Source organism: Wolffia australiana, chromosome 9 (assembly GCF_029677425.1).
Source record: "Wolffia australiana isolate 7733 chromosome 9, ASM2967742v1".
Lineage (NCBI taxonomy): Eukaryota > Viridiplantae > Streptophyta > Magnoliopsida > Alismatales > Araceae > Wolffia > Wolffia australiana.
In genome coordinates, this window is record NC_135843.1 from 480,763 (window position 1) to 552,851 (window position 72,089).

The 72,089-nt window shown below is 36.1% G+C and overlaps 4 protein-coding genes across 5 annotated transcripts in view; 3 read left to right on the forward strand and 1 right to left on the reverse strand.

The window, feature by feature from the left end:
* Positions 1 to 1,155, forward strand: part of LOC144708031 (type I inositol polyphosphate 5-phosphatase 4-like) — a 5,335-nt gene extending 4,180 nt beyond the window's left edge. For both annotated transcript variants that reach the window (XM_078581322.1, XM_078581323.1), the window contains 3 exons: positions 274 to 382; positions 593 to 741; positions 831 to 1,155. In XM_078581322.1, the coding sequence (XP_078437448.1) occupies positions 274 to 382; positions 593 to 741; positions 831 to 957 (385 nt within the window). In that variant the 3' untranslated portion in view covers positions 958 to 1,155. The remainder of the gene's footprint in view (positions 1 to 273; positions 383 to 592; positions 742 to 830) is intronic.
* Positions 1,156 to 26,823: 25,668 nt separating this feature from the next.
* Positions 26,824 to 32,078, forward strand: SDE3 (P-loop containing nucleoside triphosphate hydrolases superfamily protein). The gene is made up of 5 exons (XM_078581036.1): positions 26,824 to 26,987; positions 27,428 to 28,236; positions 28,319 to 28,492; positions 28,575 to 30,056; positions 30,658 to 32,078. Exons 2-5 carry the CDS (start codon positions 27,454 to 27,456, stop codon positions 31,819 to 31,821), a joined length of 3,603 nt encoding a protein of 1,200 aa, XP_078437162.1. The 5' UTR covers positions 26,824 to 26,987; positions 27,428 to 27,453; the 3' UTR covers positions 31,822 to 32,078.
* A 7,046-nt stretch (positions 32,079 to 39,124) lies between these two features.
* Positions 39,125 to 43,587, reverse strand: LOC144708000 (Protein kinase superfamily protein). Its single transcript, XM_078581292.1, has 7 exons — positions 43,472 to 43,587; positions 42,940 to 43,007; positions 42,754 to 42,867; positions 40,975 to 41,253; positions 39,796 to 39,909; positions 39,539 to 39,611; positions 39,125 to 39,445 (listed from the first exon to the last, which is right to left on the reverse strand). Exons 2-7 carry the CDS (start codon positions 42,997 to 42,999, stop codon positions 39,408 to 39,410), a joined length of 678 nt encoding a protein of 225 aa, XP_078437418.1. The 5' UTR covers positions 43,000 to 43,007; positions 43,472 to 43,587; the 3' UTR covers positions 39,125 to 39,407.
* Positions 43,588 to 47,630: 4,043 nt separating this feature from the next.
* Positions 47,631 to 51,830, forward strand: LOC144707742 (homocysteine S-methyltransferase 2-like). Its single transcript, XM_078580979.1, has 7 exons — positions 47,631 to 48,424; positions 49,856 to 49,912; positions 49,998 to 50,194; positions 50,275 to 50,404; positions 50,535 to 50,738; positions 51,318 to 51,389; positions 51,498 to 51,830. Exons 1-7 carry the CDS (start codon positions 48,257 to 48,259, stop codon positions 51,642 to 51,644), a joined length of 975 nt encoding a protein of 324 aa, XP_078437105.1. The 5' UTR covers positions 47,631 to 48,256; the 3' UTR covers positions 51,645 to 51,830.
* The last annotated feature ends 20,259 nt before the right edge of the window (positions 51,831 to 72,089 follow it).

Genomic DNA, 72,089 nt, shown 5'->3' on the forward strand with positions numbered 1-72,089 from the left:
ATATAGTAAGAGAGTGATTGAGAGAGACGATGACTCAAGAATAGTAAAATAGGGTTCTATAGATCATATCAACCAAGGGTTAGTTACAGATCTTTTGATTTATAGTGTCAAGTATGTCGTTATGTGTGTGATCAATGTTCACTTATTTGTGTGTACTTTAGTGACTGGTTAAGTTTCCTCGAGCGTTATTTTATATTAAATTAAATATTGTCGGCTGATTTTATGCATTATTGTTACCCTGAATCAGATTCTTATTCATTGAACCTAATTCAGGCTTGTTATCTGGCTCGGTGACCTGAACTATCGCCTCGCTATCTCTCCTCATGCTGCGAAGTCCCTTGCTCGGGCCGGCGACTGGGCCTCTCTTCTCAAAAAAGACCAGGTAAACAATTAGAAGTTTACGACGATAGAAAATAAAGAAACATTAATAAAATCTAAGTAGAAAATTAACTAAAAAAATTATAAGCACATGCCAATAAATAAAGTAAAAATTATATAATAAATGATGTGTGGTCATGTAGAATGATGATGGCAATCTTGACGGTGATGACGATCATAACGGTGATCATTATTGTAACAATACAATTTACAGCTTCATAGGGAGCAAAGATCAAAGCGAGTGTTCGAGAAGTGGAAGGAGGGAGAAATCTCTTTCCCACCCACATACAAGTTCTTGCCCAACTCAGATCGCTTTGCCGGAAGCGACGAGAGAGCCAAGGAAAAAGGAAGAACTCCAGCATGGTAAGCAAAATCATGATGATGCTCTTTAATCATAGTCATGAAGAGACGGTGATGATTATGATGATGACAACGATGACTGCGACATATAGGTGCGATCGGATCTTGTGGTATGGAGAGGGTCTGAGTCAGCAGTCCTATCTCCGAGGGGACTCAAAGCTATCTGACCATCGCCCAGTCTATGGCGTCTTTACTGCGGAGTTGGCTAACTCGAAATGAGGGGCGTACGATAATTAGATGTGACAACAGGTAAATATCTACTAAGTATTTAAATCCCAACCATTTGAGATGGAGATCAAAGGAGAGAACTCAATGATCCAGATCTATACTACGATCTTACGTATAGCAGTACGAGTTTTAAGCCCAAATTTTGAGGCTCCATACTCTATCCTATTTGATAGCCTGAATTTTTTTCTGCATTTGTTATATATTTCAGAAGATAAACATTTAAAGAATAAGAGAAAAATCGACGAACATGACTTACGCAACGACCCCAAAATACAGTTACTAGAATTCTAATACAGGCAGAAAAAGTATGAGAACGTAAAATCCAGCAAATCAAAGACATATCCCAACATATCATAGGGCAAGCCCCTAATCTAATGCGGTATGAACTTTATTCTGAATTTACTCTTCGTTTGAGATTTCGAACATTTTAAGGAGGAGAGAAAAGTCAATGAACAAGGCTTACCTAACCTCCATGCTTGATGTATACCATTTTAGGAGTTTCAATGCCCGAATTTTGCGACCCTATCGTCTATCGAATTTGGTAACGTGCACTTCACTATCCATTTACTATATATAAGAGATGATGGGGATTTAAAGGAGAGAAAAATTAAAGACCCTGCTTTACCAACTATCATGGTTAATATATACGAATTCAACAATTTTAAGCCCCAGTATCAATCGTTTTTTAGTGATCCACAGTACATTGATCATCATTTGATGCTTTTATGCCATATTTTCCAATCATTTAAAAATTTGTAGTTTCATATTTGTAAAATAGTTTAAGAGTGTTCGTCCTGGAACTACGACGATACAGTCAACGTCAGCTGCCCTCTGGCGTCTTTCAACTTTTACGGAGGAAACGAAGTCAATTCCCTTTGCGTTGGGACTGTCGTTGATCATCCATGGCCTTTCATTATGCCAGACTGAAGATATAATCACACGTCAATATCAGGATGTGATCCGTACGTAGAAGTTCGATCTCGTCGTGTATTTCTTATCAGGGTGGTATTTCCTTGGTAGGCTTCTTGGGATTTTTTGTTTGAATTCTGTGGCCAATAACATTGCCATGTGTCATTATGAAGAGACTATTAAAATATAGATAAAAGGTTAGTCATCCGCGAAATCACTCCGTTATTACGACTGTAAACAATTCATCGTTTGAACTCCATTCTTTTATCCCATACAATGGTTATGGGTCCTTTTCTTCCTAGTCACTTCACATAAAATACATTGATAAATCACTAAATCTAAACAATATATATATTGTGTGAAAAATTCTTAATGGCTAAAAAATAATTATGACCAATAAGAACTACGGGGAATTTTGTTTTGTTCTCAGACCATTGTATTACTTTATAATGGCTTAGGTAACCAATATGTTTCATCTTCACCATCCATCTCTTGGATTTGGATGGCCATGGTAAAAACATTGAAGATATATTATGCAGGAAAATAAAGCAATCCCAACAGATCTGTAAAACTGATGTTAAATATTAATGGAATCACCTTACACAGAATCAAACATGCTATTGTTTTTGTTCCTTGTATGTATTCAAACGAGCCACACAAGTTTATGGCTTCTAGATGCCTTCCCACAGTCCTTCCCATGCCAAACTTCCTTGTTTTTAACTCAATATGATACCTATACAGATGTGATAATTTTCTCATTATTTTTGTTCCACTTCGAGGAAGACGCACTCCAGGAGCAATCATAAAGCAAGAGCATCAATAATTATGTGCATTTTCACTGAGTTTTAGCCTAGAAGTAAGAAATATGACATGATTTGTACTATATAATAAAGATATTTCATATTTCATATGGATATAACCTAATGGAACTTTTGGGTATTAATAACTTGCCCTGATTGTCCATTATGTCAAAAACTCTTATTACTCGTTAATAGTTTTTAAACTGCCACGTGTTAAGGAATTTACATGAATTAAATTGACTATTATAACTGGGTTCCAGAATTACACTGTTTTTAAAGCTATTTCATTGGACTATTCAGCCTGATTCAAGCATTTTTATTTTAAAATATGGCTATTCCCTTTCACATCCCTGCTGAAGAGGAACACATAACTCAAGTTTTGCAACCTTCTACCATTTAAGAAAAATAACCAAAACATACAAATATAAATGTGTAAATAATAAAGGGTATTTTTTAATCCTTCCTTAGTATTAAATATCATGTTCCTTTCTCATTTGCAGTGATAGGTATGGTCCATTATCTTTTTGATAAAGGGGGAGGGTTCTCTAAGCTCATGATTGTTCAACCTCATTCCTGTAAGTTATTTGAAGTATTTATCATTTTGTCATTCTTTAACGCAGAGAAAATTCTTGTTCTTGGAAAATTCTACATCTCCAAGCTTAGTAAGAGGCATTGAAATTTATATTTTCACCATCATCCGGACCATTTCTACTATTTTTCCATAACTTTCCCATAACTTTCCTATATTTCTGCCTAGTTTATGCCACTTTTGCTCTCCAGAATCCCTATTTCTCGTGTATTTATCTAAAATTTCTACATAATTTGATACAAATATGTGCGGCCGACAAGCCAAGCATAGATCCCATATCTTATTTCATGTTCATTGTATATTTGAATGTGCGTTGTATTAATGAGTACATAAATTATAAGCATGTAGTCTATGAATATAAGATCTGACTTCTTGATATATGATCAGATCATTGTACCTATATGACTAGTCTTTAAGCATATTTTCTAAGTACTCGTAATCAAAGGACACTCAATACGCGCATCAAAGTATCAATACAGAACAATACTGTCTAGTCTCACTCATATGATGAGTCTGATCGGCTCTGTATTCAAGTGTGTAAACACCATGAATAGATAATAGGTGGAATTTAGTAGAAAGATCTCAATGAATTGATTTGTATGAATCCTGGAATGCTATGATACCAGATTGTCAATCAGCTTGATTCACTTTATGGCTGTATTTGTGGTCCTTATGTTTGAGACATCAAAGATGTATTATGAATGGACAGTTGTACTTTGGCAATGGCCTAGGAGTTCCTAATTATGGAATTCTAAACAATCTTAGATGGGGTGCACCAAGAAGGTCACGAAGATAATAAAGTTGTTAAGATGGGACCATCCACCCTTCCTGTAAGAAGAGACAGCTCTAGAAGTAAATACCATGAGATACATGGCTAAGGTAGAAGAGTATTAAATAATAGTTATATGATGATTTATAACTGCATTAGTACTTACTCGGATGACCAATTAGGATTCAAAAGTTTAGACCATGCCCTAAGTCATTGTAGGAGCATGCGAGGCTATACATACACGATAACCAATGACAAACAAGTTCCATGTGTGAGTCAATACACTCCTTTGTATCTTCTAGAGCACAAGGACTCAACCTATCAATTGGGTTAAATTGATCTATTATTAATTGATATTGATGATGAAGTTGTTAATTAATTTCTGATGCCAATAAATTTTCTGAGGCCATTGAAGTAGTTAGGTAGGCCGTTACATGGGCTTGCCAAGTCATACTCATAGTTTTTTCTAACATCGGTGGATATACTTAAATTCGATTGGTTCTATGAAAAATATCTAGTTAGCATAATAGGGGAATGCTTTGAATGAAGTTCACCAAGGCAATAATGTCTTGGGACTCGTCTCCTTCTATCTTCCCCCCTTGTACATGTCATCCCCCTACAATGGTCCACTAGGCCCACTACTGTCAACTACTGCATCTCTATGATGTATTCTATGATTCTCACTAATCCTCGTACCTTGACACCCACAATGCGTTGTGTGCCAACCATATCCAGCTGTTGGAATATCAGTTTTCATATTATTTGCATATAAATGTTAAACAATGATAACCAGAATTCTAAAAACAGTGTTCACAATCGTAGACATTTTTAATTTTGATTTAACCTTAAAAACATAAAGAATATATAAATATAAAATACTAGATATTTTATTTTTTTAGTTCCTACATTTTTTTGAATATAATTAGGACATATTATATAAAATTTAATCATTTTTTTTATTTTAAATCCTCGAACACCAGATTAAGCTCTAAAATTGTCATAAAAAATACAGATCTATGCTTACAACTTCTAAACTAAGTTATTTCATTTCTAGCTACAGAAATGTTAAACCAAATATGCCTCCCAAAGGATTAGACCCCTTAACATATATAATCTCTGGATTGCTTGCATGAAAAAATAATAAAACAACTGATTTCTGAAGAATAACATAAAGTATAAAATTAAAACCCTTAAATTTTGAGTCGAACAAAATGAAAGACTACGATGGACATGTTTTCTCCAGGTATTCCTCCATTTTTAATGGAATTTTTTTCATAAAAGGGTCTTTACTATAAATATATTATTCGATGTCCAATAAACCTTATGTTTGTGATCCTTTATGTGGTAGTAAATTGATAGTGACTCAATAAACTAAATTACTTTTCATTGATATACCTATTATTTTACTGTATACAACATATGCACTGACTTAGCTTGCAGATTGAGTTTCCAACATGAGAGTTTCCAACTTACATGGGATTTGTTAGAAGGTGAAAACAGTTCAACAACCCTTTTATTTAATATTTATATCATCAGATAAATTTTATTTATAATCCACATCCACTTAACACTCATCAAAAATTTTAAGATATGGTGAACTATGGAACCTTAATAAGTCATTGTCTTTAGGACTGATACATTAAAAAATGATCAGATGATTCTTCTCTAATAATTTAACTACATTGGCCAAGGATTTCATTGCATCATCTACTCTACTGTCAAAGGTTTAAAATATGACATTTAACTCACTTTTACTGCTGAATGTTTTGGTGCCTATCCTAACTAGAGTTTAATTCCATCATTAGGGTCTCTTAGGTCATCTTCAAATACATTTTCCATCAAGAATATGTTTTTAGTGCGTCATGTCTTGAAACCAGTAACATAGTCATGAGTTGAATTAACCTGGTTGATAGTTTACTATAAAAAGTCCAATATTTTACAAAACCTTTCATGGAAGAGCATTCACAATGTCAGCCTCAAATCCCGCTAACATGTCTGAGTTCCACATTTTAGCGCCAAATTCCACCACACACTGGTTTTTAATCAATAAGTGGCGCCAAAATTACAGAGATAATCATAGAAACTACTCACTCACCTTGTGTCCTGAAAAACAAGTCTTGCCATCATGACCCATGCCCCACCCAACAATGTAAATCAGTTTTCATGTTACATTACATGGATTTTACAGAGTCCAAATAAGAATGTTATGACCAACATAGATACGATGTGCAAGTTATGAATATCCTTAATTTTTCATACGAACATAAAGGAAGGATTAAATCCATAGAAAGTGACAATTGAAACATCAAATTTTAAGTAGTTCAGGTTTCTTACGGTTTTTAGTATTTTTAAAAATTAAATCTCTTATGACAGACACAATCTAGTAAAAAAGTTCAAAATAATTCGAGTAATGTAAAAATAAATAAATTTAGTGTATCATATTTAATCTAGTAGTTTAAAGTTGTAAAATTATTTGATGGATTTAATCTGTAAAAATAATTTGTGTTCAATAATTTGATGGATGTTTTCTGTGGGGAATACTTTGAGTTAAAATTAAGATCCCATAACTAGTGCTTTGGCTGTGCTTTGTTGATGATTTATTGCGGCTCTCGGGAAGAGTAGTGACACATGAAAAATATAAGGGCTGATTAGGCTAGAAGTGGTTGTAATGTGTTGAAGACTAACGGAGTATGGGAAAAGATGTTGTTCAGTGACACCAATGAAGCCAAAGAATGTATTGAATATATGCCTTAGAAAGTCATACATACAGTTGCATTATTGGATGGGTGAGGACCTATGCTCTGTGTTAAACTATAGCGTGAAAAAATGACAGAGAAATCAGACGTAAGGGAGTGGGAACCACACTAACATTCTTGTCACTTTCCAACACGTAAACTAGTTTTTTTATTTATTATTATATGTTAGATTGATTAGTCATTTTCTCATTTGCCCCAAAAAAAAGAGTCGAACCATAAAATATTTTGAATGAGAAAATCACAGTAAAAAATACAGTGGAGCATTTTATACCATGATTGGGGCTTTATTTAGGGATCTTCGATCGTGTCTCAATATACTAGAGAAATAAATAATTCCATTAAAATGTCATATACTGTATTTTAAATTTTGTAAATTCTGGGTCATTTTTTAGTTCAATCACCTCCATGATTGATGTTATACATCACCAGAATGAGAGCAAATACTCAGCTTTCCCAGATATTCTGTGTTCAAAATCTGCATAGTGATTTCAACTTTTTACAAATGTATGTGCTCAGAGTTGACAGGAAAGGCCAATAACTGTCATCAAATATGTGTGCTAACCTCTCAACAGATCACATTTTTCCACGTCGACATGAAAAAGATTAAAATAAAACCATTATGTGTGCATATAATGCATTTATGTTACTCATTTCAATAACCTTTTGCCCTCGTGCTCGGACTATTTTGACACGCCTTTTTTTGCCTGAAAAAATTTCCAGTAAAAACTATTACAATATTTAGGCTTTATATGGTGCAACTAATCATTTTCCCAACCAATAAGAACATGCAGGAAACTGTTGGTTGCTATATGATGGAGGCCAATTGCATAGTTATTTTTAAATGTCATTGTAAATTTAATTTGCTTACTATTAAATAAATTTGACGAAATATATAAACTTAATCTAATATATAGTTAGGGTAAGGTCATCTTCGCAATGACTGGCCTTTCGAGATGTTTTTTAATAATTGAGTTGTTAGTTAATAAGCAATAATAATAATAATACTAAAGATAGTAAGTATAAGAAGAAATAAGTAGTAGTAAGTAGATAGGTAAGTATAGAGAGATATTAATGTGAGCTCTCCTTGACCTAACCCTAGGCCAAGAAGGAAAGAGAGAAGAGGCAGAAAAAAAAACAATGCCTCTCTTAACCAACCAAAAGTCTTCCCATGTACCCTTATAATGTGGGTACACGAACAGGTTACACATATTGGACTTATGGGCCTGTAATATACCCATTACATAGAGAATAATGTTAAAAGGCAAGCTCTCAAGTTAACAGCCCCCCCCCTCCCTCCCCTCAAGCTGGTAGGTAGATACTACTAACACCCGTCTTGGAGGTAAGCTTGTGGAAAATTCTTCCTGGAACGCTTTTGGTAAGGAGATTGACTACTTGATCTGCAGTGGACACATACTTCAGCTTGATTAGCTTCTGATCGATCTTCTCTCTGATGAAGTGACGATGGATTGCAACATGCTTTGTTCTATCATGTTGGACTGGATTGTGAGCAATATTAATAACTGATTGATTGGCACTGTAGAGTGTAGTTGTAGAATCTGTTGAGCTATTTTGTACCCAAAGGTCTTCAAGAATAATTCGGAGCCATATGCCTTCACATATACCTTTATCCAAGGTCCTGAGTTCAGCTTCTGCACTAGATAGTGCAACCACATGTTGTCTCTTGCTCTTCAGTGTGACTAGATTTCCTCTAAGGAAGGTGCAATATGCTGTTGTTGATCGACAATCAGATAGATATCCGCCAGAGTCCGAGTCTATATAAATTTCCAAATTAAAAGCACTACTCCTCTTGTACAGCAAACCATGACCTGTTGTGCCCTTGAGATATGATAACACTATTTAGGAAGCTTACATATGAGGTTTACGGGGACTATGCATAAATTTGCTGAGGAGTCTAACTCCAAAAGCAACATCTGGCCTGGTATGATTGAGATAAATAAGCCTTCCAACCAAGCGCTGATATATTTCCATATTGGCAGGAGCAGACTCTTCACACACACCCAATTTAAGATTAGGTTCGGGAGGTGTTGCAGCTGGTTTGCAATCACTCATCCCTATTTCATGTAAAAGATCCATAATATACTTGCATTGTGATATAAATATCCCTTCCTTTGAGTACACAATTTCTATACCCAGAAAGTACCTCAGTGGTCCCAATGACTTAATGTTAAACATTTCAGCTAAGCGCACACCAAGCAGCTTAATTTCTTCCTCATCATTGCCTGTAATGATAATATCATCCACATACACAAGGACAATTGCTACCTACCAAGACAGAGATTGCTTCACAAATAGAGTGTGATCACCATGACTTTGTAAATACCCCATTCACTTCAGACTTTGGGAAAATTTACAAAACCACACCTTGAGGAATGCTTGAGGCCATACAATGTTTTCATCAGCTTGCAAACTTTATCACAAGATATATCAGAGTATATCAGAGCTAATTGCATATAAATTTCTCCATCCAAATCTCTGTGTAGAAAGGCATTTTTAACAACATATTGATATAATTTCCACTGCAGACTCGTTGACACTACAATCAGTATATGTACTGTATTCAACTTGGCCACTGGATCAAACATTTCATCATAATCAATCCCATAGCACTATGTATATCCTTAGGCCACCAATCGTTCTTTATATCTTTCTATGGATCCATCAGCTTTGTATTTAACAATATACACCTATTGACATCCAACAGGTTTTTTACCTTTTAGTAGATCTATAATGTCCCATGTATCATTCTTCTTGAGAACTTCCATTTATATGTCCATTGCTTTCATCCATCTATCATCCGCTAGAGCTTCAGTAACATTCTTCAGGATAGTGATGGAGTCAATTTTCATTAGGAATGTCTGAAACTCAGAAGAAGTACAATCATATGTCACAAAGTGTGAAAGAGGATATTTTACTCCCTGAGTACATGTCCTCTTTCCTTTCCTGAGTGCAATAGGCCAACCGGGATCGTCATCCTGATCTGGTAAAGGCTCCTCTTCGATTATATGATCCCCATCTTCAGGAGTCACTTCTTCATTTTGTGAGGCTAGTTCAGCTTTGTTGTGGTAAGCTTCTTCATTTCCAATTGTCCTTACCTCTTCTGCAGATACTCTATAATCAATAAAATTATCAGTCAGATCCATATCAGCTGGTGACTGTATAGGCTCCAAGAGTTCATTATTCTGGAAATTAGTGCCGAAGACTTCTGCCAACTCATCTGCAGGAAATGCAGCTTGAACATTTTCTGCTATTCCACAATGGAAAAAATGTGTTATTCTCATCAAATGTGACATCTGCTAATATATAGAACCTCCTTGACTTAGGATCATAGTACTTGTACCCCTTTTTTTCTTGAGAGTATCCAATAAATACACATCTAATTGCTCGTGGACTGAGTTTATCTATTGGGTTGTGTATATGAACAAAGGCTGTGCAGCCAAATACTCTGGGCTTTAGCTTTGTCCTTAAGTCAATATGAGGAAAATGCTTAGAAAGAATCTCAACTAGACTATCACAATTCAGTACTCTTGATGTAACCAATTAATTAGATGCATTACAGTAAATATAGCTTCACCCATGTAGAGTTTGGACACATTTTGATGTAAGAGGAGTGTTTGGGGTGTATTCACCACCTGGCCAATCTTCCTTTCTGTTACGCCATTTTTTTGTGGTGTGTAGACACACGATGATTCATGTACCATCCCATGTTCTAAGAAGAAGGAGGACAAGGTATTATTAAAGAAATCTGTTGCATTATTGTTTAAAAATTTATGTACACATACACCAAACTGAGTTTTAGCTCGTATGCAGAAGTCTTTGATTACTTTTGCCACTTCTGATTTCTGTGTAAGGAGATGTACCCAGGTTAACCGCGTACAGTTGTCGACCAGAATAAGAAACCATCTTGGCCCTGTCAATGATGTAATAGGTGATAGCCACCATACATCACCATGAACTAGAGAAAATGGAATCTCACTTCTTTCACTAGTCCCATTATACGATGCTGACTTGTGCTTAGCACATTGGCAAGATTCACACACAATTCTAGATATCTCAAGGTTCTTAGCAAAAAGAGGAAACATTTTCTCCATCAATACATAAGCCGGATGTCCTAGGCAAAAGTATAAAAGTTTAAATTCTTAAAGCTGACTACTTCTCTTATCTTCAAGCTTCTGAGCATACACCATCATCTCTGTCTTCCACTCATCTGTGATGTAAATGAGCCCATTCCGTACCTCAATGGGTGAAGTCTTCTGGTTCCTTGCCTTGTCATAAACAAAACACAAAGTAGGATCAAAGATTAGTGTACATCCAGTATCCCGAGCTAAACGTTGGGGTGAAATAAATTGAGCGCTTAGACTAGGCACATGGAGAACATTCTTAATGATTGCCACATTTTTGACCTTTACATTACCCACACCTGTGACGGGTAATGATGTTCCTCCTGCAGTGAATACCTTTTTACCTCCGTCACAATGAAAGTATGTATAGAACTTGGCCTGATAAGGTGTAATATGATCTGTTGCTCCAGAATCAAGAATCCAAGCTCGATAAATTTGATTTTGTAGGTAAGATGGATTACCTGATCTGATGACTATGCTGGCCATGGACGAAGAGCTGACTAGGGCATTCAACTTCTAGAGCTCCTCTTTAATATGACGAACCTCCTCAGTGCTGGATTACACCATTTATTTTATTGTCCCTAGGTCAGATGATTCAACTCCTCTCAAAGTAATGACATATAGAGGGGCCCATATTGACCCTACCTCCTTCACCTTTATGGTCTTCTTGCCCAGTAGCTTTATCTGCACTTCTAGAGTCATTCTCTCTAGTCTTTTGACCCTTCACCTTGGCCATTAGTCCCAAGCCAGTCTCCTCCTTCAAAGTACTAGTAGCAACTTGTAATCAACCTTCTTCCAAGATGAGATTGATATCTTGTTCCAGATCAGGAATATTTTCTCGATTCAGAATATGTATACTTACAGATTCATATTCGAGGTTTAAACCCATTAAGAATTTGAACATTCTGTGTCGAAGAGTATATTCCCACTCATCTGGGTTACGAATTGGACAGTAGTGATCCAGCTCCAACCAAATGATCTGAAGTACATTTACATAATCATTCACACTCCTTTCTCCCTGTCGTAGATTCCTGCCTTTAATCACAATCTCATAGGTCCTCCAAAGATTATTCTTCTTAAGAGAATTCTTCTCGACATAATCCCAAATCTACTTGGCTCTCTTCAGAAATAAAATCTTAGGAAGTTGATCTTTAGTCATACTGCTTAGTAGAAACACATGGGCAATAGCATTATATTACTTTCAAGACTTGTACAACGGATTTGTTGGAGCCATTTCTGCACTTAGATGGTCAAACAGCTCCCCCCAATCAGAGTGGGCTCTACTCGCTGGCCCCATTGAGCAGAATTCCTTCCATTCTATCGGAGTGGCTCTACGATAGAAGGAATTCTGGAGGGAAGAAGACTATAAGAGTCCCTCAGATCTCTGTCTTCGTGAGCACCACTTTCTGCTATAGATGATGCTCCACTAACCATCTTCAACTAAACAAATTCCCACATTGAACTTGATAGGAGTAAGACTACCACACAATGTTGGTCAACAGCAAATCTCCAATAACGATGATGGAACTCCCATCTCCTGTTGGATCAACACTTCCACACGATGACGACGTTAGGACCAAAAACCAGGTGATGGGGCTTCAGGCTCCTTTTGTATCGACGCCCCCAGGGAATGCATCTACATAGTGACAATGGCAAACACAACAACGATGAATCTTCTCGACCTCTTAGGCAACGTCTTCAACACAATGACGACAAGGAATACAGCCACGGTGAGTCTTCTCGACCTAACAATCTCTGCTCTGATACCATGTGAGCTCTCATTGACCTAACCCTAGGTCGAGAAGGAAAGAGAGAAGAGGTAAAACGAAAAACAATGTCTCTCTAAACCAACCAAAAATCTCCCGTGTACGCTTATAATGTGGGTACATAAACAGGTACATATATTGGACTTATGGGCCTGTAATAGGCCCAACATAGAAAATAAATTTAAAAGACAAGACTCTCTGGTTAACAATTAAGAAGGAATCAAGTGGTAGTAATAGTAATTTAGTATTTATAGTAATATAAACTCGCCTATAGTTATTAAATACCAATTATACGGGTTTAATTTTTGTTATAGAATTAATATAGGTATTTTTATATGATCTTTATATTATATATATTATGTATTTTTTATAGTAAGAAATCGATAAGAAAGGGTTATTTATCAAACACCTTGGAGGTGTTCAACTAAATACCCCAGAGGGGCTCAAAATAAGAGATCTATAAATTAATAGATTTTTTATATGCTTTTTTAATATATATTATATATATTTTATAGAAGAAAACCAAGGATAAGAAGAGTAGTTCTATCGAATGCCCCTTGGAAAGTTCGACAAAATGCCCGACAAAGTCATGTTATGTATCTTTTTGTAGTTTTTTATATTTTTATAAAGTAGTCAATAGGTAAACGTATAAATGGAAAAATAATCATCGAACACATGGGATGTTCGATGAAATGCCACAAAAAACTGCAGTACAAAATTTCAAGTAAAACACGATCACTATATATATTGAAATAGAAATTAAGAGTCCAAAGTATATGAAAATATACAAATCAACCAAAGAAAGTCGTGTAGAATCTGAACCTCCATGATTTGACGAACAAAGCTGGCGGTGCTGATCGCCACCACCTAACTTCGATATGTAGTCTCGTTGCTCGTCTTCTCCATCCGGGTGGAAATCCAAGCTGCTCAGACTTTTCTTCGGCGCTGTCCAGAGCTCCAAGAATGCTCAGAGGGGTGTCATGCTCCACTTTCCTACTCTTGACATCGCCAGAAGGGATCCCCGCCGTCATGAGGCTTATGGTTGAAAGATAGTTGAAATGGGTGCTTTCGAGCCCCCTTGAACAGCTTGGGACAGACCTCTTAGACCGTTTGATGGAGGGGGTCCTCCCAGGCCGTTGGATTGCCCTGTAGTCCCCCCTCGCCGACCGAAAATGGCCTCCGACAACAGTGCCAATGGGAACGACAGATGGGGGGCGCCCCACCGTTCAATCTGGTCTTGAAATCATTCAACCCATGCGACTAAATCTCAGCGATGGAGAGCTTAATTTGGTGTACCCCCGCCTCCACGTCAGCACACCAAATCATCCACCCCGTTAGCTGCCTTGTCATTAGGCTCTCCTTTAATTAGTCAGCCAATGGGTCCCGCGTCCGCGTCAGTACTGTCAACCAATCAGGGCCCTGGAAATAGAAATAAAAAGAAATTAGAAAAAAAGGGATAGATCTCACAGTTTGATCTTCTTTAAGAAAATAGGACAGACGATATCATATCTGTCTACTTAAAATAGCCTGAAAAGACATGGGCTTTAGGTCGTGTTGGCTCAAAGCCCGGTCTTAATTTAGTAGCTATTTTCTTAAGATCGCGACCCATCGGGCCGCGATCGCTTGGTTACTCGGTGGCCCGGACTACTGCGAGAGTAAGAGAGATAGTGGGATTCTAAATCCCATATCAAAAAATGTAGAAACATGCAGTGCTTTATAAATGTTGGCATATATTCTCTATTGAATTAAAATGCCATACCTCTCCTATGTACCACAAATTGGTTCTTCTTTGGCCATGAATGATCCTCTATAAGATCTCTTTGTGAGGCCAGGTGGGCTTGCCTACCAGGTGCCGCCTCTTGCCTTATGCGCGCGGGCTTGAGTGCCATGTGCTAGCCTATCTGTGGCTGGCTTGGGCGCTGATGTGCCTGGTCGGCTTCTAGCTAGCCCTGACCGAATTAAAACCTCTTTTATTTTTTTAATTTTCTTTCCTTTCTTTCTCACTCTCTCTCATTCATTTTCTTCTCTTCAATATTGAGTTCAGCCCTACAATAGCATAGATAACATACTAAATAAAACATTGGAAAATTAACAATGTCTTAAATATATGTTTACTAAGAAATTCTTGAGTATGTAGAACATGCATAAAAATGACATTAAAATGCATTTCTTATCACATGCTCTATTTAATGGATAAAATACAAAATTCTTGTAAACTTAAAGATAATACACATGAAATGATCCCCAAATGACTTTAAAATGTGTATGATTACATGCCACATTTTGGGTCTATCACTTTATGAATAAATCAGATAGTGATTCAATAGTATATTCATAAACCTTTTTAAACAAATCAATAAAATATGTTCTACCTTACAATATACTTTACTTACAAGTTGATGTAATAAATTATTTACAAAACACAAAAATGTAAAATTTTCAAAGATTATTCTAAATAAGATTAAATAGTAATTTTCAATCCTAGTAAAATGCACATATATTGATAATAATAAATATGTGGGACATTATTATGATATTTTGGATGATGTTTATTCTTATCACATGTCTTTGAATCTTTTATTTACGTTATTTTTGTGCATTTTAAGGAACTTGATATTGCTTTATTTCCAACCTGACTCTTTACATATAATTTTCATATAATCTCAGGGGCCAAAACCTTAGATAGGTGTGTCAAAATCTATGTGTAACTTCTTACCCTTTCTGTAAAATGCGCATTTTATTTATTTTCAAAACATTGACAATAAACATTTTTTATTGTCAATATTGTAAAAACTTGAGGAAATTTTGCATGGGTTCCTTTCAGAAAAAGTTAGTTTTCATATTATTTTTTATAATAATCTACCTAATTCATGTGACTTTCTTAAACATTTTTTAGGATAATATTTGATAATCCTTTTTGAGACGTGTTTTTCAAATTCAGTAAACATATATTTTATTATAATATAGTAACTCCAATAGATAATTCAATGGCATATGCATCCTCATCTTCCTGAAGTAAATATGTACCTAAAAGGGGTCTTATTTTCATTTCATCTACCATTATGATAAAAGTATTTTAATACATGCATACAATAAATAATACTTTGAATTTTATTTTTTTACTTTGCGTAAATATTCATAAGATTAAAACATATTCTGGTGTCATTGAGCACGATAATGTTATGGAAACAAAATACTTCATTATATCAATCAGGAGGATCACAATATTATCCCCTTCGACTAGTCAATATATGCAGGAAAGGTGCTGCATTTTATTCATCAAACTATGGTATCAGCTTACAGACATATTACTTGGTCTAATTATTTTGAGAATACGACATCAAATCTTACATTATATATATATATAGATATATATTAACATGCATGTATTTAAATTGCAACAACAAGGAATGACCTAAAGTCCAGGTGTAAATAAAAAACTAATCGGTCTAGATTTTAATCTCATGTAACATTATGCAACACAAAATAGATACCTACTCCTTACACTCTTAATTGTAAACTACACAGTTACCCTTTAATACAAAATCATATTTTTTCAAGTATTTCTCAGAAAAAAGTTATAATATTCAACTTAAATATGCATATTTAAGAAATAATCAATGTCAATATTGACTAACCAGTTGTCTGTAACTTTCATGAATACTTTGTATTTATTCTGGGGTCTCATATCCAGTCCTTTTTTATTTATTTAACTGCATCTCTCTTCAATGATGTATTCATGTCATCAAAATTTTCTAATAATCTAGCAAAAAATACTTGGTCATTTTAACTGTTGATAAATACAACCTTTTAGTTGATGTTATGGTTGAGCTAACTCAGTACTATTCCTAAGCTATGTAAAATATAACTCAATAGTGATTCGAAAGTGTTGTTTTCACAAGAAGAATATGTTTGGAAACTAAAACCTCTTTAAATGGTTATTACAGAAGAAAAAGAATATTTTCTAAATCATAAATATAAAAAAATGAATTATGGTGAGTTTAAAAAGTGACAAATGATACAGATGTATGAACCCTAGAAGAGTCGATGGTGATGGATACTGAGACAGATTGTGAGAAATGAATGCGGAAGGTTGTGTGGGGATGGACAGTGGACAGGGTTAACGAAGAAATAAAGATAGATATTTCTTTAGAAAGATATATATGTAAAGAAGATCTGTGTATAACGTCATAGTGGATCAATGATTAATATAGTGATGACTTGCAAGTATTTAAGCTAACAGTGTTTGAGATAGAACATAGTGTAACTGCAAGGAGCTCACCTAGATCCATCCATTTGCCAATGATCAAGGGCAGTTTATGTTGCAGGAGAGCTCTTATACTTTTCTACTAAGTTGAATCTTCAATTAATGATTAGAACACTAAGAAATAAATCTTGATCCCAACATAACCTCTCTTACTCAATGTACAGTATTCCAGAAATTACAAGATGTGTTTATTTATGTCGGCGAATGTATTTAGAGCTCTACGGGTGTGAGGGATAGAGCAGAGAAAGATTATCAGGCCCTAAAATTTTGAGCCAAAAAAATCCCAATATCATGAGATATACTTCCCAGAAGTTGATCAGATTTTTCCTATTGACTACTATCTCGTAAAGGATAAATCACCAGTGTATCAATGGACTTTGAAATTAGAGAAACGCTTAATGGATTTTAGTAAAGTGCCAAACTATATCTTTTCATGAATGTTCAAAGTGCATTATGTAAACTCAATATTCATATAATGGGTTCACATTACTTCAGACATTTATTCATATGATAATAAGCTACTTTATGTGACTCAAACTATGCAATTCACACATGCATTAAATTAAAACCTACATGTCTATAAAGATATGTGCATTTTCACCTTCTGCTCAACGTGGAAAATCATAGCTTTTTGCCTTGATATTTTCTTGACATATTCATAACTAGGTCCTATTTACTGATAAAGAATTTATATGATTTGGATACCATTTGACCATTGAAACATGACAGCTCCCATGGACTTCTCTATCTACCTTAGATACTGATATCTGAATTAATGGGTTATGGAATGAGAGGTTAAATGTAATGCATAAAATTTAGTGTTGGACTTATAAAGTGAATCTCAAACTTGTAGTTGTGATAACATGATTACTTAATGGATATTTAGATACATTTTATATGATTATGGTATTATTAATTCAGGATTTATTATGCTATTATTTGAATTAACTAAATATTTATGCATGAGCTATAAATTCTAATTTTTGCACATTATGGTTATTTTTGACTAAACTCCTTGACTTCTTTGAAGTCAAGCAGTTTACGTACTGATGAGTATTCTATAGTTTCACATGTGCAGAAATTCACAGGAATAAAAAGATACAATTCTTCAAGAGTTGGAGAATTTTTTAGAGTTTAGTGATTCTCGAAAGGGGGGCTTGAAAGGAGAAAAAGGGTGTTTGGGGCCTTCAAATGAGAAATCAGAGGAAGATGGGCCACTACCTAACCTTTCCATTGGGCCCTCAAAAGCCTTCCAAAGAAAGAATTTGAAGATTACAAGGGGAAACTCTCAACCCATGGAGAAAAAGAGACAAAAATGGCAAGAAAAGAAAATAGAAAATACCCAACGGGGTATTTTAGTAATTCTTCCAATCTATAAATAATCTTTTGTCCCTCATTTCTCCTCATTCTGGACGTGCTCTTGGAAGTGGCTGGCTAGCAAGACAAGGCATATTTCAGGATCCAGGTTGTTCAACCTGCTTAATGTAAGTTTGTTGAAGTTTTCATTCAATCTCGTCTCTTATTTGCATTCAAAAACACCTGATCCTGGTTAAATATAATGATCCAGACTTGAGAGGAAGCATTGAGGGCTCACTAGGCTTGCAATGAGGTTTAAGAACCTAGGTTTCCATTTTCACATCATCATCCATCCATTTACCCTTAAAATCCATCATTTTCTCACTCTAAACATTCAATTTTCCCTTCTTTCTCTCCTAGAATTGTTTCATTCTCTATATAGATCTTCATACATATCCCTAGTTCATCCTCTTGAAATTTCATAACAAGTATCCTTCATTTTCACCTTCAAATTCCATCTCAAACTTCTTCTACACTCTCTCTTCATTTTCTCTCTCTATCTCTTCAGTTCAGTCATTTTCTCTCTCTAAAACTGTTTCTTTCTCTATCTAAAATTCATTCTAGTCTCCCTCTAGATCCTCCGTCACTCTTCCTTTCAAATTTGAAAAACAAATCATGTTTGAATTCCATCATTTAGGGCAAAAGAAGTGGAGAGTGGAGGACTTAGTCAAATTGGCCACACAAGGACCACCGGCTCATCCAGTCCGCCACCGCTGTCGCCGCTCCGCCACCACTCCACTGCCGCCGCTGCCAGCGATAGCCGGAAAAGGTATTTTTTCTCATTTTATGTATTTAAAATTCCAAAAAAATAGAAAAAATCCCTAAAATTATTATAATCAATATTCATTATTTTTAACATCTACAAAAATTCCAAAAAAAATATTTAACTCTTGTTTTTAATATTTCTAGTATTTGTGTAGTTCATTAAATTCAAAAAAATTCAAAAAATATATATATCCTATTTCTAGAGTTAATTTAAATTTTAAAAACCAGTCTAAAATATTTTGTGTTTTTCTTTGTAATTCTGACTTACTTTAGATCATAAGAATTTATATAAATTGACTAAAAATCCATAAAAATCTCAGAAATTATATATCTCACTTTTAAACTCACTTCCTTCATTCTAAGCTTGAGAAAAATTCTGAAATTAAATTTCTGCCTCTCTGTGGATCGATCCATTACTTCCCCTATAGTAATTATAGAGTATTTAAGTGGAAATGTTTCATAAAAATTGTTCGTCAAGTCTAAATCAAAACAACAACATAAAACCCCTAAATTTGGACTTATCAAATTGCACATTCAAAATCGAAGCATTTATTGTGTATTATTTTTATCTTTGATATTAATTTTTAGGTTTTTAAAATTAGAAACACTCCCTTTTGCCTTTCAAAATCGATGCTGGCAGATCAAGCCCAAATTTGAAAACTCTTCCTTTATCACTCTCTGAGTGAAAATTTTCAATACAAAGATCAGTCAACAGACCTACCCTCACGTATAAACTTATAGGCTGTTTTTTATAGACCTTTCAAAACTATCTTTGTTGCAAAGTTATCCTAAATTTGAAGAAATCAAACCTAGAAAGTACTCTGCCCGATGATATATGTTGTCAATGACCTTGGTCTACGGATTATCAATTGCACATTTCTTCTAACTGTGTTTTTGTTTTGAATTTTAGAATTATAGTTAACATTCAGAAGAATATTTAGGATCCAAACTCATCTGATTAAAAATAAGTTACTCGATGGACAATACTGTGATTCAAGATTGAAACATCTATCAACCTTCTCTTAAATATCACTCCATACATGTTTATTAAATATTTTTAATATTTGTTTTTCAAAATATTTATTTATAGAACTATAAATGTATATTTTATCAAAAATCATGCAATTTAATGCCGTATTGAATAAGTTACACGAAACAGAAGATGTCATCGACACATCACAAGCAAAACAGAAGTACCCAACTTGTACAGAAATTTATGAAAGAATCACAAAAAAGGAAATAATTGAAAGTTCTATTTATGCTTATTCTTCGGTATCTAATGAAACCTAGGATAGTCTATCCATAGTTTTTTTTGACGTATTTTGGAACTTATTGGCAAGAGAAGGCATAAACATCTGGAAGCACTCTGAAGAGGTCTCAAACAAATAATCTTTTTATTCAAAGGTATTCAACTGGTGGTGAACTGGATCATGAGAAATATTAAATCCACATCAACATTTAACATGAGCCAGCGGTATCAAGAAGGGAGGAAAAAATCAGTTAAAATGCAAAAGCAATGTATATTGAATCATCTTGTTATCCTTTATTAAAAATTATATCAATGTTTATGGGAAAAAATTCAGAAATATTTCTATCCTAAAAAAATTTACTTCGTTGGAGTTACCTTCAGATTTGTGAGTATTTAGGATAACTTAATATACAAATTTTAGGTAGATTTCTGAGGTCATGTACATAAAAGGCTTCGGGGGCTAGAAAAAGAATGTTTTGTTCGAGGAATGGAAGCAAGTGAACAATTGTTTCTTCGTGGAAGATAAGGGGGTCAAGATGAGACAGATTCATAAGCATTTTTTTTATTTCAATCCGTGTTAAGCCCTATTACCAAGTACCTTTCTTGGGGATTCACTCTAACATTATTCAGGCTCATTATTAACTCAGGCTACATACTCCGCTACAGCATTAAGGACTAGCCTAAGCTGTACAGAAAATTTTGAGTCTGCCTTATTCACTAGCCAATTTTCTAGACAGTTAAACACATGGGACATAATTGAACATATTACAGTGAATAAAACTCAAATGACCAAATTGATCCTACTCTTACCTCACGTCTCAGTCACTTAAACAAACAGTTGTGCAATTTTGATACTGCATTAAATGTTGTATTAAATGGCTTGAAAAATTCATTGATATCAGAAAGCCATTTGGTTGCTAAAGGATAAACTTTTAAACTCACTAAACTGCATAAAATTGAGGATGTAGATAAATGGTTGTCAAGGGTTCCCCTTTAAATGGTAGACACGAACAAATGGATCCAGTTCATTAGAAAATATTTGATAAGTATTCGAGCAGTTTTGTATGTAGATATCATAAATGAATCAAACCTATTTTAACAGAATAGAAAAAATCAGTTTAAAAAATCAAAGAAAATACAAGGCGAAAAACAACTGATGGAAATGGATTGGCCAAGTCTAGTCAGTAACTATTGAGGAAAAAGAATTAAGATCTCTGAAACTTTCAAACTACAATGAAAAATTACTAGGGTAAGTACCTTTTTGAGTTCTTAAATTTGCAATCAAAGTAAATAACTCACACTTTAAAGCGTTCAGTTTGACCTGCTGACTGATTTCAGGTAAAATGATGTTGAAAGTGATAATAAAAATTTGACAAAAACTATTTTTTCAAAAACTATCGATCGAAGGATGATTATCAGATCATGCTGAAAAAAGTCAATAGCAAATGTACAATAAGTTATGTTTGAAAAGTCGGTGCTTAGACAATGACCTAATTTTTAAGTCTAAACAAACTCAGATAGTGGACCAAGAAAATGATGTTAGTATTAGACGTGTAAGGTATGGATGAAAAAACTAGAAGGGCAGGATTCCAAAGAAGCCACAATCATGAAACATGGAGGTTCAACTACAGAGATCTTGCACTCCGAACTCAACACATAGACATTGTGAATCACATAATATGCAATTGTCAATCTATACTTTGAATGGTTAATATTGACAGAAGTGCAATGATTTTATATCCATGAAATTTCACTCGGCATTGAATCTACGTCCAACAAAATCTTGGAACTGGATTCTGAAACAAAGGGGAAACCGACAAGAAAACCTGATAAAAACATTGGGCTGAAACGGGAAAAAATAGTGATGAGTTGATATATTTCTTTCTAGTTTTCTACTCTAAATCCCAAATTAAAGCTATCGATATAAGTATCGAGAAAGAGTTCATCTTTCAAACCCAAAAACATCAAAACATAAGACTACAACCAAATATGATGATCATGAATTACTTCATTCTTTATTCTTGGACATTTATAGGTTTTTGAGATGCATCTCTTCCTTATTTGATTAATTGATAAGATTGTTTACCTGGCTGTACATCAACATGTTGAATTCTATTTCTTAAATTTTGGTTAAAAAATGTTTACATGCTGAATCTATCGTGGATTTGTCAGTGGTTTTGCTTGGAGAATATAGGGAGAGAGCGGGGATAGAGATAGAGAGAAATAGAGAGAGAGAGAGAGAGAGTTTGCATCTTTGAAACAAGTCTGAAAAATTTTGTTTCATAAGTGGGTAGCTCCGAGATTAAATCCTAGAAGTTTCTTTTTTGCTTATGCAGACCATAATCATTAAATGGACAACATTGGATGCTTCAGATTGCACTATATACTTTGAGAAAAACTCAACCCCAAATTATCACATCAAACAATACGAGTTTCTTCCAAGGTAGATACTATGTCAAGTGTTCATTGGTTTGACAAGACACATGGGAAAACAAATATTTATTTTCCCTCAGAAATATGTGGGGCATATTGCATCAAATGTGCACTGTGTATAGGCTAAAGCCACTGGGCATGCTTCTTGGTGTATTGCCACGTGGTGGAACAGCCATGCCACCTGGTGCAATGCACTTGTACCAATTATTTTAAGGTCTTGTTAATATCACATGTTTCATATATGTTAATGAGGGTTTCTTGATTAAAATTTTCAACATTGGTTCCTAAATTTGATACCATAAAAACTCATGTCACCTCTAATAGATGATTAGAAAAAATAATGAGTTTTGACTGGAAAAATGAATCAATCCCTACTTTGAAAGTTGCCAAGCCAATTTTTCATAATAATCCTCAGGAAATTTTGCAAAAGTCCCTATCCATTGGAATAATTAATAAAAGTCCCCAAATTCTAAACATATCCACAAACATCCAAAAAACTTGTATGTGTTAGCCATTATGCCAACGTATCACTCCAGTTAATAACTTCAAGATCCCAAAAATATTGATTGGGATGCTTTTATTAATTATTAATTAATCAAGAATAAATTTAAACCCAAGTGTTTGGTTCAGTTGTGAAACTATGGGTCCCAAGCTATAAATTGTGCCCTAGAAGATACAAATGAGTATATCAACTACCTCTTGCAAAGCTTCTTTCTCATCATTGACTGTGTATTCAGAATCATTTATCTATTTAAGACTCTTGATTAACTTAGGTCAGGATTAACTTATGAAACCATTGTTGCTTATTTTGGTTGGAACTAATGCATGATAAACTCATCTTAGGACACTTTCTCCAGTAATTACAATTCCTTGACTAGGGCTTTAACCAGATTATCTTCTTTGAGTCCATCTCCTCTAATATTGAGGATGGGCAATATCATCTTAACTAAACAATCACCTTAGTGGACTTGTTTCTGGATTCGTCTAGGATGCTTTGGAACATCATTATTGGAAACTTTTTGGACATAGTCAAAACACAATCTTCCATCCCTAAGGCGTCTCTGGTATCATAGATATAAGGACCACATAGACAGCCATGAGATGAATCAATCTGATTGTAAATCAGTATTATACTATTCGGTACTTAGTACCGATCAGTTTAATGAACTCTTTGCCCAACGAGCTCTCACCATTTGTCCTTAATGTATCTACACTAATTGCTATGGGATTGGTGATAATTGGCACTGTATGAATTCAAATCTCAAACAATATGAAATAGTATTTTAAAAAATAGGCCAAATATTTGAAACAGATATTTATTCAACTTAAAAACATAAAGTCATAAAAATACAAAAATAAAAATTTTGAATTATACAATAATAGTACCAATATGAATAGTTTAAAATTTTGTCCTCTTTATAACATGCACAAGTATGATACATTTACCATTTATACATCATCTTTTAGGGCCATGCATCATTGTTATTATTCATCTTATCACACACCTTATACATGTTTATCATTTTTCCTATTTTTTATTATTATTAATTTCCTTATTTCGTGTGATGGGCTTTCAAGCATGGGGCCATAGGGTAAATATTTGTGAGTCATGAATTTAATGAGTCGGATAGTGGATCCCAAGCCCAAGCCACCCGACACAGTTTTATGTAATGGATGAAAGGACTGGTTTTTGGATCATTGGAATTGGGAAAAATGTCAATGAATTATACATAAATTTTTAAGTAGATATTTGATGAATGTTCAAGTTTAATTATTAAAAGTTAATCCTTCACCCCAGGGCTTGAAATAATTATATGATTATTTTTACCATTTAACAATTATCCTGATCGGCTAAATCTCAAAGTCAGGACTCAATATTAATATTACACGCATAACCACATGATTTCTATTATTGATAAAAAATGTATTCCCTTAAGGTATGTATTTTCAAATGAATTCCAATGTTCCATCATGATTTATCAGTACATTGGATTTACATCTAAATAAAGTCAATATTCACAGAAACTAAATGCATAATAATGAATTTATTTCTCTTTCAAATATTCAATCATATGAACTTGGAGGTCAAGCAGAGTTATTCAAAATTTATTCCAAGTTAAATCCATTGAATAATGGAAGTGATTAGTTATATATTATAAATATTCTAAAATGGTATAAATTATATTAAACTAGTATAAATTTTATGGGCGCCTGAATGAAATTATTAGATGCATTTTTTCTAGTAGGAAGTAAGAGAGAAGGATTTTGGGGCTATATTCAATATAGTGCAGATGTGATGCTTATAATGAAGTCTATAAATACATTATCAGATGTAGTGAATTATAATGAGTTTGTAATGTGAAAATGCCTAGTCTTGAAGCATGTGTTCTAAATATTCACTACAAATCATTCTGAGTTTTTCATACAAATCAGGGCCCCAAAACCTAACACATGGTAGCGGAGGTATTGTAAAACATGTTCTCCAATTATCGTTGTTATGCATCAGTACAAATTCGAATGATGGATTAGGATTTGATGGTTAAAGTAACCCAACGTTATTTTGGAGTCTCAGTAGATCAAGACTTATGTGTGTGTATTAACCAACATTGGTAAAAGCTCTACGAGGGGACTCATTGACAACTATGTATCTTCCATAGCACAAATCTGATATTGGCACCCCATGAGCTGGAAACGTAACTTATGGATTGAGTTAAATAGATGTTTGATTAATTAATCTATATGCTAATATTTTTAGTTAATAATTTTGCCAAATAAATGTTATTGGATTTTTTAACTAGAATCGTACATGAGCCTAGAGGGTCACACTCACAAGACCAGTGGACCTTGCTGGAGATACTTCTATGAAATACTCTAAATTATGTATAACTAGGTGCCGAGCACCCTTTTTAGGGGCCTATGCGTGTCAGATCTGGGAGTCTCTCATGTCTTCTATCCTTCTCTGAATACTTCCTCTTCTAGCACGACTTGAAGGGTGAGAAGATGAACTAGATCTTCAAGGATGACTCAAGAAATTCAATAGGAGATCTAGCATCTCAGCTAGTGTGTAGAGATTTCTAGATGTCGGACACATTAAGGCTTTCAAGGTACTCTTTCAAGGCACGAAGTGATGTTAGAATTAGTTCCACACAAGGTGACAAGTTCATCTTATGTTTAATAGCTTAAATCAGAATTTTTTCAATATGTTTATACAAATATTTTTAACCTTCAATAAAGCCAACATAACCCAACAGAATTTTCACCCAAACTAAGCTTAGGGCTTTCACAACTCGTTGTGAATATATCGAAGACAGCATTAGGGTCTGGACTAATCTTTTAAAAAATTAATTTGTACTCCATATCCTCTTTCCCATTCCCTAGATGGAAACATTTTAGCTTTACTAGTTATCTTGATTAGAGTTAGGTTGTGTCTAGCCATGTCAGCAAACTGCATGTTGATTCAGTCATAGCTCAATCGATATATATGCATAAAAGATTCTTCCTGCTCTATCAATGGCTAATGGTCACAGTACTACTCATTCATTAAGAACTAACAAAGTTCTAATATGTGAACAATATTGGATAAAAATTGAATTTGTGTTTATTTAAATGTGTCTATCTCTATCTTATTTCTGTTGTGAGTCCATTTTAATTATCTAGGTAGTATAAAAACATTACCACACTATTGTATGTTCTCCTTTGAATGCTTGTGATATATACTGTGTTATAAACCAAAATCCCACAAATTGAGCAAGAATTAAGTAAAAAATTTCTTCTAGAACTAAGCACCCTGTCATATATGGAGACTCCTATAATGTCACAAAACTGCCACATATTGGATCATTTATAGTGATACCTATTGTTTGAAAATAATTTAATAGTTGTAACCTATACAGGAAACCAATTAACATTTTACATGTACTTTAAAAAATATAAAATGATTGAAATGATTATAAATTTTCTATGTTTCAGTGGCCCCCATAATAATTGCCAAGATTCTCTCTTGAAGGCCCATTAATAGCAGCTTCCTATAAACTTGGAATCTTCTTCCCTGCTTTCCGCCACCTCTGAACTTCTCTCTCTCTCTCTCTCTCTCTCTCTCTCTCTCTCTCTCTCTCTCTCTCTCTCTCTCTCTCTCTCTCTCTCTCTAGTTGTGCAGGTGTGAGTAGAGTGAACTCCAAAACGAAGAGTTGGGGGCGCCGATTTCTCCGTTGAATAGAAGAAAGGTCGAAAGTTCAATCACTCGCCTGTGATCGGTTTCTTTTTACATCGATTTCTTCATATTCTAATCTATTTTGTTGCATGCGGCACTGATATTTCATACTGTCTGTTTTCCCGAAATGGGTTGTCGGCATCGCGCTATTATTTATTATCTTTTTTTGGTATCTATTTCGTTTTGAGAACTTTGTTGAATTTGCGCCAAGAATCCTCGCTGTGGACTGTTTCATGATGGGTTCGATTTTTTCTCTAGCTTTACTGTCGATTTCTTTCTGTTATAGTGAGTGGATCATTGTGGGATCGAACTGGATGTTCAGATTTATCCTTTCTTAGTCTAGCATTGAAGTGAAATGATGGCTACCGACATAATCCGCGAAGTGAGGGGTTCTAATCTGAGTGGTGTTGCATTCAACGATTAACGGATGATCACTAATTCAAACTTATGCAGATTTGATCTGATAACTGATTTCTGTAATGGGAAGCGTGCGTGGGAATGAATTGGATGAAGAGTACTCTGTTCTTGGAGAAGAGGATGAAGTTGGATTCCTAGACTTTGAGGATGCATCTCTCCACCATTTTGATCCTCTTTTTGACGATGGGCCCGTGATCATCTCCATGCCCTTCCCATTCATCCGTGGAAAGCCTCAGTCTGCTCTGGTCGGTGAAACAGCTGCGGATCGGCTGACGATCAAGAACACCACCGACGATGCCGTAGAGCTCTGGAGTGTGAGGATCTACTCGTGCAACCCACAAAATTCTTATCTCCTCTCACTGATGAGACCTCCTGGAAAAAATTCCGAAGAACATGAGGTTGATTCCTTTCTAGGATTGACAGAACTCGAAGATCGCGTGCTACAGCCCCATGAAACTTTGGAAATTTGGTTAACTTGCAGTCCACAAGAAGTTGGATTGCACACAGTTGTGATTCACATTGTCGTCGGGGATGAGAAACTAGAGAGAGTGGCTTTTGTGCTGGCAGATGATTCAATTTCTCAAGCTTTGGCTGCAAGCAAACCATTTTATAGAGCACGGAAGGCCAAGAATTTTGATCTGAATGGCTATGTTCCTGCTTCCAACCCTTCCAAACCTTTCAGGACAGAAATCCGCCGGACCCTGCCAAGGTTTCTCATTCCCCCGGATCTCCGTGCTCTTATTAAGAGCAATCAGATTCCTGATGTTGTCAAAGAAGGGTTGAGCAGGAAGAATTATGCAGCATTTTTCAGCACTCTTCTCATCATGGAAGAAATACATCTCGAGGTATGAGAATAATCCTGAAGTATTCTTCGTCTTGTTATTTTCAGGTGATATTTTTTACTCTCCTTATCTCTCTTTTTTATAGGGTCAAATGAGAGGATTTGACATGGAGTGTGTGGAATTGAAGAGGAAGGGGAAGAATGCCATCTCTCTGGTTATCCATGGTCTGGCAGAGAGGAGGCCATCTCTAGTTTTTGGTGATTTTTTGTTCGTGAAGCCTGCTTATGTGGACACTCGAGCCGATTCTCTTGCCATCCAGGTCCTTTAGATCCCATTAAACTTCTATGCCTAAGTTTGTTCGCTTTTATTTCTTCATGAATGTGGATTATGCTCATTTTCAGGGCATCATCTGCCGGGTTGAATCAGATGAGATTTTAGTAGAATTCCCTCAAACGTTTCATGATCAGCACTATGAGGGGAAGAGATATGACATCACGTTTGGCTACAACCGCGTGTCAATGAGGAAATTCCACCTTGCTGTCCAAATTGCAGACGAAACCGGCCACGAGATCCTCTTCCCAAGCTGTCGGAAAAAACCGAACAGACCTGGCCGGCCGTTCATCCCCTTCAACAAAAACCTGAATCAAGAACAGCTCAGATCAGTGGACAAGATCCTGGGCTGCAGAGGGGCCCCTCCTTACATCATCTACGGTCCTCCAGGAACAGGTAAGACAATGACACTCGTAGAAGCCATCCTCCAGATATGCCAGAAGGACACCAACGCGAGAATCCTCGTCTGCACACCATCAAACAGTGCGGCTGACCACATTCTCGACAAGCTCATCGCAGCGACCGAAGATAGTAGTGCCTCTCCTGTCCAGCGAAGCAAGATCTTTCGCCTGAATGCGGCAAGTCGAGTTTACGAGGATGTGAACCCCGACCACATTCAGTTCTGTTTCCTACAGGGAATTACCTTCCAGTGTCCGCCTTTTGGAGCGCTGCTCCGGTACTCCGTAATCATCTCTACGTACATGAGCTCGTACCAGCTCTACGCTGTAGGTCTCCGGCGTGGGCACTTTGGGTATATGCTTTTGGATGAGGCTGGGCAGGCCACGGAGCCTGAAACAATGGTGCCACTGATGGGCCTCTGCACCACAAAGACCGTTGTCGTCCTTGCCGGTGATCCAATGCAGCTTGGCCCTGTTGTCTGCAGTGACGAAGCCAACTGCCGTGGCCTTGGCCGGTCGTACCTTCAGCGGCTCTGTGACCTTGACCCCTATGCTGGCGAGGACCCTGACTACATGACCAAGCTGGTGAGGAATTACCGGTCCCACCCTGCCATCCTCGACCTCCCCTCGAATCTCTTCTACAAGGGAGAGCTGATTCCATGCAAGGACAAGTCGGAGCTCGACGAGTTGATGCTCCAGGAGACAACGCTGGGTCTGCCTAATAAAGAGTTCCCTGTTCTGTTCGTCGGCATCCAGGGTTGCGATGAGAGAGAAGGGAGCAGCCCGTCCTGGTTCAACAGGACAGAGATAAGCAAGGTGGTGGAGATCATTCAGAAACTGAGGTCAAACGCTGACCTGGCACGATTGTCGGATGATATCGGCATCATCACGCCTTATCTACAGCAGGTGTTGAAGCTGAAGAAGGCACTTTTAACGCTGGACATGGAGGAAGTGAAGGTAGGCAGCGTGGAACATTTCCAGGGGCAGGAGAAAGAAGTCATCATTTTGTCTACGGTCAGGTCAACGGTCAAACACAACGAATTTGACCGGGTCCACAGCCTTGGCTTTTTGACCAATCCCCGCCGGTTCAATGTGGCCATCACCCGGGCCAAGTCCCTCCTCATCATCATTGGTAACCCTCATGTCATAGCCAAGGTAACATGACTGTCAATTGATTATAGGATTTTCCTTTTTTCATAGTATGGTTCTTTACATTGACTATATTTATTGAGTCTTTGATTGTTGACTCTCAGTAATTGCTCGTTGACATTAAAGTCTTCATGTTAAGTTTGCATTCATTACAACTGCCTGGCACTATACTTTTTGTGGAATTTTTTGTTATCATATTATGTGTCTTGTTTAACATTGACTTTTAGCGTTGATTTTTTTCGGTTATTGAATGGCAAGTGTTTTGGAATTCACTTCTGTGAGCTGAATTTGTGGATTCACTAATTAATCCATAGGGGCCTGAATTCAGTTTTAAAAAAATTGGGTTACGGTCTTCGACTTTGACATTGTGTTGATTTTCTTTGCATTGAATCTCGAAATCTGCATGTTGTCTTCAATTTCCGAGAGTTAACTTATTAATCTAAACAATTAAGTATTGGGTGTAGAATTTTTTATTCATTTTTGTGATTCGTAAGGTTCACTGTGTGATGACTTTTGACCATTGTAATCGGGGTGTTCTTTGTTGCTGATGTGTGATAGTTTACTTTCCGGGTTGACTTATTAATCCATGTGGATCATTGATGCACAGGACCAACATTGGGATAAGCTGCTGAGATATTGTGCGGGTAATGGATCCTATCTTGGTTGCCCGCTTCCAGATCCAGAGATTCCACATCATCTTCCCATTCAGGATTCTGAGGTGAAGGTGTCCGAGTGGGTGGCATGCGACTGGGATGAGTCACCATTGAGTCTGCGGCGCCATGACTACTCTTCAAAGTGTGATGAAAACCTTCCGAGTAAATCAAGTCAAAAATCCAATGCATCTGCGTGGGATGGAAAGCTTTCAAGTCAACCAAGTGAATACTCCAACTCATCCGAGTGGGATGAAAAGCTCCTGAGTCAATCGAGTCAAGACTACAACTCATCCAAGAGGGACGAGAAGTTTATGAGTCAACGGAGTCTGTACTCCAAGTCTTCCAAGCAGGATGAAAATCTTCCTAGTCAGTCAGATCAATTCTACAACTCATCCGAGTGGGATGAAAAGTATCCAAGTCAACCGAGTCAGTACTACAACTCTTCCGAGCAGGATGAAAACCTTCCTAGTCAGCCGAGTCAACGCTCCACTCTGTCCGAGTGGGATGAAAAGCTTCCTAGTCAGTCGTTTCAGCCAATTCAGTACTCAATCTGGGACAAACAAACACCGAGTCAAATCCCAAAGGAGTCAAGAAAGAAAAAACTGCACAGTCAGATTGATCACAACGAACAGAGTCAGTACTCAAACCAGACCGAGTCTCGTGAAAAGCTTCCAAGTCAGACGAGTCAGTTCTCAAACCAGGGCGACTGGGATGAAAGGCTTCCGAGTTGGCAGAGTCAGCTTTCGAAGCAGCCGAATTCATATTCAAATGAGGTGGAATGGGATGAAGAGCTACCAAGTCAAGATGCATACGCGCTTCCAAGTCACTCAATTCCATACTCAACATGGGAGGAGCCAGTACAGTGCCAAGGCAAGCCAACAGAAAGCAAGTTTCAAAGTCAGAGAAATTACTCAAGGAGGGGGGAGGAAGACCAAGACAGGCCGAGTCAGAATTGGAATGAGATTGAGACAAGTGAAAAGCTTCCAAGTCAACGTTTTGGCGAGGACCGAGGATATCAGAAACATAATCGGAGCTCAGGTAGGCAAAAGAGCAATACATGGCAGCAGAAGAAAGTGCACAGCTCAGACTGGCAGAGAGCAAAACCCAGGCAGCCGTAGTCAAAGCCCCCATTAAACTGAGGGGGACAGGTAAAAAAAATGCTCAAAAGCGTTTATTTCATCAATTGGGTCTCTTTTTTCTGGGCTAATATTTCTTGGGTCATTTGAAGATTTTGTGTTTGATGCAACATTTCTGGTTTTCCTACTTTCCAGAAGTAGATTACCTCTGATGAATGTTTTTGGTGATTTGGAATAAGGAGAGAAAGAGAGAAGCTCGTGGAGAAGGTTAAATATAATGTTACTTCTACCGTTTTCTTTATTGGGTATAAACAAAAAAATTAGATTCCTCCTTTTGACAGGGTGTATGGGTGCGTGTCTGTGGATGTGTGCATGTGTGAGGGTGTATTCATTTTCCATTATTCATTTATCAGTCATGGCATGCACATTTTCACGAAGACCTGTTGTAGGTATTTTCGCGTAAAATAAGCATGATTTGCATATTTGAGGTGAATATTTACTTTTGGAAGACACCCACAATAATAAGTGATCAGTTTTTAGAATGACAAAACTCTTTTAAGATCTGTGTATCATATCCATTTTATCTGGTTGAATAAATAACTAATATGTTATAATGCATCTGGATTTCAACTAAAAAAGGAAAAGTTTCATTTAATGATTCTAATCTTTCAATATGAACATTACTTTCAGTGTTAATTTTTTTTTGTTTACGCAACAGGATTGATCACATGGAATACTTGATGCCTACAGAAAAATTTAAAGATACATGATTTGTTTGCTAGTATCTGGATATGCCAAAATATAAGATTGAATCGAGAAATAGTCTAAAGAAAACTTTATTTGCATAGAGATGGATTCTGATTTATTGACTAATGAGTATTGCATCACAGCCAAATTTTAATTTATAACCAATATTAAAGGAGATGTAGCTAGCATAAATTTTGATTTAATGGGATAACAAATAAACTTTTGAAAATATACCCTAGTACTGAACAAAGGAATAGTTGAGCCAGATGATTTTTCTAAGAGTGTAAATAAACGCATAATGGTAAACAGCACTGATGAAAAAAATTACATATATCATGTCAAAGATGATGAAAGTAAGTTTTCATTGTATTACTTATGTTGTTTACTGCCATCTCATACTGGACTGGAAAACTGCATGTCCTCTGTCCCACCACACCCATTTCCCTTCTGTTTTCCTTATTACACATGGGGACTTCCCCTTAGTTCATGCACATGGAAAGTTTCATATTTACTCTTTTGTTTCTCATTTGCACTAACCAAAATAGCTTTTCTCGTGCAAAATAGTTCTTCCAATCCATTACATTGCACCATCATTCATTGGTCCATTGCTTCAAAATTACCCTCACATAAAAGGAAAAGAATAGGATCGATACATGAACACCTTGCCTACATAAATATCCAATTATAAGAGCACAGGCATGATTTGACAATGAGAAATAATTAACCTTTGGAAATTCCTCATAAGATCTTTTCTTCTGATTTTTTCTAATGGTGGTTTTGATTTGATGTTGCTTACAGTAAATGAATGTTCACATTATTTTAACTAGGACTAGACAGTCCTGGTAACGGTCCTAGTTTTAACAAACAACTGAACCTTAACTAAGGTTTCGTTTGGTCTTTTTCAGACTATGTCTAATCTTGGTCACATCAGGGAAATGATAGACTCAAAATTCAAGGTAATTTAGTATCATTTTAAGGTTGCAATTTGGCCAACAACATTAATAGCTTTCCATATGAGCGAACTCTATGTATAAATGAATTTTATTTCATTTTTAAGATTTTTACATATATATTAGTAATTACTTCAAATTTAATGAAATCAAAGTAGTGAAAAATTACAAATAAGACTAAAGCTATTATATTTTTTCTAGTTAATCTAATATATTTTTAGGATTAAATTTAACTATTATTTATGTTTAGCCAACAACATTAATAACTTTCCATTGGATCCTACGCTATATATATTAGTAATTAAATCCATTTTTATCAAATCAAACTCGTGAAAAAATCAAAATAAGTCTCAAATGATTAAAAACTTTTTCCTAATTAACCTATTTTATTCAAAATTGTAAGAATAACTTTGGGAACTTTTGAAGGAAAATTCCTAATTAATTCTACTGAAGTAGCATAGCTGGAGCTTCATTAGTGTTGCATGAAAGTTTATAGTGGTGGTGCGAATGGAGCGAGCGGATAACTTTTGTTGCTGCGGGTGGCGTCAGAGATAGCAGGGGAGATAGCCGTAGCGACGCAATGGAAGGTGGTGGAGTTGCTATACCATCTTTTCTTTTTAATGCTCCATGGACGAGGTAGTAGTAGATCCAGCCATTACTATAAACCTATTGGACATCAATGGTATCGGAGTGCGCCTCTTTACGAGGGTGATTTAAGTGCAACGAACTAATGCAGATTTTATCATCATCATTGGAAATGGAGATGGAGGCCTATACATGATGACGAGAAACAGAATTGGTTGTGGCATGGATGATGATGAAAACCAAGGCTATAAATGGCAATAATCTGGAAAAGAGGATGAAGATGTCAATATACAAAAGATGAAGATCACACTAACTTTCTCCTCATGTTGGTAATGGGCTATGTGGTTCTTTCTCTTGAAATATCTTGATTTTAAATCATTATATCAATTCTTTGCTATCAGACATAAAAGCTATTATGAATTAATAATTTTCTCTGTTAATCGTAATTAAGAGCAAAATCTCAAGGTGCCTGCCTATTTTACAAGAACAGGGGGTTATGTTTATACATTTGAGATAAAAGATGGTGTGAGGGGATAAAATCAAACCTACCGTCAAAATTTCAGGACAAAACTCCATCTTCATCATTAAATATAATTATTTGAAGTTGGAGCAATCAGAGCCATTGATATTTTTTCTCCATATCGCAGATCTTCAGCTTCTCACGGAGTCATGGATTTTTGTAAGATTCTTCATGAATAATATATATATATATATTCTTATTTCAGTGGAAGTGAAGGTGCCTAAACCCTTTTTTTAGAAACAAAAACATTTTAAAGCAGATGAGCTTTATCAGCTACCGTCGCAAATGTGCCCCTGATGATTAAGACCAAAACGTAACATGTATCCTCTTTTTATGGCAAAGTTCCACCAATGATGCCTAACATCCACATTTTAAATCCTAAACGAATATGTGGATTTCCATCATATTTGGCCTTCAAATTCCATATCCAATAATCAGCCACTGCTTGTATAAAAGAAACAGAAAAGAAAACTAGAATAATGACACAATGATTGCACCTTTTCTTCTTCATTGAATCAAATAATGCTATGTGGCTTTGAAAGTTGAAAAAAAATTACCAAAATTAATGGCTTATTTTTTCATTAAATATTATTGCAACTCATGTATGTGCATATTAAATAAATACCATTTGTGTATGACTGCATTTATAACAAAAGGGGCATCTTTTGTATATTGGTTGCATTGATTCAGGTGTAAAATTAATGATAACATTAATTTTCTTTTGATTTAATCAGTGGCACCCGCAAAATGGTTGTCTGGCTCCAATCTTTAGATGCACCTGATAATTGGTTGAATCAGCCACAGGCCACAATCCAAATGAATCAGATTACACCACATAGCAGAAGCATACACATTAAACTCCATTTAAAAGCTTTAAATGTATAAATTAATTATATAATTATATTTTTTCATTGATTTATTAGTATCTTTATGATTTTAACATCATAAATTCCATTAAAATACAAGAAAATCTAGATTCATCATCATATCAACCTAAAGATATAATAAAGCCTTAATTATATTAAATAGTTCAAATTGTCTATTTTCTGACTTCTAAAATTATTTTATGTTAAAATAAAATTAAATAAGTATGTTATTTTAACATAAAATAAGTATGTTATTTTAAAATAAAATAACATAATTATTTTATGTGAGTTCAATGTCAAATAATTATGTTAAAATAACATGAGTCATAAAATTCAGAAATTCATTCTCAAAGGCTGGTTCATTAATTACTGTTAAACTTAGCACATAATATTCATGAAACTAGTGTTAAACTTAGCATGTTAATTGTGATTATCAGTCTACTAGTCATTATCAAAGTCAAACTAGAGAAGTCAAAAAACAAAAATTTTAAAAAGAAAATGATATGCAACAAGTAATGTAATAAAAATAATATATTAATCCATCTTCATAAAAATTATTATTGTTTTTGCATTACGGGGCTTTGATTGAAGGCTAGAAAATACTTTTCTATGCAACAGAAGCTAGGATCGATCCCCCTCTAAAGCACCATTCATGAAGTGTACCCATTTTGGGACTTGTTCAACTGTTGACTTCGCTCCCTTGCAGAATTTTTAGGCCGCTCACATGTCCGGCCTCTAGAAGTATACAGGTGACCAAGGTGCTCTTGGATCTCCATTTATTTTTCTCCAACTCTTCTTGAAGCTTTTCTAGATATTCTCACCATGAAGACACTCTTCTTGGATGATGAAGAATATGAGAAGGAATAAAGGGCTTCTAGCTTTGGCCGTCCTGGGTGCCTATAATGGGTGCCCCTCCCCTATTTATACTTGAGTTTTTTTCACAAAAATCCAGTAAGTAAAAGTATACCCGCAAATGCTCTTATAATTCTATGTGTGCGGCCCTCTAGCCCCATGTATCATTCTAATTAATAAATATAGTGGTCTAACACCAATTATTAGCAAACCTTGTTAATTAACTTTATTGATATATATATATATATATATATATATAAACTAAGTGTTGATTTAACTCAATTGAAAGGTTAAAGTTACCAGCTCGTGGGGTGCCAAGCAATATATCATTCTCTACAAGATACAGAGTAATATTCAAACTCTCTCATGGAACCTTTAGAGCCATTTTTTACTAAATATGTATAACCGTTTATCTGTACAAGAGTTCCGAAGGATGGGGTACGGTTAATTGCCAAATCCTAATCCAGTTTCGGTTAGTATTGATGCATAATGCGGATCATTAGAGAATGCCTTCTCCAATATATTTCCTACTATGTCCTAGGATTCCATAGATAGTCGTTTTCTTTTAAAGTGATGATCTCTCGTCTTGCTGAAAAAGAAACTCTTCTTGAGCAATAGAGATACAACTATAAAGTAACTGGTTTGAAATCACTAAAGGTGGATATTTCTTAAACCAAACATAAGCCTACCATTTGAGTTGGCCATCATGACCAAGATAGATTTCTTTAGTTTTGGCCCACTTCATCGTTGTTGGATCTTTGGATTGCACTTGATGTAACCATCAGTTTTGATAGCTTAGCAGGTGTAAAAGGTTGATTTCCTCAAGTTTGTTGAAGCTGAAGAAGTATGAAACTTTTGAGGAACTGCATAATGGTGTTGGTTAGAATAAAATTCTCCTAATCAGCAATAAGATCAAAACAATTTCTTAGGTCTAAAATTGTCGCAATGTATACCATACGCTGCAACTTCTAATGATGTTAAATTCCATCAAGTTATCCTTCATCAAAGTGTATTTATTTTTAAATGACATTTTTCATTTACTTCTCATTGGTAGTCTTAGGAAAATAGAAGGTCCATTCATGGCCTGAATTGCAAATTGAGGTTAATCCAGTAGTAGATGATGTTTTGTCATGTGACTATGAAAGGATTTTCATAGCATCACAAAAAACTTCAACTTCATCAGTAAGCCTTCTCAAAGGCTGCATTCCTCAGCCATGATAGAATACCCCCGCCAACTTCTCTAATACATCTGAAATGAATTTTTTTACTGAAATAGTTAGTAAAAAGAAGCATTAAAGGCTCGTTGCACTCCTAAGTTTAGAACATGTCCCTTGCATTGTGTGTGATATTGGCCAGTGAACAAAAAGACATCTCTTCATTAAAAATTAATGATTATTTTAATATGATAAAAAGTAATTTTTACTGAGGGAAATTAGTTGTAATTTCAAGGAACTCTAAAATGAAATCATGTTACTTTAGGAGTGAGGACATAATAAAGAATTATTACTTACCATGTGAGTGTTGTTATTTTAATATGACTACTACAGTATGCAATACCTTTGTCATGTATTATAAATAATTAATGGGCAAACACTGAGAACTCATTCATGAATCATTCTTGATCATCAATTCAATGCACAGTAATCTAAAGTATAGAAACCAAGTTTGAGGTTGTCTAGGCATCCATTCTGATTGACATTTTGGAACAACCTTGAGAAACATTTTTTTTGTTTGGGCTCTTCCTCAATGAATGTTTGAATTTGTGTGTACATTTGGAATATAAACACTATCTCTTCATGCATAAAAGCCTACAAAGTTCTAAAAGTTTGTATTTTCAATAAGTGAGAAAGATACACATGTACAACATGCTCCAACAAAAGTCCTTAAGATTCCTCTGGGTTCTGCCTAAATATTCTACCATCTTAACAAAGTACCCTGAGATAGGTTTCACAATGGTAAAAGGCTTTATCTCTCTATGTTCCTCTATGTGACGTGTTTTCAGGTGCTTCCATAACTTTGAAGTTCTCCTTGTCTCATCTCTTTTCTGTAGTTTGTCCAATTTTATGCAATGTTTGAATTTAATAATAACTAGACAAATACAATTAGTGGAAATTTCCAAAAGCCACAAAACAAAAAGTGCAGTCTCCAGGACTTAGAATAAACTAATTTTACTGGTTTATGGGATAAACATATAAATATGGAAGGAAAACAAAATTCATAGTTATATAAAAAAGTGGTGCAGTATTAGCGATCCAAATATGTTTATGACATAAGCCATTTTAAAAAATAAGATGTTCATATTTATAATGCCAAAGGGGAGGTAAAACTAACTTATCATAACTCATTTGTACAGTTCATGAAACATTTTTAAGGTTGGCCTATTATTAGGATATGTCATGTCTTGAAATTCTTATAAGTAGCTTTTTTAATGTGAGATATAAAAATAAGTGATTATTAATATTTATATTTAAAATAAGAGTGTATATATTTTATGAAATAAGCCACCCATTTGGAATCTAATGGATTCTGCCCTGTGGAGTCGCCCACTAACACTAAATTGATAAATTTTCAAATATGTAGTATGTCCGCCGCTTAAATTAGTTTTCACGCACTACAAGGTAATATTTCCTTTTATATATCATCTGAGAGGATTTTCTGGGACCAAATTTTAAGAAATTCAAAGCGAGTCGAAGAATTATCATCATTTTCTTCTCTCAGCTCCAATGCATACTTGGATCAGAGAAGAAGAGGCTCAAGGTTCTTCATTGGGGCCTTGATTCAGAATATCATCTGTACTTGTAAATTGTTAAGACATGTGAACATAGTTTCTTAACACATAACATTGCATAAATTAAAACTAAAAATGGTGTCCAAGAGGGAAAAGATTACAAATGGTATAATTCCATCTATAATTTTGTCCATATTCTTCTTTAAATGCCAATCCACACCAATGCGAAATCTACCAACACAGACAGACAAATGGTTAGCCTGCCGGATAGGATGGATGATATTAATTTGTGGAAGCCTCTACCACGTTAGACAGATTGATAGATAGATTGAGAGAGAGAAGGCTTGCAATTTGGCTGGTGGAGAATAAAGATGCACTTTTTACCCAATCATTGCCCGCTTTCGTCCCCTCTGTCTAACTGCAGATGGATTAGAAGAAAAATGAAGTAAAGCAAAAGCCTCTCTCATAATACAGATGGAAAGAGAGAGAAAGAGAGGGAGGGCGCGAGAACCTTGGGCAAGCTTGTTGAAGGTAGCAGACCATTGCTTTGAGGATCTTCTATAGGCAGCCAGAATCTGATCCATCTGTAACAACCAGGCAGAAATCTTCTATCAAGACTCCGTTAAAACAGATCATTAAAAAGCGATGAGAGAGGAAGATAAATTGAAGAGTTCTTATTAAAGTAAGCTTATTCAGTTTCAGCCAAAACTAAGTTCAAAATAATTTTTTTCGATAAATTTGGTGAGGACTTTTACTGCTTTCACTCACCACGTCACCACATGACGAGTGCATGGAGAGTAGAGCCCTTTCCAAGACATACAAGTCAACGGCTTTGTCCTCGGGTAAAGTGGAGGTGAAGCTTAAGCCGAAGTCTATCAGAACCTGTGACAATGGCATATATAGAAGAATCACTTAAGCTACAGCATCTTCCTTTATATAATGAAGAAATAATTCATCCTCATCATCCTCTAATACTTATCGACATAGTACAGGCAGTGGAGAAATTAGTTTCTGTTTGCTGTAGAGCAAGGTGAAAGGAGGGTGTGGGACCCCCTTAGGTCAAGGGTGTAATCATAAAGGGAGGATCACTTATTGCAAGTGACCTTTCCCACTTTTCGAAAAAAAAATCATTCTTTAATCCTGCATCAGTTAGTTCCTTCTGTTCTTCAAAAAAGAATCAGTTAGTTCCTTCTGAAACCATTTCAGAAGAGAGGTAGAGAGATAATAAGGCACAGAGAAAATAGAGACGCAGAGAAAGAGAGATGGGGGCACAGAGGGATGGAGAAAAATAAACGGAGGGTGAGAGAGAAAGAGATTTACAGAGACAGGAAAGAGAGGAAAGGGAGCCTTTTATAAAGAATATGAGGAGAGAGAGAATGAGAGAGAGAAAAAGGGAAAATGGGATGGAAGAAATTGAGACGAGAGAGAGAAATAGAATGACAGAGATAGAGAGGAAACAGAGAGATAGAGAAAGAGAATGAGATAGAGAAAAATAATGGAGACGAGAAAGAAATGGAAAGAGAATACATTGACAAAGAAGGGAAGGAAAGAGAGATGGAGAAAAGTAAAGAAAGAGAGGAAGAGAAAGAAAGCATGAGAGAGAGAGAGAACGAATGACAGATGAGAGAAACAAAAGGGAAAAACGAGAGAGAGAAAGAGAGAGAGAGAGAGAGAGAGAGAGAGAGAGAGAGATGTAGCGGCAGAAAAAATGAGAAAGACAGCGATAGAGGGGGGAAGAGAGACGCTCGAAGAAGAGGGGGTGAGAAAGGCAGCCAGGGATTAAAATAGAGACAGAAGAGGCAGAGATAAAGAAAATGAGAAAGAAGATAGAAAGAGATTCAGAGAGAAGAGGGAAATATAAAGAAAGATAAATAATAAAAGAGAAAGAAATCGAGCAAAAGCAAGGGTCAGAGAGAGAGAGAGGTATTAAGCGACAGTGAGTCTCACCAAGCAGCCAGTGCCAGTCTGTAATATCATATTCGAGGTGGTCAAGTCACCATGAACAAGACCCCCATCATGCAACTTTGCAATAGCACGTCCGATCTGCAAGGCCATATCTGCTAGCTTTTCGGGATCAACACGGGAGGATCCAAACTCCAAGAGCACATCTTTGACAGAAGGGCCCTCGATATATTCAAACGTCAACGTGTGTAACTGGGGATCCAATGCATACAATGTCGGGGTCAAGACGCCTAATCTTCTCGCCTTTGTCATGCACCGGGCCTCCTGCATTAAACAGACCAGAGGAAGCTAAGCATCAATAAAAATAAATAAGTCAATAGATCAAGGAAACAATTCTTGAAAACATGAGATCAACAATATGTTACTATCCCCATGGAGAGCTAACAAAATCAAGAAATGGGATGAGGGGTAGTGAGGAGAATAGGAGAGATGGAAGAGGTAAGAGAGAAGAAGAAAGAACGATAGGTGAACAAACTATCAAGAACCTCTGAATCAAGAGTTCTTGCCCTCTCGAAAGCCGGATACAGCTACTCGTGCCAAGAAACCACTAATTGATCTTTCATCCAAAAGTCCCTCTAATGACCTTACAAGAGGGTATTTATTACCCTACAATTTCAAGAATCGGTTATCTCATCAGGACTCTAACACAATACAAGGTGTGGTGAACGACAATGAATTCAGCATCATTGCCATCTACAAACCTTAGCATTGTCATCCTTCTTTGGGCTCGGGCGAAGGACAATCATGGTGACAAAAAAGGTTGGCAGGTAAGGATGCCTTGTTATTGACAAAGTAATTATCATCTTAGCACTATATCTCATCCTCATCATTGTTATCCATGTCTGTGCTCAGAGGAATGACAATAATGATAACAACAAAGCTAGGGTTGGTTAGCTAGAACGACTTCGACATCATCAATGTCATCCATGTTTGGGCTCAAACAAAAGACCACGATGATGAGAACAAAACTAGGGTCATTGGGCTATGACATTTCGTCGTGATCATTGTCATTGTCATCATCGCCATCGTCCTTAAATCTTGTCTTTGTCATCGTCATCTATGTTTAGGATTAGAGAAATGACAATAATGATGACGAAAAATAGGGGTGTGTAATGATTATGAATTTGCTATCGTCATTGTCATTATCATTCCCAAATATTGTCATTGTCATATAGGTTTGGGCTCGGACTTATGATGATGATGATCACCATCAACCTACGGATGATAAGGAGGATGATGAAGATAAATTGGTCATCTTCATCTTAGATAAGAAAGGATGACAAATTTTTTGTCCCCATCATCTTCGTCATCATCAAAAAATCTCATCATCTGCATTGTCATTAATGTTTGGGCTTGAACAAATAATGATGATGATGACAATTCATCATAACATTTGAATGACAAAGGCGAGGACTATGCTGAAATTGCTGTGGACGCCAAACTAGGCTAAGCTAAATCTTGTCATTGCCATCATTCCCAAGTCTTATCATCATTATTCCCACCCATGCAAGGGCTAGGATAAATGATGAGACGATTCATCATCGACCCATGTCAAAACATGATGATGATTTGTTACTGTCATTTGATGACACCAAACTCGAAACAAAAGTAATGGTAGATACAGACTAAAGATTATTCAGAGATCTTAGAGTGGACAAATAACCACCTGAATGGCTAATGCTCAGATGGACTTCACATATTTTAATTTATTCAAGTAGAGATTTGGTTTACTCCAAGCCAAAGAAATTCAGGTCCAAGTATTACCGCATTGAGGCGCCTGAGTGTCAACTTTGCATCCAAGATTGGGTGTCGATACTTCTTGGAGAACCTCTCCTTCACAATCGACTTTCGCCCGATAAAATCTGAGGCAAACACTCTCTGGAAAGAAGGAAAAAAAATGTGAACTAGTAAATTATAACGGTGAGCTTCTCCACAAAATGATAAGCTTACGGCTTCTGCTCCTTGCTTCAAAAGAACACCAAATTTTTGGGTTCCATCCTCAATCTCCATCCTTAGACCTGCACCTCAAGCATGCGATTAACTCACACTAAACTGAAAGATCCAAAAATAAACAAGCAGAACTTCAATTAAAGAAGTAAAATTATTTTCCTCCCCACACATCAATCAGTAGAAACGATTTGGTATCTAGTCAAAGAGCGACAACATGTTCATCCAAGATTGGACAAGCAATGGCTATATTTCGACAACACCCTCTTATCCAAACCGTACCGTCAAAAATCTTTCGTAACTCAACAATTTCACATAAACAACATCACAGATTTCATTCTTAATCGGCGGGAGGAAAAATCGCTCATTTTCAAGATTTCGTAATATCAAGGAACAAACAGCGCAACCCAGTTGGTCAAGGCGCTGCCCAATCTACAACATAAGGAATCCCAACAAAAAAATGGGTCGAAAGAAATAGACAAAAAAATCGTTTATATTGGTAAAAATAAACAAAAAATGTCGAATGGGATCTGACCTTGGTTCAATCAGAGGCCAAGCTGCGTTCTTGAGGTGACGACGGCTACTATCGCGCGATTAATCACTGCCAAGTGAAGAGGGCGAGCTAGAACTCCACAAAGAAAGCGGGAAAGAATAGAAGAACTCTAATATATGTATTGAATTTCTCAACTGAGATTGAGGGGACGGACGACGGATGACGAACAGAACGGACGGGACGGAGAGGATGCCGGTTTTGTCCGTCATCCGTCACAGTGTTTGCAGTTTAGTTCTGTTTAGAGAGGGTTGGATGGGACAGATGACAGAACAGACTGAGGACAGTTGTAAACCTAGTGTAAATTTCCAGCATCCGATTACGGATTGTGTCCCTGTAGCGAACCTCAACTAGGTAGGGTTTGACCGTCCCGGTTTGGTTGGGGTTTTTTGCAAAACCTAAACCTTACCTAATTTTGGTCTGGTTTTGGTCCATTCTTGTCTGATTAGGACCAGTCCCTGTATGGTCTGGATGACTAGTCAATGTCAAAGTTAAAGTAGAAAAATTATGTTGATGGTTATGTTAAATATCCTTTACGGTCAAGTGGGTGCCCACAGGTGGTCAAATATACGGCCGATATACAAAGCTCAATACAAATCTATCTACTGAGTTGGATTTGATATTTTTAGAAGTTTACAAAAAAATATTTAATAAATATTTTATAATTTACTACTGGTTTTGGCCCGGTTTGTCCCTTGGACCCAAACCTGTCTGACGAACGGGTCCATCCTCCAATGGACAACCTACGGTCCCGGTTTGGTCTTGTCAATCCGGTCCTCGGTCCTAAATGTCCAACCCTACTACTTGATATTATTCATTATTCTGTATGATTCAGGATTATTTTACCAAACATTGTTGCCTTTTGATTTTGTCCTTCTGAAACACTTGAGAGCTTGCTGGGCATACCTGATATCTTTTCCATGGTTTCTTATTAACTTTATGAAATCCATTCAGTTTAATTTTCCCATGAATATGGATAAATATTATTTTATTTCTATTTTGATGATAAGCATCTACATGGGTATGTGTAATATTACTTTTGTACATAGATTTTGAGGTATACATGCATCTTATCTTTTTTTTCCACACATCTTCACTCACCATTCATATGGCGCATCAATATCATTCAACTTAATTGAATTTTCATGGTTTAATTTAGGGGTTTCTCATTTATCTTTGTAGAGCCAGAAATGGATCAATAATCCCAACATATTAAAATAATCTCTCAAATGAAGCAGCTGGAACTTACTGAACTCGACAAATGAATAATGTTTAAAGGGATTAAACTCAAATTTAGAGATATCAAGAATCAAATATCCACAACTATCACCTCATATTGCAGTAATTTTATTTTTTCAGCAGCTTATTCCAGTTGTTTTTTGCATTGTGAACATATTAGGTCACATTAAAGTTTCACTCGTTCCGCCTTAGATTATCATTTTCGTGGCATCAGAGCCAAGTAAAAGATCATAGTCCATGCATGAGGAGAGATTTAAAAAACAATACTGATAATATTTTCATACTCTAATATAAAGCCCAGAATTTAGCACTTTACGTCATTCTAAAACACTGTATAATCACATGGTCACTAAATTAGTTCAGGCATTGGGGAATTTGATCTCAAGACCTCAATTAAATGCATTAAGTAAATAGAGTCTGGGTTATAATTTCCATAACAATTCTAATTCCTTTTGAGATGAAAGGTGAATAAATTGTCTAAACCACAACATAACAACATGTTCTCTTTTATTAATCGAGCAATGAATAATTTCATTTCAATACATGAATTGCATACATTTTAATCGATGATGATTTTGGTACACAATTCCCATACCCTTTCTTTGAATTAGGGGATAAAAAGCGGATGCTTTGTCTAAAACAGTGTATAATCGCTTGTTATGAAGAAGAATACAGGGACACATTTTCTGAATGAAGATTCTACCCTATTGTGTTGGTAGAAATTATCAATTTTTTGAGATCAAAAGTGGATATATTTTGGGAAATTATAGAACTTCTTTTCTATTTTTTAATGTTTCAAATCTTATTTTTTTGGGAATTTTCTGAAAATATGAGGAAGTTGAAAAAATTATCACACACTAGATAGCTCAAGCTAGACTACAAGAGCCCATCCAATGTGAATGTTATTGAGGATTGCGATGTAAAACTAGACAACTAGGCATCTCAGCCTGCCTGGTGAACCAGCCAATGCCACCAAACTGTTTGCATGTAAAATCTCGGGTGGAATCAACATGCATTACGAGCCGAGGGACTCAAGGATGAACTCCAGGGCCGATATTTTTGGTTTTTAAAAAGGCCCATAAGCACCTATTACTTAGACCCTTAAAATTATTTCATATGTGAGTAAACCCCTTGACCGTTGAACAATTTCACAGTAATTCAAGACCTTTAAAAAAAACAAGTCGTAGCTCTACCAGATACTACAACATCGAGTACTATTGAACTTTGTTCAAAACTGTAATAATTTTTTACCAGGACCCTCCATCTGATGGACGGGAACCATTTCTGTGAAAACAAGATATTTTATAGAATCCTCACGGCGTAGATACAGGACTCTACAAATGTTTAGAATTTCTCTTGAGGGAAAAATATCGAAATTTTTTTTGGAAGATGTACATAACAAATAATAAGATATTTACACGTGGATGATTGTTGAAATTCAGAATTTTTTTTTCTAGAAAATCATGACTAATAAAAAGCGAGAAGAACTTTTCTTCAAGAATGAACATCAATAAACAAGAATAAATTCTGGATGAATGAACATCAATAAATGAGAAGATCATACATAAAAAATGAGAAGAGCCCTTTTTTCTGGAAGAATGAACTTCAAAAATGGAAAGTATATCCTTTCTCAAAGAATTTACATCAAAATCTGAGGTGGCTGTAATTGGCCAGATCAGAGCACCAGATCAGATCATGATCAAGGATCATGACAGGGAGGCCCAGGGAAGTTAGGGGTATCTGTGCAGCCTGAGCCTTGAGATTTTGTCAATGGCCCCTTTGGCAAAGATTGAAAAATTGGCCCCTTTGTCTTCTGCACTTGCCATTTGAACTCTCCTGAAATGGGTCTTGCTTCTATTCCTCTGGATAGCATGATAAGAGGAAGAAGAAGAAGAAGAAGAAGAAGAAGAATAACCCATTTAGCAGAAAACCCTAAAATAGAGCTACCCATTAATCAATCTGAGTTTCTCAATCTTGGGCAAGTTCCAAGTTAAGATCCTTATGTACCCTTTTCTTGCATATGAACAACGAAGGTGGAAGGTAGCCTCATGGGTGTTGACCGTTGGCCAAGTGAGACTTCTCTCTTAGAATTCAACAGGCCATCGTCAACTTCAACTTTGGCCTTTGGGGCATTACAGCCGTCCGATTACCATCGGATGGGCAAGATTTTCTGTGGCACGGTCGATGTTGAATGCCAAATCTGACCTGATATTTTGAATATGTGGCCGTCGCAATTCCCCTACGTCTCCCTTTTGTTTACTCGTTAATTAATTAATGAATGAAATAGTAAATTCCTTCTCTTCTTCATTTGTTTATTGATTAATGAACACGATACCGGGTTGATAAATTCCTTTTTTTGCTGATAATGGTTGGTTTACACCTTGTTTTTTGGATGTCAATGTCTACTTTTGTTTTTAATTCATGATTTATTTATGAATAACATGGATTGAACAGTCTAAAGTAATCCATTTCGCGCTAAAAATAAATAGAATACTTCTCTTTTTGCCATCCGGAATAAGGTTGTACTAATGAGTCACGGTATAGTAATGTTTAAATTTAAATGGAAAGAGCTTCCTAAATGGTGCTGGCTGGGAGAGAAGAGAGAGAAAGAGAGAAGAATTACAGATGGAAAGTAGAGCTGAAGAGAGAGAGAGAGAGAGAGAGAAAGAAAAACCAGATGATCGATAATGTAGAGAGAGGTAGAAGAGAGCAGACAGAGGGAGAGAAAAAATATAAGTCTTGAGAGATAAGGTTGAGAGGAAGGAGAGATAAAAGAGATATAAAAAGAAAAAAGAAATATATATAGGTGAGATAGAGAAAAAAGAGAGGAAGAACAAGAAAAGTTAGAGATGTGTAAAGTAGAGAGGATGGAGAGAGAAGAGAGAGATATAGAGAGATAGAGAGGTTGTGTGAGAGACATATAGAGAGAGATAGAGAGGTTGTGTGAGAGACATATAGAGAGAGATAGAGAGGTTGTGTGAGAGACATATAGAGAGAGATAGAGAGGTTGTGTGAGAGAGATATAGAGAGAGATAGAGATGTCGTGTGAGAGAGATATAGAGAGAGATAGAGAGGTCGTGTGAGAGAGAGCTATAGACAGAGATAGAGAGGTTGTGTGAGAGAGATATAGAGAGAGATGGAGTGGTTGTGAGACATTGAGAGCGAGAGAGAGATATAGAGAGAGATGGAGAGGTTGAGAGAGAGAGATTATGTGAGCGAGAGAGGGAGATATATAGAAAGAGAGGGATAGAGAGGTTGAGCAAGCGAGAGAGAGAGAGGGATAGTTTGTGTGAGGGAGCGAGATATACATCGAGTTTTTCTGTATAGAGAGAGCGAGATATACCGATAGAGAGAGAGAAGAGAGAGAAATATAGATTAGAGAGGTAGAGAGAGAGAGGGAGAGAGATAGAGAGGTGGAGAGAGACAGATAGAGAGGTAGAGAGAGAGAGACAGAGAGGTGGATTTCGGCCTCATATTCTCTGGGTTTGCTCAGATCTTGAAGAAAGTTGCTATCTTTGAAGAGAGACAGCGATGGGTGCCGATGCTTGTAATATCTTGCAAGATCTTGTTCAAAGGGCGGGAGGCTGCGCCCTGATCGACGGCGGTCTTGCGACGGAGCTTGAATCCAACGGCGCAGATCTCAACGATCCTCTCTGGAGCGCCACGTGTCTCATTTCTTCTCCGGATCTCATTCGCAAGGCAAGCCCGCCTTCTTCTTCATTTCTTAAATTTCTCTCCTATTCGCTGCAGGAATTAAGGATTTTCTTTTCATCTGAGTTTCTGAAATATAGTTCTACGTAATTCTGACATCATTCTCCAAGTGGGTTTTATGCGCAAGCAGTTTACTTGAAATTTTGGTAATTTTGTGTGAATCTCTTGTAAAGTGACCCCTCTTCGTCACATTCTATCATTTTGGGGACATTTACTGGTTCATGTTAATTTTTTAACTGCTTGGTACGTTATTAAACTCAAATTAAAGCAATTTTGTTCTCGAATGCAATGGAAATTTTAATTAATCAATGGAAATTTTAATTTGAATCAGTGGAAGAAATGCATTTGTATCTTACCTATGATTTTTAATTTTGTCGCTACTATCTGGATTTATTTAAATATGGCACTCTTACCTTCTACTCATTTTGAAGTTATCTCTTATTCACCGAAGAAGAAAGATCTTTTCGTCTCATCTGGGTTTCTAAAATATGGTTCTACGAGATGCTGACGTCATTCTCCTAAAGGGTTTTATATGTGAGACTTGGGGATGATTTCTCTCTTCTAGTGATACCTTATCGTCGCCATTCTAATGTTTTTTGGGGGTTTTACAGGATGATTTCGGTTTTAATTTTGTCTGGTGCGTTATTAAACTTCAATCAAAACAATATAGTAACTGAATGGTTAATCTGAGTGTGTTTAATTTCTCGATGTTGAATTGTATTCCTGTCCAGGTGATAAGTGTTTTGTAATTTGAAATTGATGAGTCAACTCCGTAATGTTTTCAGTTTCGTCAGTGCTAACTAGACATGATTTATTTAGTCATTATTTGGGAGTAATTTTTTTTTTTAAAACTACTCTCCAAGTTCAAAACCCAATTTTCCTATCCTGTCCGTTTCTATGGTGCCTTGCGTAATCATTTCTCTACGGTGAAAGAATTGATTTTTATTTGTTTTTAATACTGAGGTCTTCATTTTTTCTTGTTTCCTTTGCAAGGTTTTCTGTAGTTGAATCGACTCCTGATACTGGGCCCTCTACAGTCTTGCTTGTGTTATTCTTGAAGCTAGTTTGTTGCTAGCTTGTAGCTAGCATGTAGCTTTCGCACATCCTTTCATGTGTATGAAGGTCTTTCATGATATCAACTTCGTACTACAGAAATATCAGCAGATGTCAACAGATTTATTCTCTTTTACATTAGGTTATTTTACCTTTAAATATCAACAGGCCTCTACTTAAGAAGGTGGACAAAAAAAAATGCAATAGCAAATGTTGCTTTAAAAAATAAAATTATCCCATAAAGTTGGTAAGATGATCAATCATCAATGTTAAATATGAAATCAGTTTATTTTCTCGTTTCTAAAAACTTCTGCGTGAAACTATTTCTCAGTAATATTTCCCTAATTTTACTGAATTTCCTCTCAGGTTCACCTGGACTATCTAAATGCTGGGGCAGATATCATAATCACAGCTTCTTATCAGGTGAGGCCATCGCTGATTGATTCATAAAATTACTTTATTATTATTACTGGGCAAGAATTTCACTAGAGATTTTATAATGGAACAGGCTACGCTACAGGGATTCCAGTCAAAAGGTTTGTCACTGGAGGAAAGTGAGGCCTTACTGAGGAAGAGTGTCACAGTTGCATGTGAGGCACGTGATATATTTTACCAGAATAAGACCAGCACTTCAGGACGCCCAATACTTGTTGCTGCATCCGTCGGAAGCTATGGAGCATTTCTCGCTGATGGCTCCGAATATAGGTGCTTAAAAATCTAAATAAACCTATTCTCATTTTTGGTATTCATATTAATCTGAGAGGTTAACCTATTTTCTGTGGTAGTGGGAACTATGGGAATGCCATCTCTGTGAAGTTTTTAAAAGATTTTCACAGAAGAAGAGTTCAAATTCTTGCTGAAGCGGGAGCTGATCTGCTTGCTTTTGAAACAATTCCAAATAAGATCGAAGCCCAGGTGCAAAATTCTGATAAATTTACATTTTTTTTTTACTGGAATAAAAAAATACTTTATCTGTTCCTTATGCCGTGTTCTTATTTCAGAAAAATTATTGAAATGGTGTTTTCTAAAATATTACCATTCACAGGCGTATGCGGAAATACTGGAGGAGAATGATATAGGAATTCCGGCCTGGTTCGCTTTTAATTCTAAAGATGGAATCAATGTAGTCAGTGGAGATTCAGTGATTGATTGTGTATCAGTTGCCGAGCGATGTAAAAAGGTTGTGTCTGTTGGAGTAAATTGCACACCTCCCAGATTTATTCACGGGTTGCTTCTCTCAGTCCAAAAGGTAATCGAACTTGTCTTTCCATTTGTGTTATTTTTATATCAATTATCTGTAGCTCAAAGTAGTATTATTTGTTTATCTCAATTGCAAAACATTCTCTAAAATAGGTTTAGTTGGGTTTCAATGCTTATCATCATTTATTGTTTTATAATCTGAGCCACCACTTCACAATCTCAGTTTAAAAGCCACTCTCTGATTCAAACTGCTGGTTTGTGTGAAGGAAGTGCCTACTTTCTCTTTCAGGGATATGTCTGCCGTTTGCCTTTAGGGTAGTTTCCCTTTAGAAAGCTGTAGCCAAGGGATTGGTTAATTGGGCAGCTTCAGACAGAGATGAAAGAATGGTAGATGATAAATACCTTGAAATACCCTAAAGTTAAATGATATAGATACCCCTCACATCAATAACCCCTTCAAAGACCATTATTTTATCTCTCTCTTCTCCGTCCCAAGATCTTAAACCACTGTCTTTGAGAGAAAACTTCTAGATGAGATAACTATTGAGTTCTGCGCTCCCGAATTTCATATCTAGAGTTATTTTTAGGATTATTATTGACATGATTGTGAACCATTTATATAAATCAGGTGACGACTAAGCCCATTTTAATATATCCCAACAGTGGAGAGGCCTACGATTCAGACAAAAAGGAATGGGTGGTGAGTGCTAACATCACAGTCTTTGATCTACTAGGATGAACGACAATCTTTCAATTTCTGCTTCACTTTATTAATTTTATTGAAAGTTGCCAACAATACAAACTGCAGGCGACAACGGGTGAATCAGATGAGGATTTTGTTTCCTATGTGACCAAGTGGCGAGATGATGGGGCCTGCCTGATTGGTGGCTGCTGCAGAACCACTCCGAACACTATCAGGGCCATAGCAAGGGCTCTGGGAAGGCACAATAACTGACAAGAGACTATGTAAAAGAAATATAGTTGGCAGGAGAAGGATGGTGATGATCTAACAGCGTCCAATACTTTGGATGGAGTGATTGGTGAAAATTTTGGATATTTTATTGTATTTTCTAATTACCAAAATGTCATACTTTTTGGTATTTTTTGGGCGTCATGTTAATCAGGCTAACCTGAGATCTTTTGAAGGTGGACTATAATCCTTAATCAAACAGATTTATAATATCCTCTTTAAAAGCATTGCATACCCGTGAGATTCATGCTTAAGATTCCCATGTTTCATGCACTCCTTCAGCTAGATATGGAGCATGGACATCAGTGTCCCTTCAAGTCTGGAAGGACAAACGTCATACTTCGCAGTGTGAAGAAAATACTTGGAGAAGGTTATTTCTTGATACTAGGGTTCGCCCGTCCCGATATCCGTCCGATATCCGATATCGGACAACCGATATCCGATATCCGGACTAAAGAGGGACTGTATAGGATCTCGGATATCGGATATCGGCCGATATCCGTCCCTCAGGTGGTGGACGGATATCGATATCGGATATCGGAGGGGTAGGGACGTGGCAGATCTCGGATACCGGATATCGAAAATCGATATCCGGCGAATTGTTTGTACAGTTTTTGCTATCCCATACCGGAAAATTTTAAATTCCGGGAGAGTATAAGTACGGGCGGCCCACTTTTTAATTGAAACGCATTTGAGCCGCCCCGTGGCCCATTAATAACGACGTTAACATTTCAAAATGACCTTAAGGAGTGTGGTTGTAATTAATAGAAATAATAATATTATTGTATTAATTGAATCAAAAAGTAAATACAATTTTCATTTACGTGAACAAACTCACGTGTTGTAGTTAGTGTATTTGGCAGTGTAGATGTAGATAACAAAAATATTTATAAACGTGTTGTACTGAACAGAAAGAGTAAAAAAATATTAATAAATTTTTTTAATTGAATTAAGAAGTAAAAAAAAATATTTTAAGTGAACAGAATTACGTGATGTACTTAATAAAAATATTAATAAATATTTGTTAATTGAATTAAGAAGTAAAAACAATTTTTATTTTAAGCTAACAGAATTACGGGTTGCAGTTAATAAAAATACTAAGAATTTTAATGTTATCTTGGGAAAATTCATGGCATTTGATATTTAGTTAGTGGAATTAATAAATTAATGGAGTTTTCACTTTAAGAGAAGTAAGTCACGCGTTGTAGTTAGTGTATTAAGGAGTGTGGATGTAGTTAACAGAAATATTTATTAACGTGTTGTAGTTAACAGAAACAGTAAAAAATATTATTAAATTGTTTTAATTGAATTAAGAAGTAAGAAAAATTTTTATTTTAAGTAAACAGAATTACGTGATGTACTTAATAAAAATATTAATAAATATTTGTTAATTGAATTAAGAAGTAAAAACAATTTTTATTTTAAGCTAACAGAATTACGGGTTCTAGTTAATAAAAATAATAATAAATTTGTGTTAACTGAATTAAAGAGTAAATACAAATTTCATTTACGTGAACAAAGTCCCGTGTTGTAGTTAGTGTATTTGGGAGCATAGATGTAGGTAACAAAAATATTAACTAACGTGTTGTAGTTATCAGAAACAGTAAAAAATAGTAATAAATAATTCTTAATTGAATTAAGAAGTGAAAACAATTTTTATTTTAAGCTAACAGAATTACGTGATGTATTTCATAAAAATAATAATAAATTTGCGTTAACTGAATTAAAGAGTAAATACAAATTTCATTTACGTGAACAAAGTCCCGTGTTGTAGTTAGTGTTTTTGGGAGCGTAGTCAGTGTATTTGGGAGCGTAGTTAGTGTATTTGGGAGTGTAGAAGTCACGTGTTGTAGTTAGTGTATTGAGGAGTGCAGATTTAGTTATTAAGAGTAACGAACATATTAAGTTAATTGAGTTTATGGTGTTTCATACATAGTTAATTGAATTAAGAACTGGAAACGATTTTCATTTCAAGTGAACATACTCACGGGTTGTAGTTAATTTTCATTTATGGCGTTTGATAGTTAGTGAATGGGATGAAGAAATTAATGGCAAGTGCATTCAACTGTATTGTCGTAGTAAATTCGGGATATTTAATTACATGACTAGCCAGTGCATTAAAACTCTACTAATACAAAAGACACCATACAGTAGTGTTCGCCGGTATCCGGTTTTTCGATATTCGGTCAAAACATTTACGGGTATGCTATGAATGCAGCCATGTCAAAAAAACATAAGCCCAACGTCTCTGTCAAAGATTTCTGCTCACTTGATCGTCACCTGCGTTGCATAAGAGAAGTGATAAGTAGTGATAAATATGTATAAATAACATTTGGTTGAGTTATGTGACGTGTACCTCGAGAACAGCTAACCCCACCATCTTCGTCGTCCTCAATATCCTCGCCTAGCTCGACGTCATTGTACCAACGTTTGTTGTCCGCAAGGAGCCAACACTTCACGGTGATGAGTGTTTCAATGCTTATTGGCGAGAGACGGGAACGCTTGTACGTGACAATAGCGTTGCTAACTGAGAACATGCGCTCGGCGGGGGCGCTCGTCGCACATACGGATAACAAGTCCCTCGCGACGGCTGCAAGCAAGGGGAAACGCTTCGCCCCCGTCGTTGCCCACCAAGACAGTGGAGTGTAGACACCCTCGTTTGGCACAGTCTCCGCAAGGAACTGGTCGAACTCATCCCAGGCCGACCGCGTTGTCAACAGTGCCGGTTCCACGTGTCGCATAGTGGTGCTAAGCCACCCAACCAACTCTGCACCTCCTCGCCGCCCCCTCTGAGCTTCCATTCTCGGAACACGGCTCGACCTGTCACCGGGCAAAAACGACTGTACGTACGCGATAGTCCGTAGTAACAGCATAGACCTGCATAATTACGTTAGACAAGAAAACTAGCAAGCTCTACTAATAGAACGATCAACACACTGAGTTCTGACCTTCGTCCGCAAACAGAACTTATCTAGTGCTTGGAGAACAATGGACGCCATGTTCCCCCCGTCGTGCTTGCCGAAGATTTCACGGATTTCAAGAGCCCACTCTCTGTACGTCCACGTGTCGTCCACCCAGTGGACGGTGATGCCTAGCAACCCGGTCCCATTGACCGCAGTCCACGCGTCTACAGTCAGTGATACTCGGGCCACGATCTCCCAAAGCTTCCTCACACCAATCTTCATTTGGCCGTGCATTTGGATGGTCCACCTCTTTATGACCTTCGCACTTGGAGGATCCAGGTCTATAAGCGTAGCATACCGCCACATATCCTTGAATGCGACGTTGTCAACGATGCTCCATGGAGAATCTGTTAGGCATACGAACCGCGCAATGAAGTTCTTCGTCTCGTCTGGGGTGTGCCCCCTGATCGGCCCCCGTCGGCTTGGCTCTCCCTGTTGCCTGCTCTGCATTCTGTCGGTGATGTGTGTCTGACCACGTTCTTCGGGGACTTCGCCCTTTAGTTCAGCATGACGATCTGGATGGCATGATTTGAAGTGGCGCCAAAACACATTTGTGCTTCTGTCCGCCTGCCTCTTAATGGGTCTCCTCTTACTGTGCGGGTTCAACTCCCGGCACAGTAAGCATATATAGTACCCATCTTCCGTCAGCTCGAAGTAGTCGATGATGAGGAATGATTAAATCTGAGCCGACTCTATGCGACACGGAAGTTCCCTCCTCTGTGCGTTCGACGTCGACTCCTGACCCAGCTCTTTCTTGGGCTGGGTCACCGCCTCCAGTTGGATTCATCTTTCTGCACAATTTCAAGTTAACCTACATGTTTTGGACCAATTAAATTCAAATCTAGATACATTAATAATCAATCGAAACAGTGGAAGTACAGAAAACTTGGCATAATCAAAATCACGACCTCCATCTTCATCATCGTAATTAACATATTCCCCACAATTTCGACATTTGTTTTCAGAATCGTGAAGTGATAAAATATGCACGAAAAGTAGATCTAAGTTAACCATAAAAATCACATTGCCTAGACTGACACCTAAACACCAAATCAACAATAAAATCCATAGTGTAATAAAGGATTTTAGGTGAAGAAATACCGTTGAAGAGCTCTTCTTCAGTTGTAATAATGCCCATATGTGGGTCTTCTACTCTGCCGGTCCTCAATCAGACAAGCTCATCTTCAATTAAGAGAGGGAGAAAAAAAAATGGAGTTATGAAATTGAGAGAGGGGGAAGAAAAATAGAGATTTCAAATTGCGGGAGGGAGAAGAAAAATGGAGTTATGAAATTAAGGGAGGGAGAAGAAAAATGGAGTTATGAAATTAATAGATGGAGAAGTAAAATGGAGATATGAATTTGAGAGAGGGAGAAGAGAAATAGAGATATGAATTTGAGAGAGAGAGAAGAGAAATAGAGTTATGAAATTAAGAGATGGAGAAGTAAAATGGTCATATGAAATTGAAAGAGGGAGAAGTAAACTAGATATATGAATTTGAGAGAGGGAGAAGTAAACTAGATATATGAATTTGAGAGAGGGAGAAGTAAACTAGAGATATGAATTTGAGAGAGGGAGAAGAGAAATAGAGATATGAAATTGAGAGAGGGAGAGCAGTAATAGAGTTATGAAATTAAGAGATGGGGAAAAAAATAGTGATACGATATTGAAAGAGGAAGAAGTAAAATAGAGACATGAAATTGAGAGAGGGAGAAGAGAAATGGAGTTATAAAATTGAGAGAGGGAGAAGGAAAATGTAGTTATGAAATTAATAGATGGAGAAGTTAAATGGAGATATGAATTTGAGAGAGGGAGAAGAGAAATAGAGATATGAAATTGAGAGAGGGAGAGCAGTAATAGAGTTATGAAATTAAGAGATGGGGGAAAAAATAGTGATATGATATTGAAAGAGGAAGAAGTAAAATAGAGATATGAAATTGAGAGAGGGAGAGGAGAAATGGAGTTATAAAATTGAGGGAGGGAGAAGGAAAAGGTAGTTATGAAATTAATAGATGGAGAAGTTAAAAGGAGATATGAATTTGAGAGAGGGAGAAGAGAAAGAGAGATATGAAATTGAGAGAGGGAGAGCAGTAATAGAGTTATGAAATTAAGAGATGGGGAAAAAAATAGTGATATGATATTGAAAGAGGAAGATGTAAAATAGAGATATGAAATTGAGAGAGGGAGGAGAGAAATGGAGTTATGAAATTAATAGATGGAGAAGTAAAATGGAGATATGAATTGGAGAGATGGAGAAGTAAAATGGAGATATGAAATAGATAGAGGGAGAAGTAAAATAGGGATATGAAATTGAGAGAGGGAGAAGTAAAATAGAGATAGGAAATTGACATAGATATGAAATTGAGAGAGGGAGAACAAAAATAGAGATATGAAATTGAGAGAGGGAGAAGAAAAATAGATCTACGAAATTGAGAAAGGGAGAAGTAAAATAGAGATATGAAAGTGAGGGAGGGAGAAGAAAAATGGAGTTATGAAATTGATGGAGGGAGAAGTAAAATAGGGATATGAAATTGAGAGAGGGAGAAGAAAAATAGAGATAGGAAATTGACAGTGATGTGAACTTGAGAGCGGGAGAACAAAAATAGAGATATGAAATTGAGAGAGGGAGAAGAAAAATAGAGCTACGAAATTGAGAAAGGGAGAAGTAAAATAGAGATATGAAAGTGAGGGAGGGAGAAGAAAAATGGAGTTATGAAATTGATGGAGGGAGAAGTAAAATAGGGATATGAAATTGAGAGAGGGAGAAGAAAAATAGAGATAGGAAATTGACAGAGATATGAAATTGAGAGAGGGAGAACAAAAATAGAGATATGAAATTGAGAGAGGGAGAAGAAAAATAGAGCTACGAAATTGAGAAAGGGAGAAGTAAAATAGAGATATGAAAGTGAGAGAGGGAGAGGACGAAGAGAGATAGGAAATTGAGAGAGGACGAAGATAACGGGAGAGAAAAGATAGAGAAAAAGAGGAAGCTGAGAGGAAAGATAGAGAGAGAGCTGAAAATCGACTTACCCCTGTTGCCTTCTGCCGCCGTTGCCCGCCGCCGCCGTTGCCCGCCGTTGCCCGCCGGTGCTCGCCGATGCCCGCTCCCGCCGTTGCCAGAAAACAAGGTTCAAAACTTTAAAAATTTGAAATACGTAACTTATATGAAATTTCATAAAAGAACTAACTTATATGAAATGTTTATGAAATTCGATGCGGATATCGAAAACCGATATCCGCATCCGATATCCGATACCGTCATCTGTCCCCTTGAGACGGGAGACGGATCACGGTATCGGACGGATATCGGAAAAAACCGGTACTGGAAGTTTCCGGTACCGGCATCCATCCAGCATCCGTCCAGCATCCGTCCCGATACCGGTATCCGGTACCGGCATCGGGACGGGCGAACACTACTTGATACTTTAATTCCAAGCATTTCAAGCTTGCTATTGATAACAAAATCATAAGTTTATGGTACCTAAGAGTGCCTTCTGAATCTCTATACTTTGTAAACTTTATACCATCACATGGCTGTTCTTACAATCTTTGCATCAGCTGAGCTGAAATGAGATATGTGTACAGAATGTGTATTTTTCTTGATCATAGTTTGTATAAGTTCTGATGCCTTGCGATGGATTTATCTAAGAGGTTCCTCTATTTCTTGCATCTGATATCATACTATTGGTCTTAGTCTCCCATATAATATAGCATAAGTTTATGGTACCCAAGAGTGCCTTCTGAATCTCTATACTTTGTAAACTTTATACCATCACATGGCTGTTCTTACAATCTTTGCATCAGCTGAGCTGCCTTATTAATCATTATTGCATACTGAAATGAGATATGCGTACAGAATGTGTATTTTTCTTGATCATAGTTTGTATAAGTTCTGATGCCTTGCGATGGATTTATCTAAGAGGTTCCTCTATTTGTTGCATCTGATATCATACTATTGGTCTTAGTCTCCCATATAATATATCGATCATCTTAGCACTCAGTAATCCAGGTTTTGAGCATAATCTTGTACATCCCACTTTTTGGTTTTAAGTATACAATATTACTTTATAAGAAGTTATTTTTCATACAAGTTTATTCGTTTATAGATAACCTTCGTCCATTTCTTCGAACTAGTTTTGATCTACGTTTAGACTATCAAATCTTAGTCAGCCCTAACTCTATCTTTGCAATATAAGGACAAACTCCACAATAGTGATACATCAAAGGTGTTTAACATATTTAGAAGGATCTAAACTAATCTTGTAAAGGTTAAAACTATTATGGAATGAAGGTTAACTCTGAATGTTTCTTCCCTAGCTGTGGGTGCGTTGATCTGAAAATTGGCCTATGGTGGGGATGAGTAGCTCTGTGCTTTACTCTCTTCCTGGTTCCTTACTAGCATTAGGATACATGTTTGGTATTTTGAGGCATAAATTATTCAAGGATCTAATAAAGAGTCTATGGAGCGCTATCAAGGCTAGTGAATACCCTGGGCTTCTCATTCATCTCATAGTAGCTATGAAAGATTATACTTTTCTTCCAAGGTTCTCTTATAATTAAGAAGATTTATAAGGGAGGTGTACACTAACTTGCGCCAGAAAAGTATGATACATTTTCTTCAAGTGTTTCCTATTAGCTTTATTTATTTTCAAGACCAATATAGGTGTAATTAAATTGAGACAGCTCACTGGAGTTGCATTTGTGAAATATACCCTAACAAGATATTGAGTTTAACTTAGCTGTCTATTTATTTAGAGAAAACGTTAAAACATATCAAAGTGAGGCTAAAATTGTAGAACAATACGTGCATATTTAAAATGAGAAATTAGGAACCAAATCAGAACATGGAAAAATAATTTCACAACATTATTTTGCTTAAAATCAGACAAATCAGACATCAAAGAAACATTTCACAACATGGCAAAATAAAATAAACTCATTAATAGTTGTAAGTTTTTATTTAAAATCTACAAGTCATTGAAAAATTTTCCAGTTATTTAAGTGGAAATGAGGCTCACAGGGCAGGTGGCAGAACAAAAAAATGTACAACCAAACATGAAAGAAATGAATTTGAAAGTAACAGCATTTAATTTTCCTTATAGACTCATAGTTTGGGTAGAAAGGCTAAAGGAGGAAAACACCATTGTGGGGTAATCAGACTGCTATAATACAAACAATATACACTGCTCTTGTAAACTCCAAGCACATGTGTCAAACTAAAACAAATAGTGTCTGTTACATTTATTATGCCACAATTAAAAAATAAAGAACTATTATCTAATGCTTTTCATCAAATATAACAATAGGATGGCCGAAAAGGACGTGAGGCATGAAAGTCTTAACAAATAATTGTTGAAAAAAAATATTTGATTGCTCAAATTTTGGTGCGTCAGAAAATTTTTTCTATTCAAGGTCATAATGAATGATTCAAAGAATATTCATAAATAATAATCTCATAAATCATAACAGACCAGTCTAACAAAATCAAAAACATGTTCACGAAATATGTTATTGTTTTTTTGGTTTTTGAATGAGAAACTGATAATCTCAAATTTAGGGGTTTTAATTTCCTCGTTGGTAATTGAGATTATTCAATAAAAATTATATGTAACCGTACTTACTTAAGAATATTTAGTTAGTGATGAGTATGGATCGTCTCCACAGGGAACGATGGTTAAGGATTTAATTTTCTCACTATAGTGATTATCAATATGAGAAGAGATAAATACGAGAATAGAATATGCGAGATAGTGATATCGAGGAAATATAAGTAGAATTGCGCGAAGAGTAACGAGATTAGGGTAGAGGGCATGACTGGTACGATAGTGATTGAATGCATGAACGGTATGATGGTAAAAATAGAGACGAGGTAATGGGGATGTAAGTAAGTGAACTGATAAATAAAAAGATGATAACAAACTATAAATATGATAACGATGATGTTAGAAGAGAAACAATGTAACACGAGGACACATACCTTAGATCCTTACGTTCCGCTAGGATCACGGCAATTTGCGAGTGACGGTGAGCTCCCTCTCTTCTCTAATGCTTCTTCCCACACACCCAAGACACCAAGAACACACTTGATGGATCTCAAAACTCACTATCTTTTAATCAGCCCACCTAAGTAGGAAGCAAGTTTTAGATAAATTTCAGTGTTCCAGGCCTCTATTTATTGATTAGAGGGTGTGGATGGAAAGAGGAGGGGAAGGCGAAGCAGTGATGAAAACTTCAGCTCAATTGGATTTGTAGATCAAAAGACATGGCCATTTGAAGTTGGAGCAATCCTAGCCCTTGATTTCCTTCTCTCTCCTCATCAGTGTCCTCGTTTTCCATGGCTATTAACTCTTTCTTCTTTCTTCTTTTTTATTTTGTTTTAAATGAGTGGACGTGAGCACGCCACATCACCTTGCACAAAAAAAAGCCAAAAATACTTTAAAATTTTATATTAAATAAAATAAAAGACCAAAAATATGTTTGAATATATATTTCGACTTAGAAAAATCATATCTTTCCAACTTTAATGTCAAAAAAATCATAAAAATCATATTCTGTCTCAAAAATTATATTCTTTTAAATGTATTATTATAAGAATTCCACAGAATGCATAAAATTCATAACATCATTCTAAAAATAGATTTAATCATTTTAAGCTTGATAACATGCAAATATGAGTGATTTAATGCAAATATACATATAAATATGGTCATATTAAAGTGCTCAATATGGATGTTATCATAAATCAAAAAATATATTCATCAAAACATATTTCATGCATGTCCAACCATTAGTTGTAACTACATGATCGTTGGAATATGGAATCTCCTTGTCTTCTATGCCATAAGCGCTCCCATTGATTAGAGATGATCCATGTCGCACCATTTTGATCACATTAGGATGTGAGGAAACAAAAAAGGAAAGGGCAAAGAAAAGGGTCGACAAGGAAGACTTACATGGGTATATGTTTTGGCACATTATGCCCTTTAATCCTTAAATCTGATTTTTCATAAAACCCTTGTACTTTAATATATACTCATGTCAAATAAACTTCATGCATGTGACCCTATAGACCATTTATCAGTTCACTAAGTGACTGATTAAGCCCAATAACTGTTCATTTGATACTTGAATAAGTTAACTATATATAGTGTATGAATTAATTAATCACCTATCATTTGAACTGATTTGATAGCTCAAATTTTCCAACACCTGACATACCAAGCCATACCACATGCTCTAGAAAGCACAGAGTTCATCAACTTTTTATGAAACATTTTTTTCACTTGTCATCGTGTACATATAATTGCTTTTAGGAAAGAGATCCCTAGAATGACATACATAGGGCATAGTAAATATTAAACCATCATGGGTCATCCTAATTAGGGTTGATGAATTGGAACCTGAATTAATTTTCAGATACTTTTACTAATGTGGCCAAAGGCTTCAATGCATTATGCTCCTTGAGTGTCTCTAAGCTTATACCAGGGGGGACAAACTAATCTTGACGATAAAATTACCTTTGTAGACTTTAAGCCTCTTCCAAGGTAAGACTTTGTGCAGTCACATGATCGAGGTCTCATATATCATCATCAATACACAGACATCCATCCAGAAGTTATCTTTGGTGTCTTGCGTCTAAGGACCAATTAACTGTGACAAGAATTAACCATGTTGATAGGTACAAAACCAGCCATAGACTCATATATATTAATTCACTGAAATATATCTCTAAAGAGGAACCCATAATATATCCTTGGTGTATCCAGAAAATTGGATATGTGAGAGACTATCATCATCAAAGAAATGGTATCAAAAAGTGTTATGCCTATCCATATATTTTGATGTCCTTATGAAATATCCTATGAATAGAAATATGCTGGACACATTTTTGAGATAAGTAAAGCCCTTAATATGATCTCATCATATTACATTTATACACCTATCTCGTAGACATCATTACAAATACTTGAATGCGAAATAATGGATATGATTCATATTAATAAATGCAAAAATAGATGTGGAATATGAGACTTGCTTTTGAGTTGGATATAACTATATTATGCTTGTATATCAAAAGTCCTAGATTTAATCTTTGGGGCTATATTTAACTTTTATATCTTATTTGGGCATCTTTACGCCTTACATACAAATCAAGTACTTTGAACATTGGAAAAGCTCTTTCATACTTAACTTGAGATTTCCCAACTGATTGAATACCTCTATCGTTGGTATTTTTGATTCTATGAAGGGAAGACACCTTACTCTCATGGGAAAAATGCTCAAGGGGATAAGTTGTTGGAAAGAAGAAAAATCTCAAAAAATCTATCCTCCTTAGAGTTCATTGCACAAACTGAATATATGGCACCTATAAAGTTATGCTAAGGGGAAAACATGTTACCTAATACTTTAATGACTCGTGAAAATTTTACTGTTATTAGGGTGTCTGATAACACATTAACTATTATTTAAATATAATTATTATCTACACTTATTTGTGATTTTTTAGGATATTTGGGTTTTCTTACAAAAATTTCCAGCTCCAAATTGACAAATAATATTTTTTTTTGAGTTGCAACATATTTGTTTTGATTTTAATGACCTTATATTCATGACAATGCAAATATTTTCTAGTTGCGGACATTTTTCCCTGTGCAACATGTTATCATTATATTTATTCGAATGGAGATCACTCACATATTTTCACAATGATTAGTTCAGGTGATCATTGCAAAAATATACCTTTATGGCATTAAAAATTGTGATGTCATTACAACAAATCATGAACTTGGAAAGCTTTAATTTTTAATTAGATGTTGACCAGTATAAAAATCTTCAATTGAATCATTATACATGTAATTGTGGAGAATGAGAATGATCAACACGTGGAATGATCATAATACATGTAATCCATTTTATACACATTGAATGCTCAGATAATTAAAAAATGCAACATTTGTTTAAGAGTAAAAAATATGTTGATGTGGCACTTTGTAAAATACATCACTATGTCAAATTAAATGGGATAATCATCACTCAATATTTTTCATAATGTCACAACAACACAGATCCACTTTTTAGTTGACAGAGTAATAAAAAGTATATGGAGAGAGATGAATTGTTTCCATGTACAAACTTTATATATTTAAGTTTATTACTATTATTTTATGCAGTAGATGTGTGATTCTCAGAGTGGTTGATTTAGGACAACACAGATACTCACAAAAAAATCATAATTGAGAATATTTCAAATAAGTTGATGTTTTGGAATCATAAAATGCTGAAAGTAAATAACGGCAATGACACAGAGTAAGAGATATTTAATCAAAACAACCATTATTACTGCAACTTGAAAAATTGATATCTGATTGTACAAATGGAAAATTGAACAGACATATGAGGGTAACTTTGACTTTCTTCCCTCTTTCCATCCATTCATTCGTCATTCAAAATGATTTGGCAATCCCTAAAAAATATCCTTAATTTGATTTCTAAATTTTTAGGGATTTTTAAAGAGAATGAATTTAGAGATTCATCAAGGGCTCATCTTATAGTGCTTGGTGATTGATGAGACATAACAGAGAAGTTCCAGAGCTTACCTGTCATAGTCTTACCAGAATATAAGATCTACAATAATTCATCTCATCCAATTTGTTCCATTTTTGTCATCACTTTGGGTTTAATTCATCATACCCATTATCATCACATCTTATCCTATCATTACATCATGTCATGCCATTTATATCACGTTTTACATCATCATATCACCGTGTTTTGTCATCCTCCAATTGTCCCACTCACATAAATATTTAGATCCCCACACAGTTAGCTATCTCTCTATTTATATTATTGTATGATCACCGCCACTTCATCCTCCATACCCCTCTTTCTCTCTATCTCTCTCATATCCCTCATTACAATTTTTTTATATTAGTTGTCTTAATGCTATTAAGCATTAAATATCATCCTTTTCTTTTATGATATATTTTCTCATCTTTTAAATCACCATTTAGATAAAATATAAAAGTCTGGTTCCTATCCACTTGATCCTTACTCATCACTGACTATTGATTAAAGGTATTCACACAATTATTTATTACTCTCAAATGACAAAAAATATATTAACTTTGATGGAGAATTTTGAGTTTATCAGATAGTAGATCACTCAATTGATTGATTAAAAATGTTCTATTCATTATATCTCATTTCTTATCTTACATGCAATATATAGACCTTGATCACCCAATCCTTTGTATTTTATGGTTTCTGTCTTATTCATAGGTAAATGTTGATATCTGTGGTTCACTGTTTCTCACACATAATCATTTTTGCATTCTCTCTGTTGATTGGGGAACATTAAATAATTGATAAAAGTATACATCAATATATAAATATTTGATTTTTATTTAAATAAGTTATATTGTTGTCTAACTTGAACATGGTTAGAATAAAATTGGGCGAATGAATACTTTTTTCCTGATAATTGATATGATGAATGACTCTATTTAGGTGTCTTCATGAGTTTAATGAACATAGTAAATATATTGTATAATGTTAGCGCAGCACCAATAATATATGGTTATTGTGAGTATCCTTAAATTGAACTTTCATTACCTTAAATAGCTTTATTTTATCAAAATCAAGGGATTAAAAAAATGAAAATTTTATGATTGAGTAATTAGAAAGGTCACAATGTGGACATTAGATTTCATTGGAATGTGAAATAACCATTAAATTTATTTTTAAATTAAAACACTATAATATGTATATATTTACATACTTTGAAATTTTTTTGGATGATCCACATATTGCATTGATCATCATTCTAACGTGGTAACCTATTTCCACAAAGCATGGGTTCCATCACATGATCAAGCCATGCCATGCTTGCCGACTCTTTTGGCAATGTAGACTATGGATGTAAGTGAAGGAAATATATGTGGCGGGCAAGCCAATAATACATTCCACATCTCGTTCCATGTTCATTATTAGAACATATACAATATAGTGCACATGTGATGCTTATAATGATGTCCATGAATACATGATCGTAGTACAGAGTACAAAGAATTATGATCACAAAGTACGGACTTAGTGAATTATGATGAGATTGTAGTACAGAGATCACTAGTCTCTAAGTATTCCTTTTTGAAAGATACATGAGAAGGACATCAAAGTATTCGGATAGAATACCACTATCTAGCCTCACTCATATGGTTGGTCCCGTAGTCATTAGTGTGGAGACACTAAGGATAGATGGTGGGTGCTCTTTAGTGAAAAGAGTTTAGGGAATTGATCCGTACGAATCATTGAATGATATTATACTAAACTGTCAACCAGGTTGATTCCCTTCACGGTTGTGTAACTGGTCCTTAGACCTGAGACACCAAAGACGTCTTGTGGACGGCCGGTTGTACTTTGACTATGGCCAATGAGTCTCTAATCATGAGATTTTAAATGGTCTTATTTCGGGTGCATCAAGAAGTTCACGAAGATGATTGAGTTGTCAAGATGGGATCGTCCACCTTCGGTATAAGAGGTGACAGGTCAAGGAAGATGATGCAATGAAGTCTTGGCCAAGGCAGTGAAATATCGGGAGAAGAGTTCTTCGATGATTTTCGAATGCATCAGTACTAACTCAGATGACCGATTAAGGTTTGACAGTTGACCATACCCTAAGTCGTCAATGGAGTGTCAAGTGGATTGGGGATTATACGTACACGGTAATCGATGACGAGCATATTCTATGAGTGAGCCCACACACACTCCTTTGTATCTTCTAGAAGACGAGGTATAGCTTGGCACCCCACGTGTTGGAGACTCAACCTATCGATTGAGCTAAATCGATCCGACGTTAATTAATCTATATGATGGTATAGTTAATTAATTTGGGCCATTGGAGTCGTTAACTAGACTGATACATGGGCCTAGAGGGTAGGGATGGTCCTTTAGTGCGACTGGTGCAAATTTAGGCAGATGTGCGGTCCGGTTTGGATTTTCGAACCGCACATCAAACAGCCTTAAGATAAATCAAAGCACACATCGTTCAAGGCCCTGTGCGGTGTGATTGTGCGATTTGCGTCTGATTTTTTATAAGGTTTCCTTTCCACTCATGGTCGCCAAGAGTCCAAAATGAGCTCGTCTAGGCGTCTTCTTCCTCGACCGGTGGTCACCGAGAGGCTGGTGGTGATGTTGCCAACACGAGAGGGCAATTCTAATTTTGTTAAATTCTTGTTGAATGTATTCTCTGTGGCTTACTAATATTGCTCTTTATATTCTGATGCCTATCAGTATTTTCATATCTTCCATGGCGCTTCTCAAATTTCTAGTTTCCTATACTTGCGGAATGTGTTATCTTAGTGGGATGTAAATCCTTAAGGTGACAGTCCACATAAATATTGACATTGTCTTCTTAATGTCAAATTGCGTTAGTGTCGCTGCTTTGTTGTTGTTAACCCTCAGCAATTTTTCTGGTTTATGATTTGCTTTCGGCTTTATAATTAAAATTTTTTTTCGTTACATTGTTCTCTCGGTGCTGTTCTAGCAAGATGAAGTGACATCTTCTTAGCATATATCTCAATTAATACTACGTTTGCCTTCATTTTTACTTATTTTTTCCCTTTATTCCCTGTAGTTTTTGTGTTAGTGTGTATACCATAAAAACCGTTATTACTATCCACTGTTTTTGTGATGCGTTAATTTTTTTCTTGAACGTGTTCATCTTAGTGTCAGAGTAGTTCTTTTATTACATTTGTGCTATACTCACAATCTTATTACCCAGAATCTTCGTTTTGGCTTTCACACAACACTCTAGCATTTGTTTCATTCACCCCCAGATCCAGGTTGGAGAATGGATGGTTTTGATTGGTTATCTAGTACAAAATACAAAAGAGAGATGGGATTAGATATTAGATTGATCGATCAAGAGAAGGAGAGACGGGATTGATCAATAGAAATTCGGATCGATGAAAATTGATAAGATCTGATTTGAGCATCAAAACTTTTGGTGGATCGAGAGTCCGATAGAAAATTCAACTGCCAACCTCTAGGTAAGGTTAAATGGTCATGGAGCTAATTTTCTATTATCTGAGGAATATGATTATGATGAGTTTGAAAAGAATAAATGCAGCCAAGATCTCACCTCATTTTCAAAGAAGCCAGAAAGATCAAGATATGAAGACATCCCCCCCCAACTCAAATGCGTTGATGAAGTTTGAAACATTTTCATGGTAGCTTGTTAATTTAATCTTGTCACACTAGAAAAAAACACTCAGATTAAAACAAGGTGTAGTTTCTTCGCATCTCTAATTTATTCCAATGTGTAGATTCAAGGGTTGTCTCTTAGGTCAACTCCGTCAATTAAAATCAATTACTCCATGTGATTTACATATGCATATATTTCTGTGTGTGTATACGCATCCTTTGTGTTATTGTTTTTTACTTTAATTCTGTGTCTATCTGTTTTGCATAATATGTGTTCCATATTTATCTTGTTGTTTCCATCCCCTGAATCAATCGAATGGAATAACATTTTCCAGTGCTGATTAATTGATCTTGATAGCCAGTCTTCTCGAGGCATCAGCAAGAACTTAACTTATTCTCTCCAAGTTAACTTAACTTCCTTTTAAATATTAGGATAGATGAGGAGGATGAATCTTTAGATAGTGGCAAAAATAGAGAACAGAAGAAGCCCCGCATTAATGGCTGTGATGCATTGAGGTAATTCACGTCTTAGGGGTGACAGAAATTCTGATGCTACATATGTAGTGTAGTTGTCGACCGCAGAAAATATCTGAACAGTGGAGACATCTGGAAAAAATTTCATCGAAAGGTTTTCGCATCCTTGAAGGGCAAGGGGAACAATGTCGGAAGGGAAAGATCAGTGGCTGAATATTTTTCTACAAAAGGTAGCAAGAAGCAATATTACATTAGTCGTACAATAGAGAATACAAAGGAAGAACTAGTGCCTTTCATATGTCTATTCGATTCACCATGGGCAATTGTTAGGAAGAAGTACTTCATAAGACTTCTATGTTATATCGCTCAAGAAGAAATTTCTATCCCATCTGTATGGGCTGTCAAAGCCAAAGCACAAGCCCTTTACAAAGATATGAACAAATCGTACGACATAAACTGGTTGACGTTGCTCGTGTATCACTAACACTAGATGTGTGGACTTCTGAAAGAACATTACATTCTTAGGGGTAATTGTGCATTGGATGGACAAGGAGTGGAAACTGTGTGAGCGTGTACTTGGGATACGTCAATTGAAAGGATCGCACACTGGTGAAAGCCTCAGCGCAACTGTCCTCCAAATATTGGCAGAGTTTGACTTAAAGTCAAAGATACGCATATGGACGTAATCAATAACAGTTTTTTTCTGAAAGGCATTCTCACATTCGTGATGTATTTTTACGCAGGTGTGCGCAGTGACCACAAACAATGCATCAGATAAAAAGAAGATGATGGGTATTTTAGAAGATGAATTGAAGCAAGCAAACCATCATTTCAGTGCAAGTCGTCACGTGTTATGTGTGGCACACGTAATCAACCTTGTAGTCCAGGCCGGGCTAAGATCGCTACGGGTTACTGAGGCACTAGCTGAGCAAGTCGTTCTAGATGACAGTTACATTATTGGTGCCAATGGTTGGAACAAAGTCAATGATGACTTCGGATCATCCATTCTAGGTGACGTAGTACTCCGATTGAGGGAAATTGTAATTGCAATACGTGGGTCAACACAATGCGCCGAGCGCTATGTATCACTATGCAATCAGTTTGGATTATCAATCCATATGAAGATCCCCTTAGACTGCACCACAAGGTGGAATTCAATGTACGAGATGATTGTCACAAGCGTCAAAAAGAGGGATATTCTTGATGTAATGGCCGTCAATGTCTTGAAGAAACCTGTGCTGATTGATGAAGAGTAACAGATGATCAAAGATTTTACACGGATATTGCAGCCCCTTGTGTTTGCCACGTCCGTCGCTTGTCAATCCAAGTCACCAATCGTAAATGAAGCAATTGTCATCCTTAGAGCGATGAAAAAACATCTTGATAGTGTCATGAGTGGAATCCGAGAATCAAACTTGTTTCAAGTGAATATTGTTATATCATCACGACAATAGACTTTCGTCTACAATGCTTGTTAAGCAATGAATACCAAGCTGAAGAAATATTCAACCATCCTTAGTCGTAACCAGGCCTTCCCCATTGCTGCGCTCATTGATCCATCCATGAAGGGACAGTTAATTGACCGTGAGTACTGAGATGAAGTCATCAGTTATGTGTGGAATTTATTAGATAAACATGTCATCAGAAATGATCAAACCACGACCGATTCAGCTCCATTTGGATGTTTTTGTCCTGCTTGGACAACGACTGCTTTTTTCAACAAAGCACTTGATGAGCTGTTGCCAGACAATGATCACACTGCAAATCCTGATACACTGCAAGAGCTAGATGCCTACATTACTTCACCTCCCATTAGGGGGACGGAGGCGTTACACTGGTGGAAGGTCATAGGTGAGCACTCGTATCCTGGTTTAGCAGTAATTGTGAAGGAGTTCTTATCAGTTTCGGCGACAAGTGTGCCCTCGGAGAGATTTTTCTCCGCCGGTCGTGCCGTCATCAACTACAAGCAGTCAAGGTTGACAACGAAAAGCATCGAGGTACTCATGACACTGAAGTGTTGGTGGCGAGCAGAGGAGGATGTCAATGATGGTAGCAACGGAGATGACGAAGATAGCGAGGACGATCCAAATGGTAATTAACATAATTATATATTGAAACAATGTGTTGTAATTTTTTGGCACGTGCAATGGAATTTTGACTCTATTTGCTCCTCTCTCTTTTTCTCTCTCCTCTCAATCTTTCAATATTGTATGTCTTCCTCTCTCCCCAAACAGTTAAATTGAGTGGCTCTGCAAGATTAAAATCATGGACACGAGTCATTGGACACGAGGTACCGAATATCAGCAAAACTCAAAATACAAAATTTTGGTATTCACGACATTTGGATGCCATTGGTTTTAAATAAATTATTTCTGAAAATTTTTTAAATGACTTGGAACATAATTTCTCACAGAAAATTTATGTAAATTCTCAAAAAACCAGGTACATTGACGACCACACAAAGGCAATGGAGGGAGCAGGAGCCGAAAATGGGTGCACACCACGGAGGAGTGTGCGACTTCTCTAACGAAAACTGCCAAAGCAAGCCCAAGACTAGACTACTAATCTCATCGACTCAGACTCCGAACCAGATGGTGATGACAACATGAAACGCACAAATGAAATAAATAGAGGAAATACAGAGCAATTTTGTCCAGTTCAAGACATACTTATTGGGGTAAGTACCAAGCACATTCTTACAGAAATACTTTCTCTCAAGCCAGCCGACTTCAAGTTAGAGCCCCAAAACCCTAAAACACATGGAAGAGAAGTGGTGCGTACTCAATGGAATGACAACACATTTTGGAAGCGTCACAACTTCACTCCAGTAATGACTGTTGTTGTCCAAAATAATGTCAGTCATGTTGCCTCGCAGCTCCTTTGATGTTTACGAAACTAAGTTGGCAGAACATTATTTTTTGTTTTCAAATTGCACTGGGGTTTTTCCATCTAAAAATGTTTTTATTAAGATTTACAGAATATTGAATCATTAGGTAATTATCAGTGATTACATATATATTAAGTAATTGCATATAAATATTGTCAGATACCAGACTTGTATGAGTAGTACTTTTTTCATGAGCTCTTTTGACTAAATAAAATTTAAACACTTTGTGAGTTTTTTTTTAAAAAATTAATACTATTTATAGTTAAAAATAAATGATTCTGAATTAAAGTTATAAACCTCTATTTTTAATTATAAACCCTACACGATTTTAACAGAATATTAATCTATTTTTTTGATTTTATTAGATTAAAAATGAAGTTTAAAAAAGATTTAAATAAATATATAACCATTTTCGGATTCCCTATAGTTTTACTTAGCGAAATATGGAAGACAGAGAGACGGAGGGGCATATCTATAAATAAAAAAATGCGTACCAATTATGTTCAATAGGCCTATTTTGTGCAATGTGCGGTCCAATTTCATCGCACAAAATTGGTCTGAGATTTTGTGCGATCGATAAAATTGCACGCCAGCTGAAAAAGTTGAACCGGACCGCACGACCTAATCTACTAGAGGGTCACACAAAAATGGTTTTATGGACGTTGGAAGATATACTTAAGTTTTGGGGGGTTTTATAAAAAATACCCCGTTAAAATAGGGGAAGGCTCTGAATGAAATTCACCCAGGCCAGAATAGTTCAGGGCCCTTCCCCTTCTTCTCCCCTCTCCCCATGACTCCTCTACACTCTCGATGTGATCACGACAGTGTAACGACGGCGATGGAGGTTGAATGGGGGTCGTGGATGAGAAGGAGGAGATCCGACGTGCCGAGGACTGTGTGGATATGTC

Bases quoted from the DNA above. Each gene is read 5' to 3' on its own strand.
- SDE3 (XM_078581036.1), top strand. From the start codon at position 27,454: ATGGGAAGCGTGCGTGGGAATGAATTGGATGAAGAGTACTCTGTTCTT. The intron at 28,237-28,318 runs GTATGAGAATAA...TCTTTTTTATAG, and splicing joins TGGAAGAAATACATCTCGAG to GGTCAAATGAGAGGATTTGA. The intron at 30,057-30,657 runs GTAACATGACTG...ATTGATGCACAG, and splicing joins ACCCTCATGTCATAGCCAAG to GACCAACATTGGGATAAGCT.
- LOC144708000 (XM_078581292.1), bottom strand. From the start codon at position 42,999: ATGGAGATTGAGGATGGAACCCAAAAATTTGGTGTTCTTTTGAAGCAA. The intron at 39,910-40,974 runs GTGAGACTCACT...CCATTGTCACAG, and splicing joins AGACTGGCACTGGCTGCTTG to GTTCTGATAGACTTCGGCTT. The intron at 39,446-39,538 runs GTTCTCGCGCCC...ATCCATCTGCAG, and splicing joins CTTCAACAAGCTTGCCCAAG to TTAGACAGAGGGGACGAAAG.
- LOC144707742 (XM_078580979.1), top strand. From the start codon at position 48,257: ATGGGTGCCGATGCTTGTAATATCTTGCAAGATCTTGTTCAAAGGGCG. The intron at 50,195-50,274 runs GTGCTTAAAAAT...TTTCTGTGGTAG, and splicing joins GCTGATGGCTCCGAATATAG to TGGGAACTATGGGAATGCCA. The intron at 50,405-50,534 runs GTGCAAAATTCT...TACCATTCACAG, and splicing joins CAAATAAGATCGAAGCCCAG to GCGTATGCGGAAATACTGGA.